The sequence below is a fragment of the Triplophysa rosa genome, linkage group LG16 (genome assembly GCF_024868665.1).
Source record: "Triplophysa rosa linkage group LG16, Trosa_1v2, whole genome shotgun sequence".
NCBI classification, from domain to species: Eukaryota; Metazoa; Chordata; class Actinopteri; order Cypriniformes; family Nemacheilidae; genus Triplophysa; species Triplophysa rosa.
Window position 1 is genome coordinate 18,599,046 of NC_079905.1, and position 72,089 is coordinate 18,671,134.

Sequence of the window (72,089 nt, forward strand, 5' to 3'; positions counted from 1 at the left end):
CATTGGAGAATCGCAGTCAGTCATGCAGAGATGTGTCCAGATGTGTGGACCAAAACCCAAAATTCGAAACTGGGGCATATTATACGCATAAAATTCTGTTGTAAATTGCATTGCACATAAATGAACATCTAGCTTTTTAATCTTTATTTAAATGATGATTTAAATGACTACAATCCACGTGCAACACATGTGCCTCTCCATTCAAAAAAGTCTAAACACTATTGATAAATGCAGTAAATAATATTATCATTATGCATTATTAGCATTATGTTTTATCTAATATTTGTGCACTCAAATATTCAACTAATGGCCCAATAGAAACATTGAAAAGTAATCTAATTAACATGCATATGTTCCCATCTCTTTTTTCCCAGTTGGACATGCAAGCCGAAGCATGGCTCGATGTAAGTATGTTCTCCAGACAGAAAGAGATCAGTGATCTTCTGCATGGTTATGGCTTTAGAGTGTCAGAAACCACTTCAGGTCAGCTGCATTTGCAGGGTTCCTTTCTTACACTAAAAGTCTTACGGCCCAAACTCATGGAACTTCAGGCTCAAGAAAGTCACATTCGAAGAAGGACTTCTTCACCTTACACTAACAGTTACTCCAATGGCTCTGCCTCCAATTATGGCCTCAGTGACCTGGAATACTTAAATGATTCCACACCGAGGCGCAGACCCATCAATGGCAGATCAGTGCATGCTGGGGCCAGGAGCCCATCGACAGGAACAACCTCAGGATCTCCTGAATTCTATAAAAATCTGCCACTGTCCCGGACTGACTCGCCTGCGGAAGGAAGCTATAGTACACAAGATTCCTTTAGCTTTCTTAAAACCAAGAACCCTTCATCTGCCAGGCATACCGAAATGTCCTTTCCCGTTGAAGCAGATGTGTTTAGATATATTATGAGTTTTAAGAAAGATGTTATTAAGAAAATTGAATCAGAGCACAGAACTCAAATTAAGCATGAAGGTGATTCTGAGCATCTTATTACAGTAAAACTCTCGGGAGGAGCCTGCGAGGAAGCAGCTAAAGAACTGTCCTCCTTCATGCAGGAGATGGCTTCATCTCTACGCACACAGGAAATAGACCTGAACAAGCTTGAAAGCAGGCAGAAGAAACAAATTTCCCAGAACGTATGCACGTTCCAACAGAGATACACAGTTTTGATTACGCAAAACGCTAACATTCTTCAAATTGTGGGGACGTCAAGTGACAGCTATCAAGCGATGGAAAACATTCTTAGACTGAAAAGTGACATTCCTTTCCTAACCAGTTTGCATAAGAGTGTAAAGAGACAAAGCAGCTCTTTACCAAGGATGAGAAGAGAGGACGTAGACATAAGGCAAAGTCCTGACACCGTGCTTCAAGCTACTGCTGACATTGGCTACTCTGCCTCACGTTACCGGACGGACTCTAATTCTCAACAAGCTGCACCAAAGGAGAGAGGCCGTCAGCTTATTAAATCCTCTGTGCAACAGAGAGTGCAGAGTGCTGAACCCCGACATAAAAACAAAAACAAAGAGGACAATGCCCTGCCACCTTTAGATCAACAGGATTTGTCACCCTCTAGTGGAGCTGGGACATCTAAAAAAGGGCAGAGTCCTAACATCTTGAAAACCCTTTTTCCTAATACATCCCTTAAAAAATTTACCAAGAGAAAAACAAATAAATATGACTGAATGTTAAATCAATCGATCAGTCTCCTTTACAGCACTGTTTATTTGGTCATAAGTTGTTTAGAACAGTATTTGACTGTAATCATTATGTAAGACAGCTGAGATACTGATGATTATATTTTCTTAATCTTATATCCAAATCTACAATCATATTGAATTACTACACTTTAAAAATCCACTTATTTCAACTTAAAAACTGAAGTTCAAAAACTTAAATCAGATTGGCTTTACAAGTTTACTTGAATTTAGATTATATTAGACCGACTTCTAGTTGAAATAGTTGCATTATAACTTAAAATTGTAGTTTAACCAACCAGTCAGTTTAATGTAATTTATGCAATTTTTTGATTTAACAAACATCTAAAGCAGCTTTTGAACTCAAGTTTTTAAGTTGAATGTTTTACATTGTAGCCTATAGACAAATAAGAAAGGAAATCAATATATATGTTTGAATTGTTTTCATAATCTCCATGTTTTTGCTATTTGTACTTGTCTAATATCCAGATTTGAACCGTATGTTCAGTCTTTTTCTTCATTCTTGATTCAAGACTTATTACCATGGAGATAGGACTCAATGAGGAAGTGCCTTTTTCTGTATTCTACAGGAAGTAAGGCAGGGCCTGTGGTTAACTTAGATCTCAACGCCTCCCTGTCAGAAACAAGAACTGAGGCTGTAACAATGAAACGTTGGAATGCATTGATAATACACAAATAATTGCATGCAACAAAACTATCAAATAAGTGCTATTGTTTTGACAAAGTGATCAGCGTTTTAAAATGTCTCAATGATAGTATTTTTTAGTTCACTTAGATATTTTATGCACAAAAATACCCTTTTGTTTCATGTTTCATCACGTCATTGGTGTCTTGTTTTTAAGAGTGTTATTGAATGTCCAGAGTATTTGTTTTGATTCATCTTTTTTAAACATTTTATTTAAATGTTATTGTGTTAATGTAATTTTTAGTCTTTGATTTCAGTGTTTTTAATCAAATGGCACTTAATTGCTCAGCATAAATCTTGGGATAGTTTCCTGTTTTGAATGACACACTAATGGCAACAGTTATGTGAATGTAGACCTCCCACTCGATTATCTTCAGTATTTAAATATTAATATACTAATATACTGTAGACTAATAGACCAATTGTATAGTAATTTACTGTCATTTTAAATTGTATTGTCACTGCACATTTATCATCAACCCTTTGTTTGGATAAAAATGTCTGTTAAATCTGTAAATTGTACCAATCATGATCCATACTTTCTCTACACTGCTTGTTCCAATTGGGATAAAGGCAAATGCTCCATCCCGCAGCATCTCAGGCTGAGGCAGAGCTGCACCCTGGTCAGTCAATGATAATATTATGCTAATAGTGACTTAAATTTCTCTGTTTTTCACACAAAGCCATATGTGCATGCAGAAATCATTGACTATAGGCCAAGAAAAGCTGTGGACTTGTTTTATGACCTATTTCTGGGGCCTTTTGGAGGGCGATAACATCATTGTCCATTTTTAGCAGCAGTATGCTGTTTGTCAGAAATTCTACACTTTTGATTTACTATCGAAGTTCATTCTCTGATTTATTAAACTGTAATGACAGAAACTCAATACCAATAAACCAGTGAAGGTGTGCAGTCTGATATAGTTTGAATTTTTAGACAAATTATTATTAACATTTAATTGCACTTAACATTTACACACAATTTGTTAGACAATACAAGAACATCACATTTACAGTATTTGGACAATTTTATACTGTAATAGTATAACAACTGCTCTCAGCACCTCCTTAATATCATCACAAATGGCATGCTGTAAGTCCTTTCCTGTGTGACTCTTCCTTAGTCCTGTTGTTTATGGTTTTGAGTAGGTTTTGCAAGAATGAAACAGATCCTAGATTAGTGTGTGTGGGCAGCACAAACCAGACTGCAGGACTGCAGAAGGGGGTTATGGAAATCTATATCAATCTCTAAACCATTATAACTCATTTATCTGTTTGGCTGAGCATATTTTTTAGGTTTTAAATGTTATATTTTGCATTTATTTACCTTATACACACACGTGAGAATAATTGAAAATAAAGAAGGATTGAGCGAAACAGTAACCATAGTTTAAGTATGGTATAAAGTATTTGTAATAAAGCTATAGTCCAGTAACAATAGTTAATGACATTTGTAATGTCATTGTATATTGTATATTGCTCCTTATACTCTTTGTAAATCGCTTTGGATAAAAGCGTCTGCTAAATGACTAAATGTAAATGTAATAAAACTGGTAATAAATATGGCATGCCATGAAAAGCCATGGTTACTATAACTTTGGCTACATTGTTTGCACCTTCTTTGAGTGTACAATACCTCAAAGATTACCAATGTAATGGTACCAAATGGTACCGACAGCTTTTGTACCATTTTCTGAGAGTATTATAAAAGCATAATTAAGTTTCATAAGACGAGGGTATAGTTTTCATGGCTGCTCTCAGTATATCATAAAAATGTAAAAAAAGTCTTACACTTAAAAATAGTAAGTTCCCCATTGCATTCTCCCAAACGTGTACAGAAATACACACATGTATACGCTGACGTTCTCTTGAACAGGATGACATGCTGGAGCCTGCAGACCGCAGTCGTCGCTGACTTCATTTAGCACAGACTCAGATAAGGCAAGATCAAGACTTAGACCACACCCACTCCACATTTGTCTTCTCTACCGGCTTTGAGAGGACAACAGCTACTGCTGTCTCTCTTGTCACCTTTCTTTGTACTCTCCATCCAATCGTCCTTTGGATAGACGCCTGCAGGGATGGCGGAGCTGGAGGGCTTGGAGTTTGGGAAGTCAGACTTTGTACTTCTAGATGAAGTGACTATGGAGCAGTTTATGGAGAATTTGAAGTTGAGGTAAGAATGAACCGTATACACTAAAGTTGTGGTACAGAGATTTTTATCTGTAGAACATTACTATTAAATAGGTTTACAAAAAAAATGTTGTCATTTTTGTTTAACTTTTGGCCACTCTCTCTTTGTTGAAAAAATAGCCTATAATGATAAGAAATGACAGATCATAGAGTAGATGAAAGGAGGGAAATTTTAGTTACATCACTTTTGATTTCCCCACTTAAAGCTATTGAATTGGTTTTATGCAAAAACATTTTTTGTCTTATAAGAGCTGATTATGCCAGTTGAACTGTAGCAGCTTTGATGATGAAATCAAAAGTTTCCAGTTCTTCTTTCCTTTAACATGCAGCATTTGCCCCATATCCACCTTCTGTGATGTCACTGGTTATGCCGGGTTGAATCAGATGACCTTTTTGCTTTTGTGTGTGTGTGTAATAAAACACATATGCAGGAAACCGAAAGTATCATATTCCTACACCTCTAAAACATCAGGGAAAAGCATTCAGATTTTTATAATTCCTTGTCATGCTTTTATCAGCTGAGGTGTGACAAAGCCTCATGTGACTGCATCACATAATCATTCGGCAAAGTGACTTGTAAATTAATTTAAACATTTTATTTCATTTTAAAAAGTGAATGTTTATTAATTGTTTACATTTCCCATTCATTGTTAAGTCTAGGTCTAAGACTTATAGATGTGCTTACGTATGTAAAGATATCACACTGTACCTTACATGCCAAATTTCACAGACAGACGCCTGTGTATTTAAGTTGTACGCTATCAAAGGATAGCCTTTTAGCAATTACACTTGGTTAACCAAATTATACTTTATATTTCTTGTTCAAAACGTGAGTCATTTTGAGGCCCATTGACTTCCTGTTCTCACTTCCAAGCCTCATATCACTTCCTGTTAAATATGGGCGTATATGACATTGACAACCATATTGTGGTACACACCGTAATCAAGTTATTGCACATTAATGTTTCCTCTCGTCTGAATTTATAAATGTCTCCATGGAAATTTGATTTCATGAGAATGTAAAAGCACACTGAAGTTAAAAGGGGATGTGGCTTTGTGATGTTATGCTAATGTGGACACACACATATGAGCTTACACAGTAAAATATTTCTACAACTTAAAAGGTAAACTCTTAAATAAAACTACAGATTTTTGTTAATAGTGAATTACTGCTGAAAATCCTAGGCTCGTTGTTAACCAGCTGTTTTACGATTTATCGGTACAAAGCATTTAAAAAACAAACATGGTTCAGGCTTTTTTACAGCTACAGTCGTGGTGACTCTTTTTAACCATATTCGAAATTTACATGTCAGACCATTGGCACATTGCTCTTAACAAATACAAATCATAATTTTAAGGTTTAAGTCTGTGATGATATTGCTTTCCTATATGGTAAGTGTCTGAATTCTGTTTTATTTACTTTGTATACAGGAGCTTATCTGTAGTTACACACTATATACATTTATAGAGGTAACACGTTTAATGATTATTAAATCTCATACGCACCATTAAAACTCAATACATCCATTACAAATGATGAAGACAATATTTGTTGTTCTCAGCTGTTTCTGCCTTCTTAGAATGCCACAGTTCAGAATCAGTTCATTGTTTGTTGTTTTCAGGTTTGAGAAGGGCCGCATCTACACTTTCATTGGAGAAGTGGTGGTGTCAGTAAATCCATACAAACAGCTGGATATCTATGGGAAGGAGGTCATTGAGGATTACAGGGGCAGAGAGCTGTATGAGAATCCACCTCACCTGTACGCGGTCGCAGATGCCGCTTACAAAGCCATGAAGAGACGAGCCAAGGACACATGCATCGTCATTTCAGGTAGAGAAGCTACACACACTCACTGCCATGATTAGCCTTCTAAAAGTCTTATATAGCTGCTTTTAGTCTTGTCTTCTTTCTTCTTCTTTCTATTAATACCACTATTGTGATAAACAGCTACATTATGCTTTGGGATCAATTTTGCATAGTTATCTTGTCAACTGATTGATGAACCAAAGCAAATGTGTTATGATGTTTAATGCAACGTAGTTTTAATGTTTGAGAGTAAAGGATCATGATTCATTGGTTTACATCCTATTTATTGTGTTTAAGGTGAGAGTGGAGCTGGAAAGACTGAGGCAAGCAAGTTCATCATGCAATACATTGCAGCTATCACTAACCCCAGTCAGAGGGCAGAGGTCGAGAGGTCAGTTTCTTGGGGTCATTGCCAGCTCTGGACTTTAATGTCTAATGATGCGAATCTGCTTGTATTACATACCAATCCACATTTTATTGTTTTGTATATCATATTAAATAGTAAGTCCAAAGATCAATGCGTTGACTGGCAATGATAGGCTATTAGTTATATAAATATGTTTTATGTTGATGTTGATGTTTTATTACCCGCTTTCAGTTATGTGATATGATGTTTTGTTTTGTACTATTAAATGTATCTGAGGATGCATTCAATAAGAGGCAAATATCTCTTTCTGCCCCAATGAGAGGAATTTCTATTCATGCAAACGCATAAAAACAACCGTTGACTGTCGTTAGGAGGCAGTATAATACCGCTTTAGATTGACTAATAAATGCAGGTCTGTGGGATGCTAAGATTTGGACATGCTTTTTGCAAATACACCGGTTTGTTTGTTCATGCATGCATTATTTTTCACTCATTTCAACAGTGTAAAGAACGTGCTCCTCAAGTCCAACTGTGTGTTAGAGGCCTTTGGAAACGCAAAGACCAACCGTAATGATAACTCCAGCCGCTTCGGCAAATACATGGACATCAACTTTAACTTTAACGGCGACCCTACAGGAGGCCACATCAACAACTACCTGCTGGAGAAGGTGAGTAAAGCAGTATCACATCTAAACATGTCATAGGGCTACATTAACCTGATGTAAGACTGTAATTCCTAAATATGCTGTTTTTGATCTATTAATTGTTATTTTTAAACATAAAAATCATTATTCCTTTGTAAATTTACTTCATATTTGAATAACTATCAACAATAAACAAATGATTTATTTATTAAAATGGCCTCCCAACGCAGTGCACATTTCATCTAAAAAGAGTGGTGTTTTTCTGTGTCTTTGGTTACAAATATAAATAAAAGAGTCCCCCTGTGAATTTCTGCCATTTCCACCACTGCTTACACTATTTTAATTATTATGACATTATTATAATTTTTTTATTTTTACCACTGTAAATGTAAAATCATGCTGAAAACAAACACACATGTTGACCCTCATTTTAGACATTGAGGCGTTGATATTTTAAAGACACAACAGGAAGCAATAGAGTTCAAAAGATGTGTAAAATAAAAAAAGGAAATTGTAACATTAACTAAATAAATGTCCCGTCTTTCTCAGTCAAGAGTTGTTCAACAGCAGGAGGGAGAGAGGAACTTTCACTCATATTATCAGGTGAGATCTTTGGATGGTTTTCCTATGGGACTATGGTATTAATTCATGTCTTCCAAAAACTCTGTGTTTAACAGACATAAAGATCTGAGTTTTTTTGTGTTGTTTTTATATAGTTGTTACGAGGAGGGTCTGATGATTTGCTGAAGTCCCTGTATCTGCAGAGAGATCCTGCTGAATATGCCTACACCAGTCAAGGAGCTACTGTCACACTCGTATGTCCCTACGAAGCATTCGATACATTTACAAACAAACAACTTCTTTATTTTTTTGTGGTCTGTCTTTCGTTACTCTCTCTATGTTGTTCACTTTTTGTTTTTTATATTGTTGTCACAGGCATCCAATAACGACTCCTTATGTCACAAAGCCGTGTTGGCAGCCCTGAAAGTGATTGGTTTTACTGCAGATGAGATCAGCTCCATCTACAAGATACTTGGGACCATCCTACACCTGGTTAGTCTGTACACACACGTGGACACAGTTTTCCAATGTGTCTCTGTCTGTAGTTTCTAATTTGATAAAGTAGTAAATCGGTGGTTTTTGCTGTAAAACCTGTTTTAGGGTAACCTTCAGTTTACTAGTGATGGTGAACATGCAACGCTTGATGGAGAGGACACAGTGAAACATATTTCCAAGCTGACGTCCACGGAGGCCGAGAATGCTAGAAAAGCTCTGCTGTACCGCACGGTGGCTACTGGGGGTGGTGAGGTGATCGAGAAGGGACACAATGAGCAGCAAGCTAGCTTTGGAAAAGATGCTTTCGCCAAGGTATTATGCCTTTGAAGAAGTAGAAAAACCTTATTTGTGTGACATCTCCATCTTTTAATACTTTTATTACAGGAAGGGATAAAAGCATATGGTTGCCTTTTGTTTTCAGGCTTTGTATGAAAGATTATTTGGGTGGATAGTGGGTCGTATCAATGCTGTGATTGAAGTGAAGGATTACAATCCTGCCCTACATGGTAAAAACACTGTTATAGGTGTTCTGGACATCTATGGCTTTGAGATATTCTATAACAACAGGTCAGTGTCATTCATGGCATTGTGTAGTTATTGTTATTGCTTTGCATTGAAATGCTCAAAAACGTAAGACCTAACTCCTTTATTTTGTTAGCGGTTTTAGTAGTTGATTTGTCTTTCTAATATGTTGCCATCGCAGCTTTGAATAGTTTTGCATTAACTACTGCAACGAGAAGCTACAACAGCTCTTCATTGAACTCATCCTACGACAGGAGCAGGATGAGTACCAGAGAGAGGGCATCACATGGCAACATGTGTGTTAACACACACACCTCAAATATAAGGCGTATTGAACCTTAGTTTTTCGTAATCCAAGCACTGTTTCTTTTTTAGATTGAATACTTCAACAATCAGATCATAGTGGACTTGGTGGAGCAGTCTCATAAAGGCATCATCTCCATCCTGGATGAGGCCTGTCTCACGGTGGGCAAAGTCACAGATACCGTCTGCCTGGACAGCATGAACAAAAAGCTGGGCCAGCACCCTCACTACACCTCCCGGAAGGTAAGCACACACGCCATATGTTCTTACCTTCATCAGTATTTCCCTGATCAAATCATTTGACTTTTCATATAAATGATGGAACAAAACTGTACCCTTATTTAACCAGACCACTGCGGGGTCAGAAGGGTGCAGTATTCTTTCACTTTACATGTATTACATCTGTTGATAAAGAAACGACCGCTGAAGCTCGTTCTGCCCTTTTGTTTCAGCTCTTACCCCCTGACAAGACCATGGAGTTCAACCGAGACTTTCGTATACGACACTACGCGGGAGATGTTACGTGAGTGTTCAAAAAACATTTTAGTGTCACATTTTCTGTGCAACAAAAAGTCCTTCATCACATGACTCAGATAAAGCAGGTGAACAGACTGATGGTTTGAGCAGACGCTTCATTTCCCTACAGCTGTGGTGAAAATGGGTCGACTCGGTACCAACACAGTCTCACAGCAAAAACTGAATTATTTTACAATGTGGCTAATGTTGGCTAATTCGTATGAATTCGTACGATCTCATTCGTACATTTTAGTACGATTTGCTTTTGCGCCAGTGACGTTAAGGTTAGGGGTGGCGCTTCAGTATTGCTTTTTCTAGTAATCGTACGCTTTTGTTCGATTCACAATGTACGAATTCATATGAATAAGCCACCTCGTGAAAAAGTTATTAATTCCTGTGAGATCAGGTTGTTCGGTACAGTGGTACAGTGGTACAAGAGGGAGTCTGTTTTAGTGCCATTTAAAAAAAACATGTTTTAAAAAGACCAAAGACCTCATTGTTAAAGTATGATCTGAATTCTCCATATTTCCATATTTTGTTAGATTACTTTTATGCGTAACGGGTTACAACTTCTTAACTACTCAGAATAAAAGTTATTTTTTTATTTTTAACATACTTTTAAGATTTTTCAGTGTGTTTAAAGTAGAATATTCAACAGGTATTTGGTTGATATTATTTATCCGTACCCATGCGGCCTTGCATTCGTCAGATTTTTTTAAATTAGTTTTTATAGTAAATTTTGAGTTGCCATCTTGATGTGAATGCACCATAATACCTGTAGACAGGGAAAAGATGACAGTGTTCATGGGCCCAGGCATTTGAGGGGACCTTGAAGCAGGGCGGAGGGGCTGAACTTGACAGCCCACCCCCGCATGAAGGGGTAGCCCCCCAGAACGTGAGCGCAAATGTACGGAGGGACCCTGAGTAAGTTTAGTTCATTTATAAAGCATACGATTTTTAATTCATGTTGTCTTCAATAACTGTCTGAAGGAAAAGTTCTAAAAAAAAAACATAAAAAAAGAAGAAAATAACTATTTTAAATATAGAAAGTTGCTACTGTTGCCAAAGTTTGCATTTTTTGATAACTCAGCAAAGGCTGTGTCCTCATTTAGAAAATAGCAAGACCTTTTCTCATTGAGGAAAGAGGAGGAGAGAGAAGCTGCTGGAAGCCTCTGAAAATAGATGACTTCCTTTTCGCTCCTTAATGAGTGTCTGCGCAAGCCACAGATTTAAGTTAAACTGTCTCGAAATAAAGTTTCATTGTGTAATTCTGCAATAACATTTCATGTGTACCTGTTCTCAGATTTTTTGTGTTTGACTCTGAATGAGCACTAAGTGAACGCGGTAAGAGAAAGCAAGGGCAATTTGTAAACTCTGCATTTTATTGCAGTCTGATCTGAGAGACAGGATGACCTGTGTTGGCAGCCACGAGCCACATATTCGAAAATTAGGTCAAGAATACAGAGAATTCAATCCTTAGCACTGAGTGGCATTTTATGATAGGCCAGCCTTGCGGTTAAACACACACACACATTCTGTGACAATTATATTGAATCTGTCGGAGAATGCTTTTGCAATACAGATCTCTGAAATGAATGTCTGGGTTTCTTGCTGTCTCTCTCCTCTCTCTCTCTCTCTCTCTCTCTCTCTCTCTCTCTCTCTCTCTCACAAACACACACACACACACACGCACGTACGCACGCACACGCATGTTGGGCCATGTTTTATGGGAGCATTCCATAGACGCAATGGTTTTTATACTGTACAAACTGTATATCATATTCCCTACCCCTAACCCCCTAACCCTAAAAGTCACACACAACTGTCTGCTCTTTTAGATTTTCAAAAAAGTTAATTCTGTATGATTTATAAGCTTGTTTCCTCATGGGGACAAAAAAAATGTCCCCACAAGGACAAGGATTTTGGATATTGCCATCTTTGTGGGGACATTTTGTCCCCATACCGTAGGGTTTACCCTTCCCACACACACACACACACACACACACACACATTACAGGAAGTTCCCTAAGGGAGGAAGAGTGTCAGAACTGGGATGTCAAGCCTCACTGACACTCACAAAATAAAATCTGAGACATCCCTCAGGCTCAACTGTGTCAGTGATGGAGGGGGGCCTCGCTAAATATACATGCTGACCAACCTTCATCAGACCCCATCAAATCATGACCTATTTCACTCTGTCTTTAACCCCCCCCCGACTTTCTTTTGGCTGGTTTATTTCAACATCATTTTTATGTCTCAGGTTACATTCAAAATAGCATATCACTCTTTTTTTTGTTATTTCCAAAGTACTTAAAATGGCTAAATGATGCTGCATTACGTATACAACAAAATAAATATCAAACAACAAGTAAAATCTTAAAATTTTGTTTTGTGTCATCCCTTAACTTATTTTCTGTGCCATTTTTACAATTGCATATGACCAGCTTAGTATGTAGTATGTGACCCATTTTTAAGACATAAAAACGGTTTCAGCAACAACATAAACAAATGTTATGTATACAAACATTTTTAAAAGAAATTGGAGTAATGCCACACATTTTCATGTGAAAGTTATTTTTGTACATCTCGACTGTTTGTTCTAAAATGCATCTAAACTGTAAAGTTGCATATAGAAATACATTTTGAGATGGATTTATACAGGAAGATGCTATGCCTATTATTATCACATGATCTCATTACATTTACTATGCACATGTTTATGAAGACAGTGAAATACTTTTGTTTAAAATGTTTATCATAGCATAATTTCTAGTGTTTCATTCACTATTATTTACTGTCATGATTTACATGAAACAGAACCCAAGTGCAGACAGCTCTTAACACAGATACTTTATTGAGACATAAATAGGACAGAACTCAAAATCCCTCGAGGGGGAAAACATGAACAAGATAACAAAACTAAACGTCAATAAAAACTTAACTTAAGACAGACGAGACTTAACAACGCAGAGGGAAACCAAGACAAGGGTGAGAACGGTCCAGCACAAGACAGCAGACACAAGGGCTTTAAATAGGGAAGCAACTAAGGAGGTAAAGAGAGAGACCGTTGTAGGGTGTGAAATAATGATGGAATAATGAATAAGGAAACAAGGGGGCTTGTTAGCTATTCTTGTCAAGAATAGTAGTGAGCTATTCTTGTCAACACAGCCTTTCTAATTACTAATCTTGCATTTGTCACATAATCATTTTGCACTTTATAATTAGCATTATATCTCACCCTACAGGTGTTAAAAATTCACCAGCGTTTCCTGTTTGTCTGTGTTTTAAACCACAATCAAATTAGTTTTCATGTCAACACTGAAATTTGAAATTTCATATCAAATGAATAAAGCGTTTCCCTCAAAAACCCTCAGGCCCGTTGTTTTAGCTGGATTTTGGCCGGGCTGTTCAGAAAGGCCACGGGCCCTTCTTTTACCCTGGTGATAGCCTATCATTCTTCAATAGCCATACGGGCAGGCGAGCGATGAAATGCACGCTTGCATGTATTTTGCATGCAGTGTTGTTTCTACTTGAGTGAATGCACATCTGCGCTTGTTAATCCCATCCACAGGGCTAAACAGACTCTGGTTTAGTACCCGGCTAAAACACACTTCTTCCTCTCAAGCTTTTCTTGCTTTGCATAATCAACAAATCACAATGAATAATGCTAATTCTTCACTTTTTCATGTTCCTACACACAGCAATGCCATAGAAGAACCATTTTAGGTTCCACAAAGAACCATTCAGTCAAAGGCATCCTTTGAACCTTTGAAGTGTATGCATAATAAATAGTTTCCTCTGTACATTTGTTTACCTGGAACCAATGTTAGAAAATGTCATTGTGTCAATAACAGCCATTTTGGACCAGGCAAGACTTCCCAATAAACACCTACAAGTGTACAGTATATGAATATGGTAGTAAATTAAAATGGCAAAAGGCCAGTTTATTAGGTAATGACATTAATTCTATCTGGCCATTGAAACATTTTGTTTGTGTAATGCTGTTATGAAAATGGTCCAGGTGTTGTTTATCAGCTTGTGTGAATCATCTGTACCTGTGTGAACTGAGTCATGAGTGAAGGACTGTTCAAACCGCTAAATTAATTTAATTTCACGATTTGAATCAAGATTTGTGCTGATTTTTCTGTTTTCACTTCCTCATTCTCAGATATTCAGTTGAAGGTTTTCTTGATAAGAACAAGGACCCACTTTTCCAGGATTTCAAGCGACTGATGTATAACAGGTATTGGCTTCAAGGCTTTTCTCTTTCTCATATGAAGAGCCTTCATATATTTGTTACATGTTATAAATAACTCACTGAAGCAGGAGTTTTATACACCACACTTCTGGGTCGTAAACATGCAATTTGACATCATTTTATTTGCAATTATCCACCCTCTCTGTTTCTTAAAATACAAGGGCTAATTTATCCAACAGAACAAGCTGTTTTCACAGCTCACTTTTAATAAATGTCAGCACAAAACCTGCAACTCACACCCTATTTCTACAATCCGCTGAAATAATATTTTCATTCTGTCAATGCTATTTTCAGCACAAAAATGCCTCTTATCTATGTAAATTAGGCTTTGTTATAGATTTAGTCTGACTAGCTCAGCCCTATTTTCTGCCATTTGTAAAATGCAGGCAGTTAACAGGATTTTATTTAAAGGAGGTGTTATAGCAGGCTGTATATCCAGATGTGTGTTGTAGACTTGCACACTTTCTGCATTTTAAAGAGCCAGATAGCTTTTTTAAAGATCGGGTAACACACGCAGTTTAGGCCAATCTCATATTAATCTTGAGTACCTATACAGTACTATTACATACATCGTATCTTCGAAGAGTATTTAGTTTGATCAAATTATAAAAAAGAGATACAGCTGTACGATTATTTCTGGAAAAAGACGAGCTGCTGGAGGCAGGCAGTGGGATGGAACTACAGCACGAGCACACAAAACATCATCGCATTAATCCCTTCGCGTTTTTTACATTATGCACGTTTATGCCGATTGCCAACAAAACACAGACGTATGACTTAGTTTGACTAACTGCGCACAGATCATGTCCGGCATCTTTTAGCACTGTGACCGCGCCATCTATCAGTTTCAAACGATCTCCAAATCCAGCGTTATATCCACCGTTTATATAACATCCATCACTGAAATGCAATGAACAAACAAACACATAACTTCTCTCACTATCTCAAGAATAACGTGCTGGAGCTGCAGGCCCTCAGCTCAGCCAATTTTTACGCAGCGCAGCCAATATTGATAAGCGGGTCTTCCTATCACTCGTCTTCCTATGACGCATGGGCGGCCTTTTTCTTTCACCGTTTCCATGGGCGTGCTTTTCCGTGAGAGTTGCCCAATAAAAGGAATAGGATCCCAGTTACGAAACATGGATCCAGACTTATAAAAAACTTTCTCAAACAAGTTACATTTACATTTAGTCATTTAGCAGACGCTTTTATCCAAAGTGACGTACAAAGTAGAGGAAAAACAGCAGAAGCAATTTGTGCAACAAAACAACAACAATGCATAGGTGCAGTACAACTGGTCTCAGTCAGCCTATCACAGTATATGAAGCTAAGAATTTTTTTTGGGGGGGGGTTGGAGTGCTGGGGAGTGTATCAAGCACAGAAATACTACATCATACGTCCAATACTGCTTCATACATTTTTAACAAGTTGACCATGTTAAGAATGAGAAGCCAGAACGTATAACAGTGTAAAGAAGTCAGAATGCATGAAATAGCATGTTACCCGATTTTTAAGATATGTGAATTGTGCTGTTGGGGCGATGCTGTACAGTTTCAACAAACCACATTAGATTACGGTAGCCTGCTGCATCTTCCACAATCTGGTACTCTGAACTACCGGATTTGCATAATTCCTTCTGTGAATCTGGTGTGAAAACAAAGCTTCTGCAATTTTGTGCAGTATTTCCCCCTTGGAAATCAGTGTTTTCATATCATTTAAAGGGACAGTTCACCCAAAAATAACAAATCTGTCATCATTTACTCACCTTCAAGTTGTTCCAAACCTGTATAAATGTCTTTGTTCTGATAAACACATAAAAATATATTTGGAGGAATGCTTATAACCAAACAGTTCTTGGACCCTGTTGACTCTAGTGATAGTAAAAATTTTTTATTTTTTTATTTTTCTTCTGTTAAACAGAAAATAATATATTTTAAAGATTGTAGGACAGCAAACAGTTCTGGGGCACTTTTAACTTCTATTGTAATTTTTCCTACTATGGTAGTCAATGGGGTCCATGAACTGTCTGGTTATATGCGTTCTTCCAAATATTTTTGTCTGTGTTCAACCAAACAAAGACATTTATACAGGTTTGGAACAACTAGAGAGTGAGTAATTTCATTTTTGGGTGAACTATCCCTTTAACTTTTTTATCTCAAAAGATTACGATTATCTATCATCTTCTTTCTTTTTCTTTTTTGTGAGTTTATGTCACCTTTCTCTCTAAACCTGTCTTGCAGTTCCGACCCCGTTCTCAAGGAAATGTGGCCTGATGGAAAAATGAGTATTACAGAGGTGACCAAACGACCTTTAACTGCGGCTACGCTCTTTAAAAACTCTATTATTGCCCTAGTGGACAAACTGGCCTGTAAGGTAAGAAACAACAGTCCTAACAGTGGCCACAAAGAATATACTTTACACAAAACAAGCAATGATGCAGTCCACTGCTCCGGGTGTACGTGTGTTCACTACTCTCTGTGCGTGTGTTCACTACTCTCTGGATGGGTTAAATGCAGAGGTCACATTTCGGGTATGGGTCACCATACTTGACAAATAGGTCACTTCACTTCACACTGGATGTGACGCACACAACAGTGCTTGCATCTGGTGTAGACACAGTGTTAAAATAGTTCAGTTCAAAAAAATGAAAATTCTGTCTTCATTTACTCTCCCTCAAGTTGTTCCAAATCTGTATGAATTTCTTTGTTGTGGTGAACACAAAAGAATATATTTTGAAGAATGTTGGAAAGCAAACAGTTTTGTGGCACTTTTGACTACCATTGAAATTCTTCCTACTATGCTAGTCAATGGTTGCCAAGAACTGTTTGGTTACAAGCATTCTTCCAAATATCTTTCTCGGTGTTCATTAGAACAAAGACATTTATTCAGATTTGGAACAACTCGAGGGTGAATAAATGATGACAGAATTTGTATTTTTGAGTGAACTGTCCCTTTAAGTGGCTTAAGCGCACAAATACTTTTAGCGATCACTGTTGTGGATTCCATCTGTTTCATGTATTGATTTGTCTCAATCCTCTTCAAAAATGTTTACATTTTTTATGCATTTATTTGTCAGGTGCTCGCATTTTGGTTGAAATAATAGTAACAGTAATTTGTACATCAGGTTTTAAAATCGAATTGATATGTAGACGGTGATCTTTGGTGTTTTACTGTATGTCTGCAAAAACGTATGATATATGAATTATTAATTTAATAGGCTTACTCTGAAGAATCACCCCTTTAATACTCTTTCTGTGAAAAGATGAAATAGGGGGTTCTCAGAATAGCTCAGGTAATCTCTTGAATGAAAAATGTCATTTCTCTAATGGAGACTCTGTATTTGGTAAAGCTGTTACAGCAAAGTTACAGCTGTTACAGCTGTTACAGCACCTGCCAAATCCCACTTTAGTGCAGGGCAAGTAGTGTCACACAGCAGACTTCTGAAAGCCTTTTACTCTCCTCTCCTTTGACAACATCTCTCCATTCCTCCGACATCTCTCTTCCCCTATACTAAAAAAATGAATGGGGCATTTGGTGGTGTTATTTTTGGATGACCTGCTATATGCATGAACGTTTCTGTTTCTACCAGGCTGCACATGTGCGTGTGTACACGTGTGTTTGTGTGGCAAAGTGGGACAGTATTCGGGACAGCTTCTGTTTTTTTTAGGTCACAGTAAAGGACTGCCTGCTCTCCCTCTGGTCCTGTGGGAACAAAAAAAACAAAAATTTTTTAGACATAACTCGGTACCAGTTTTATTCGTATAGTTGGATAATTAATCAGATTATTAACAAGTAATAACATTTATCAAACATTGTAAGTATATTCATATTAATCAATTGTTTTTATCTGTTTTTAAACTAATTTAGTTTATTTAGTGTTGAATCCTACCTAATATTATCACTTAAAGCAAGTTGTTGGGTTACTTGACAAAAACGATTAAATCTGTTTACTCCACTACTTGTTTAAATGATATAAGAAATATTCAGAATCAGTATGGAGAGAATGAACGTTAGAGAAAGAAAAGAATGTAGACAGACAGATGAGATGGATGACTTGGTGGATGCAGTGAAATGTAAGCAGGGTTTTTGCATAATGATTCTGCAATTGGTGTTCTTTACTATTTTTTACAATTTTCAACAGTAACAACATGCCATACTTTTATATTGTCTATTACATCTCTTAGATTTAGATTTAATTGGCCACAGAGCTGATTCCAAAAGCAACGGCAATGTAACATTACAATAATGCACCTTTGAGACCTTGATAAATATTTGAATTGAGGCATTTCTTTAAATTAAATGAGCTGAAATTGGTATCACAGGAGCCTTACTATGTGCGCTGCATAAAGCCAAATGAGGTGAAGTCCCCCTTGCTGTTCGATGATGCACGCTGTCAACACCAAGTGGCGTACCTAGGCCTGCTGGAGAACGTCCGCGTCCGTCGGGCCGGATTCGCATACAGACAGCCATATGCACGCTTCCTGCAGAGGTAAGAGATCAATCATACCTACAAATAAAGTCTCAGCCTCATTCGGCACATCCACGGGTCATTCAAGAACAATCTGATGCACATTGCAAACAATAATGGCAGAAGCTGGCTGAAATAACCAGGTGTGACACTGTTTTCACAATAAGCAATTAAAAGTAGGAGCAAGTCGCTGGATTTGCCAAGGTTTGTGAGGTTGTTACTTGGGACAACAAGTTTTGTGTTACTTTCAACATAACAACTTGTTTTACAAATCAACATGATGTGTGTTGAAAGTAGCACAATGTTTTAAATAAATAACACAAAACAATGTGTTAAAATGAACACATCTATTTTAAGGGTGTAGTTTTACTTAAAGTTTACCCCAAAATAAATATGCTGTCATTAATTCACCCTCATGCCGTTTACAACTTGTATTTGACTCTTCTATGGAACACACAAAAAGATATTTTGAGAAATTGGTTTTGCTTGAGAAATGTCTTTGTTGTTTTGGTGTTGTTTGGTTACTGAAAGTTCTTTTGTGTTCTGCATTAAAAATAATGTCACATAGGTTTGGAATGACATGAGGGTGAGAAAATGATGAAAGAATTAAAATTTTTGGGTGAACTAACTGTCAGGACTCTGTCCTTCCTGTTACGAGTTTTCATGCTCTCTGGACGGAGTCGTGACAGTACCACGTCTTGCGGGTTTATGTTGCGTTTTGTGTGGAGACACGTGGCAATTTCAATTTTTAGCCGTGAACAATGGCACAACAACGAAACAGCGGTGCAGAATTCAACGTTACAAATAGTTATGTTGTTGTAAGAAAAACAATTTGGCTCGTTTTAAGACTGTGGCGGAACAAAATAGTCTATGGCGGGCCGCCATAGTTTCGTCAATGAATGGGAAACACTGGTAGAGTCTGTCTTCTCTGTGTTCAGATATAAGATGACCTGCGAGTACACGTGGCCCAATCACTTGATGAGCACTGACCAGGAGGCCGTTGAGGCCATTGTGAACCAGCATGGCTTTGAGGACGATGTAGCGTATGGTCTCACTAAGCTATTCGTGAGAACCCCTCGCACACTCTTCACCCTGGAGCAAGAGAGAGCTGCGCTCATCCCCATACTAGTGCTGTTCTTACAGAAGGTGACAAATGCTCTATTCTCCCTGCTCTCTCTCTCTCTTTCTCTCTCTCTCTCTCTCTCTCTTTCTCGCTCTGTCAGTTCCCTGGGCCGTTTCAGGTCTCTATCTGCGTTGTTTATTGTTTTCCTTGAGTCAGGCGCTGTACCTCTACTGCTCTCGACCTCTGTCTCGATCATCTTCCCTTTTCATTTCCATGTTTTATTTGCTCTCTCTAGCTGTCATACTTGATCATTCCCTGACTTTTTTACATTTTAATGTGTGTTCAGACGTGACATGACAGCAGAGTAGGTTTCGAACACCTAGAGATCAGGTCCCATCTGTGTTTACGACCTCATACAAACTGAGCTTTTAATCTTGCTGAGTATAAATATAGATTTTACATTTATGCGTATTATGAATTATATTTAATTGTACAGATGTAAATAGATTTTTGCAAGAAACTGTATTGATATAAATCTGCTTTGAGATTCTTATATACTGTACCTGCACTCTTAAAACTAAAGGTGCTTTAAAGGTTCTTCACAGCGACGCCATAGAAGAACCATTTTTGGTTCCACAAAGAACCATTCAGTCAAACGTTCTTTAAAGAACCACCTCTTTCTTACTTTTTATAAACAGAAGAACCTTTTTTCGCCACAAAGAACCTTTTGTGACAGAAAGGTTCTTCAGATGTTAAAGGTTCTTTATGGAACCAAAAGGTTCTTCTATGGCATCGAAGAACCTTTTGAAGCACCTTTTTTAAGAGTGTGGATGCAAATATGCTTTCTAGGTTTTCTCACTCTTTCATTTGATGTGTAGGCTGATGTGACTCTAATAACTCTAATAACAGTAATTGTGATAATGATTGTGATTGGTGGATTATTTTTGTGGTGCGTTCACAGTTACTGTATTTATCAGGCAGTGTGAACTGCCCTGATTTTAGTTCTGTCCCACTTAATGTTGCCAGACCTAAACTAAAGGACGACTTAGTCAAAACTCAGAAATGCAAAAATATGCATTTCTATCAGCCAATAGTATTATGTGAAATGAACTTTGTTGCAATGCATTCTGGGATTGCCTTTACTGTATATGAAGGAAACACGCAATACTGTCTAACAATTTTGGATACAACTAACCAACAACCTTGGTGTTGCAAGAATACCTTATCCAGTTCCATCTTGACTTTTTTCTGTATTTCTCTCTTTCTGCAGGTATGGAGGGGAGCGTTAGCACGCATGCGCTGTAGAAAGATCAGAGCCATCTATACTATAATGACGTATTATAAATGCTATAAGGTGAAGGCTCACTTCTGGGAGGTGGAGAGACGGTTCGCCAATGTTCGAAACATGGCAGACTATGGGAAGAGTGTTGAGTGGCCGGCATCCCCCGCCACCCTCGCGCAGTTCCACAGTATCACGCAACACCTCTACCGTCGGTACGTCGTCATGCCATTCACCTTCAGATATTTTATGGATCTTTCCACTTACTCTTTCTCTCTCATTCAGATGGTGGGCACGACAGCTCATTAAAAACATCCCCCCGTCAGATATGGCTGAGGTGAGAGCGAAAGTAGCTGCTCTGGCCGCTCTGTGCGGTGAGAGAGTGGACTGGGGCTACAGTCGGGCCTGGGAGAGAGACTACCTGGCTAATGTAAGTCTATGCTTGTGTTTACTTTATATATTTATGTATTAGCTCATAATGATAATATTAGCTGGGGAGCAATTTGTGGAGCCTAAATTAGTGTCAAAACACCTTGGCTTTGCATATTGTGTAGGATTCATACATTAAAGGAGCTGTATGTAATAATTTTACTGTATTAAATCAGAACAATAACTTAATATGTTCGTAGACATTTAGGAAACATGCTAAGTTCATATATTGGTCTGTCCAAAAAACAATACTATAGCCAGTTAATCCACTCTGAAATGTGCGTTCCGTGCCGGAATGTCTGTTTTTGTTTTGGTCTGTGTGACCCCGCCCACTGACGATTTACCCACTAGTGTATTTCGACAGCTTGGTTGCCAGTTGGCGAGAAATTATGTTTTATTAACAAGGTTCGGGAGGAGCACGTGCAGATAATTAACTCGGCTGGCTTTCGATAAACAATCACAGCAATCATCCTAATAGCCTATAAGTAGTCAAGCCACCTCACCTCCATTCTCTCGGACGTTTCACAACATCCCTCCTCCACCCCGACTTCACACCATTAGCTTGTTTTTACCTCGGCACCGTATGACCCAGATTACCGAACTCGGAGCCCTCGCCCCAGGACAGCACGCCAAACACGCATACTATCCGTCCCAGTTCATTAGCTGCAAGGCGAACTCGTGAATCACAGCATATTGCAGCATACAAACGATCTGGGTCAGAGCAGATTCCACCCTTTCTGGTAATATTACGCTGCAAATTTAGAAAGAATTACTATATTATTTCACAACTTACGATGAGTAATAATTTTATTACGGTTATTCAAAAGAGACAGCAATATGGCCCATAAATGCAACCTCCGGAGGATGTAACCTCTAAAACAAGCTGCTTATTGAGTTATATTCGCAAACAACAGAACCAATGCAAACGTATAAATGATCAGATAAACTTAGTGTAAGAGTTGAAGCTTTCCATTACACTCCTGTAAGTGTCTGGCAACTCCTATGAGTGTTGAGTCTGAGGAGGAGGTTTGGCAGGGGAAACCCCTCCCCAATATTTTTAATTTGTAATGCGATACCAAGCTCAACCGCTAGGTGTCAATGTTACATACGGCTCCTTTAAGCTTATTAAAGTTTAAACGGTAATAATGCCATAAGCTCAGTGGTTTATCACTCCAGGAATACTCTGACGTTTTAATAGGATATGGCCTTGTATTGCATTTTAGTGTGCTACAGTGAACTGCAGAATTTTTAAGCAATGCCTTTATCAGCACAGAATGAAGACTGTTTGTCCTCAAGACTGCAATTTTAATACAGAGAAAATAGAAAAACAGTCAGCTATAACCTGCTTGTTCAGCTAAAACCAGCCTCCTTCACCAGCTTAACCTGGGATACCAACTAAAACCACCCAACCAACTTAGGCTGGTTTCAACTGTTTTTCAGTAAATAATTGAGAAGACTGATGGGAACTGGTAACCAGCATCCAAAACCCAACAAGACTAGTGACAATCTGTGAGGGTCTTTTCAGCAAACAAAAAAACTTCATTTGAAATTTGGGAAGTCAGAGTACAAATGTGTCGCCGCCTTCTTGCGTTACAGTATATGCTGTTTTTCACTTGATTGATTTGTTACCAATACCAAAGCCATTGACGTTACCAGCCTTGCTCAAGGACACCAACGCAAAGAAAACATTCTTGAATGAAATTCAAGTGCCCTGTGGCTCCAGCTAATTCACGCTTCAGTGGTGTGAAATGTTTTCTCCTTTTGTTGAGGAGAGACTGTTTGGGCGTTGACCTCTATACCGTTTTCTAAGAAAGCTATAAAGAACGGAATAAGTGCTTTTTTCCTGGCAGAAGTCTCTTGGCCGCACGAGACCCGCTGTGACTTCTGTACTTCATAACACACATTTAATAACTCCACAACATGCACGTTGGTCTGTCCTGTCGTCACAGTTTACATCAGATTTGACAGATGAGCTTTCAAAACCCTTTGAAACTGTCAGATCATCTATGTGAGTCAAAAGATTATTCATATAGCACAGTTGACAATCTGGTGTCGCAGATAAGGTGTCGCGTCTGTTTGACGCATTGGTAGAGTGGGCTGTTGATGACCATGACGGTGTTGTCGAATCCGTCACGGTCTGATTTGAACTATTATCATGGAAACGATAAAAGTGTGCTTGTGATAATAAGCTTCTCAGTTTTGTATGTTACGAATTAAGAAATGTGTTTTTTTGACCCCAGGCGAAAGACTCGATGCTGACAAGCTCCAACTTTGTGCGCATCACGAAAGAGCTGAAGAACAAAGACCAGTACGGCCATGTCCTCTTCTCATGTTTTGTCAGGATGGTAGGCTGTGGTGCTTTTTTCAACTTCATTTCTTCTTTATTTACTGCATTTGTTTTCCCAAAGTAATTACAACTCTGTGAGAATTATGCAGTTTATGTGTTGTTGCCTGTTTGCTTTATCCAAAATCGTTCCTGTGGCTCAGTGTTTAGAGCATGGCACCATAGCAATTCCAAGGTCATGGGTTCGATCCCAGGGGATTGCACATAGTCAGAAAAAAGTGTAATGCAATGCAATGTAAGTCGGTTTGGATAAAAGCGTCTGCCAAATGCATGAATGTAAATGTAATCCAAAGTTGTATACATGTAGCACTTTTCACAATGTGCATTGTTACAAAGCAGCTTCACAGAAATACAGCATTTACACGTTAGAATAGTGTATAAAATATGAAGAACATTTGCATTTTACATCAAACTTGTAAATATCTAACAGAACGACGCAGGAAAACTTGATTCTCATATAACAACCGCCTAAAAGTAATATCACAGGGTTATACAGGAACTGTGAGTCATTTTGACCTTACAAATAATATACATACAAATAAATTACATATTTATATGACACATATAACACATATGAGATTATATTCACAAATTAATAAACCAAATTGCATCTTGCTTGTTTGACCTTTATATCTTGGCTTAAATATGTTTTGGCATGGAAGGTTTGTATAAGAACTAATAAAATATTCCACATTTTTCCATCCTATTGTTTTAGCAGAATCCGCTTGTTAAGTCATGAAGTAAGGAATACTGTTTCCGGGTCCAAGCCTCCATTGGTTTCAAGTGAGGGTTCTATTTAATCATTTATGAGCACTTTTTATTCCTATCACACATTTACATGAAACGTTTATACAGTCTCACGGAATCTCAGACATCAATACTTTAATAAATTTTAAAAATGAACAGCTGGAAATCTCGGATTCCATTACGATTTTTTTGTATTTTAATAGCAAACCATGAGTGTATATTAGCATTTTTGGTTGTTTTGCCTTGGCATCTGAAAGAGCGGTTGGACCCTGAAACAGTGACAGTGTTATTTACAGTAGGATTCCTCCACCTCATGTCAAGGTCACCACATAAGAAAATATTTGTAATTGTAATTTGTAACAAATTCATGTTAGTATGAGAAAAGAAACAGAGAGGCGGGTTGATATATTAAACTTATAACTTAATGACTCGCAGTATCAGATGAGTGGTCGGTTATCAGTTTTAGCTGTTGTTACATACCTCACGATGTTGCAACCGACCAATCAGAATCAAGTATTCCAGAGGGAGCCGCAGACATGACTTATTTTTGTATGCAAACCCCGGAAGCGAGTTAGCATTTTAGGATTTCTGGTTCCATCGCTCGAAAGTCTATGGGTTTTTTTTTATGTGTTTTTGGTAAATGCCCCGAAATAAGGTCTGTGGTAAACAAAACCTCTAAATATTTTAACGTTTTATTCTATGACATAAAACACACCAATTATAACCCGCTTGAATTTTTTTAAGCCTTATCGTGTCTTAAAAACGGCCGTTGCATGACTTTGCTAAAAGCGACTACTTCCTTCCGCATATAAAGCTCACAAATAATGAAACATGGGCACAAATCTCTTAAAACATAGATGCGGATTCATTCACGGAGTAATTACTTACCAGGGAACACATTTTTAATAAAGTTTGAAAGAGTTGTCAGAGGCTTGTTGGTGGTGACGTTGATGATATCCAGCGATGTAAACATCATAAATTAACTTTGTTAATCGCAGTGTGTCAAGATATGCATGAAACAGAACACAAATGCAGACAGCTCAACACAGGACAGCAAACACAAGGGCATTAAATGGTAGAGGAACAAAAGAGGCATAACGAGGGCAACAGGTGAAGGGCGTGAACTGATAACGGGATAATGAATATGGTAACAAGGGGGCGGGGCTAAGACGCAAGACAGGAGAGCACATGGCACAAAAAACAAACAATGGCTATGTGCTTCCATACACAAGCACAAGACATGGGACTCTCGTGATCCTGTCACTCCAACTTAGAAAAACAACCACAAGAAGCACAGGATCATGACGCAGAGCTTATTTTTTGCGATCTTCCAAAAGTCTGGGAAAAATGCATAGGCTTTCGGTCGAGGAACCAGCACTGCGCTTACTTCCAGGTTAGCCTACAAAAATACGTCATGTCTGAGCTACTGGATAATCAAGAGTATTTATGAGTAAAATATGAACGAATACAGTAGATATTTCTCTGTCTCTTGCACCCGCTCGCTCGCACAATATCGCTCTCATACCAAACTCTCAGTCTCAATCTCCTTCTCATCCTCTTACACACAAATTCTTGCACATGAGCTTTTGTGACTGGAGCCAGCGTGGAGATCACAAGCGCAGCAGAGGGTTCGACTGCCTTAAGCAAAGAGCATTAAACGCTCATATACATGTTGCTGCCGCTGGTCCAGTTTATCTTCCCTTCACACCGCCAGCCGGTTTTTAAAAGCAGGAGCAACAGCACAGCAAGTGTTGCACAATGCAAAGATTGCATGTGAATTTCATTAAACCCTAAATTGCATTGTCGTTCTATCTATTGGTGTCTTGTTTACCTTGTTTATTTATTCTGTCATGTTTTTCCCTCTCTCTCTTCTAATCTCTCCCCTCTCCAGCTCAACTGGTTCAATAGCACAAAGGACAGAGCTCTGCTCATCACCGACAAGCACATTTACAGACTGGAACCCAAAAAACATTTTAAAGTGCAGAAACGAATAGCGCTCGATACTGTAAGTGTTTCACATCCACGCATACTTTGTTGACAAGCTGTTCTACACTGATAGAATTGCAGACGAAAGCAGATGAAAGTCTTTGTGTCTGTGTTTTTGTTTGGATTTGTTTTTGTTTTATGTAATCACTCAATGTGGGTCAGCACATCTGTCTACTGCAGTCACTGCATCTCTCTTTTGGACCTCATTGCCACCCGTAGTTTGTCCCTTGTTTTTAGCTTACGGTTTTTTGCCTGGTTTGAGACCAGGTCAGTTGAGAGCATTAATACTCTGTATGATCAGCGACGACTCACACAACAGTGTGTGTCTGACCTACATTCTGTGTAGGTTCTTGATGCGAGACGAGAGAGGGATTTGGTTACGCATTGCAGAACTGTGATCTGAGCCCTCTCCGATTACAACTGCATAAACACACATTCAATTTGCGTTTTATCTAGATCTGTATGTTTTACACATCATTAGCGGAAACAAGATCAGATGTCCCACGAAGCGACAGAATGAGAATGAGAGAGATGCAGAACAAACTCCATTATAATACCAAAGCAGTTATTATTTAACTCATTATTTTTTAACCAATTATCTTCTGCATTTCAGTGTTTTATTATGTTTACATGCTAAACAGAGAATTGGAATGGCATATAATTCATGTAATTCCTTATTTCATATATTTTCGTTTTTTAAATATGTTAGTTTGATAATTCTCAGTTCTTTTTAACACATTATTCAAATGCATTTCACGCACTTCCACAGATTTGTACCCAAAATCAAAACCCAAATTCCCTCTGGGGCTGTGGGTAAACCATACTGTATTTGCTGTGTGGGTCTTTGTGTACTTAAGCGTGCGTGTGATTGCACAACAGTATAATATTTCCCAGCCCAGCCTCATTTCTCAAATCTCAGACAGAAAGGTCAGCCGCGTGCACCGCAGGCACAGAACGATTAACCTGCTCGTGCGTGTATACGCGCATGTTGGGTCTGTCTCCATCCAAGTGGCAGTAAAGAGGCTTAACGCTGCCTGAGCACACTGCTTCTCTCTACAGGCATAGCCGTGACGCACCTACTGCTGCCCGTGACCATTCATGTTTACCTGTTTACATTCTTAGAAATACACACAGGTACACACTGTTCAAATCAGTTTTATTAGTAAAGCACTTTTATACAGTATGAGGTGCTGTTTAGGCCTAAATTGTTGACATGTCTTCTATAAACACTAGTGAAAAGGTGAACATTATTTAAGTATTCTTACTCTTAAGTATATTTTTAAATAACTGTACTTTATGAGAGTGCTTTTATATTGGGAAAATGTAACTTCACTTCATTATAAAGCACATATCATACTTTTTACTCCACTACATTTTATGAATAAATATAGTTTTTTTACCTTTTAATAATTAAGTACAAGCTCAAATCTAGTACTTTTACTTCTGATGTTTAAGTAAGTTTTCCAAAGTAAACACTCTTTATAGTTAAGTTATTTAAAAATGTACTTGAGTAAAAGTAAAAATACTTAAGTACTGTCCACCTCTGATAACTTTTACAGTCTTCTTCAGTCTAAACATTGTGAATATAGTGCTAAGTCATTACAGTACATGAAAAAACATGACATTGAAGTATAGGAATGGAATAAAACACTTGTTTTTATAGCAATGTTAAAGACAGTATATGCTAATAATAATAATGCAAAATGATAAATAATCATAATAATGCAAAAACATATTTAAAAGACCCTGATGCGATTTTAAAACGTATTTTGTGGCTTGTAGTCCATGTGTTTTTCACTGTCTGCATAATGTACTAAATTTACCTTTAGTGGATTACCTTTAGTCATTTTCAGGCTAAAAATGGACTACAGTGTTCGAATATCAGTTCGAATGTTTCTCACCCTGTTTATTAATATGCATTGTCCCTGTAAATAAATAAACTAAACTAAACAGCTAAAAGTAGCTTTTTGGCTGTAATCTATCTGAAGTAAGTTGATGTTAAACAGAAAATATATCCACAAAAAAATAAAAAATGACAGGGGGTCTGTAAATTAGAGATCATCAGATTTATTTATTATAAATGTAGACGCGCGGCAAATGTTAATGGCCCTCTGCACACCTTCCACATTTTTATTTTTTATTTCTTCCAATAAGTGGTCAGGACACAATCGACAAANTGGACTACAGTGTTCGAATATCTGTTCGAATGTTTCTCACCCTGTTTATTAATATGCATTGTCCCTGTAAATAAATAAACTAAACTAAACAGCTAAAAGTAGCTTTTTGGCTGTAATCTATCTGAAGTAAGTTGATGTTAAACAGAAAATATATCCACAAAAAAATAAAAAATGACAGGGGGTCTGTAAATTAGAGATCATCAGATTTATTTATTATAAATGTAGACGCGCGGCAAATGTTAATGGCCCTCTGCACACCTTCCACATTTTTTTTTTTTATTTCTTCCAATAAGTGGTCAGGACACAATCGACAAAAAGTGGTGGGGACATATCCCACCTGTCTCACCCTCAAATTACGCCTATGGAAAGTACAATGAACCAACCATAGACTGTCCAGAATAAACGCGTGAACCAACAAGCAAGTGTTATTATTGGATTAATAGTTAATAGTGCACAACAACAGCCAAGTGACTTGTGATCCGAACCGTATCCCCTCTAGTGCAAGTGTCACAACCAATATCTTATTATTGTATTGCGCGCGATGGTGCAAGACAGCTTTCAAATAAAAATTGCCAATAAATAAAACATATTTTATCTATTGCACCAAACAGTTTTTTTCCATCCATTTACTAATCGTTTATTTTTATTATATATTTGTATATTATTATTATTACAATCACTGTATATTACAGTAAAATGCCCTGCTGTACCTTTTATATTGCAGTTGCAAAAATACGGTCTAATTTTTACTTCCTTGAGAATCCGTTGCGTTCATAATATATTGTGTTAAGGCTCTGTAAAAATGCACTGAACAACAATTTGCTTTTAGAAAAGCGCTGTTCTTATTGCTCTTAGTTGTTCTGCAATTGCCAATAAAAATATAAATAAAAAGTATTTTATTTAACATTTAAAAGCAACAATATATACTACATAATAATAACCCAACAATAAATCTTATTTGGGCCTATATTTGGCACTAAATATAAGGAAAGTGGCTATTGAGCCACCTAAACCACTGCAAGAGAATTTCATTCACCATGACAGCCCTAACCGTTCACAAAAACGTTGCACATAACACAATACATTACACGTTACGTATATTTGCGGGAACTTTACGATATGTGTGTGAACGCACGCACACATTCCAGAAAATCACTGGCAGTGTGAACCAAAATCAAACGATCCTGCAACACATTTTGTGTGATAATATGACATCCCGAGACAAATTCTGGGACACATGCGTGAATTTTCCGAGATCTCTGTATGAAATAGGCTTATAACTTAAGACTTTGCTTTTCGGACAAGATGTGGAGTGCTCCAGAAGCGCAGTACTTCTAAAGCAATATGGGCCAGTTTGAACTTAAAGGCTGGTACGCTGATTGTGGAATTAAATTCTAGAATAAAGACATACTGTTTCACATGTTGATTTCATTTCGTTCTCGTCAGTAGGTTTATTTCATTATTTTATCCGAGATGAAGCAAATAGGCCAACACTTGTGCCGGAACTTCTCGCATTATTAAGGCGATTTAAATTATGCGCAATCCCGCGCCGAAATTGGAGCCTTGAAATCATTATAAAATGTAAAAATGAATCATCATTAATAATTACAATTAGAATATCAACGGGAATAATGTAAAAAATATGCTTTTGACATAATAGTGCAGCCCAGCCATATCGCAATTAAACCTATTCATTTATCACAGGAAAAAATAAAAACGCCTAAAAGGAAACGAATTTGAAATGTTTTTTTAATTAGTTCAGCGATATATCTTAATTGAAAAGAAATATTATTATAGTCCTATCTATTTCTGATAGTTCTAGGCGCTAATAGATGCGCACGCATTCAAGTCGTGGCCACAAGATAAGGATGTCGTTCCCTCAACATACTAAGTCATGGCCACAAGATAAGGAAGTCGTTCCCTCAACATACGAAGTCGTGGCCACGAGATACGGATGTCGTTCCCTCAACATACGAAGTCGTGGCCACGAGAAAGGATGTCGTTCCCTCACCATCGGATCTTGAGGGAACGACTTCACATGGCGTGGCCACAACATAAGGATGTCGTTACCTCAACAAGCTGATCTCGTTGCCACAACATAATATCGCGTTCCCACGAGGTAACATCTCGTGGCCACAACATATTATCACGTTCCCACGAGGTAATATCTCGTGGCCACAACAAAACTAAGTGAAACGAGCATGTCCCCTCCCGGTCTCCGCTATTTCTGATAGTTCTAGGCGCTAATAGATGCGCACGCATTCAAGTCGTGGCCACAAGATAAGGATGTCGTTCCCTCAACATACTAAGTCATGACCACAAGATAAGGAAGTCGTTCCCTCAACATACGAAGTCATGGCCACGAGATACGGATGTCGTTCCCTCAACATACAAAGTCGTGGCCACGAGAAAGGATGTCGTTACCTCAACAAGCTGATCTCGTTGCCACATCCTAATATCGCGTTCCCACAAGGTATCTCTTGGCCACGACAAAACTAAGTGAAATGAGCATGTCCCCTCCCGGTCACAATAGTAAATACTGTACACTCATTGCCATGCACGCTTATGTACATGCATACAGCATCCTGTTTCTAATCTCAGAATCATGCTTAGCAGCCCACACACACATTTTGTTGACGCACTGCTGTGATTGGTCACACTCATCTAGTAATTGCAACAATCGAGTCATTCATTCATGATTATCCACAGCATATTAATCATTCTCAAGGTGATTGAAGTGAATGCAGGAGCTTTTTACTCTGAGAGTGCAAAGGCATATGATGACTGAATGCCAGTAGCTTATTGGAAAATTGATCCGTTGGACTTCAGAAAGATAGATTTATTGGAAACAAATGCTTTGACTATTTGCATGTCAGCCCATACAATGCAACATGTTACTTTCATTTTCAAGTGCTTTTGGTACTGATTCACACTCTCTTGAATCCCCAGGTTGTCGGTTTGAGTGTAACTAGTGGCACTGACCAGATGGTGGCGCTACACACTGCTTCTCACGATGACATCCTGGTGCACCTGCAGAGGGGTCAACTGAACCCAAATCAGGACCGCGTAGGGGAGCTGGTGGGCACCCTCACAGACCACTTCACACGGTGAGATACAATGAGATCTTGACTGGACCGCCATAAAGATTTGATCGCAAAAAGCACTTCTGCTTAATAATTTCTACTTAACTTTACTTAATCTCCAAATTTTCACATCACACTTTGAGTATTTTACCTTAGAGTGTTTGTTGGAAATAAAGACACACATGCATGCATTCATGTTTTAAAGGGGTCATATGGCGCGAATACGTGTTTTTCTGTGTCTTTGGTATGTTATAAGTTGCCCATGCATGTATTAGACATGTAAAATTGCAAAAGTTAAAGTGTCAGAACAAAAGATGCATTCTATCTAAAAGCGAATGCTCACCCAGACCTGCCTTAAACGCCTCGTGTAACCACACCCCCACAAATCTAAGTCAGTTCGTGGTATGATTTTACTAAGACCGCCCAAATGTATACGCAAGTAAGGTGGGCGTACCTGTCAGTACAATTGCTTTGGAACCTGATGTTGCAAATATGGTAAGAGGCGTTACATTTCCGTCACATGCTTGCAGTATTCGACCAATCACTACGCACTGGTTAACTGCCAATCATAGCACACCTCACTTTTAAGAGCGATCAGCTTTGTAAAAAATCCTGTTTCAGAGAGGCGGGGCAAAGAGGAGATACAAACAAGCACGGTATGTGGAAAGTACAGCGTTTTTGAACCTTAAATCGTGTATACACATTGCATTACATCTAAAACAAACCATAATATTAGTTTTAGCCGTGTCATATGACACCTTTAACACACTCATGCAATGGCATCCTCTCACATACCCTGCCCCAAGGGAGAAAATGATACACCCTGAGGCAGACAAGAGCCTGGATGTTTATACATTGCTTGTGTGAGTGTGCATATGGCAGGTGTGGTGCGTGTGAAAGTCAGTGGGCGTCTCTAGTCACTGGTCCTGCAAGTCTAGTTTATAGCCATTGTGCCGCCATCTGCGAGTCAGGGTCGTGCCCCTTTTACGACATCATCAAAAGGAGACGTCAGAGTGGTCCGTGGAAGTGTGGAGGAAGGCAAACAGTGTGTCAGATGGTGTGCGTGGGGGTGGGCAGGAGAACAGATGACAATGTACACACGTGCTGTCACTCTGCCCCCATTCGCCCAGCAGAGATTCAGCACCCAGGGTGATGTTTTCATTTTAAACTGTATATTTATTGGACTTTTCCTTTAGAGTAATAGTGATAAGCATGACGTAAAGCATAAAAATCAGGGCAAGGTGAAATACTTTAAAGTGCATGTGGTATGCACAGAGTCGGCGCCAGGGTGCACAAAGTGAGGGGGCTGCTATATAGTGGGGGGGGGCAGGGTTTAGGGGTTTAGAATGGGCTGGTGTCCCGAAATTTCATCCTACCCGTCAGATTATTCTACCAGGCATGCGCTCATCAATGTTACGTCATTTTCTTGCGCTATAAAATCATCCTACTTGTTTATTTTATACTGCTACGGGAATCTGATTGTGTATTTTCGTTGTTAAATCATTCTAGGCCTACATATTTATTTAGTACTGGTAGTACAATTATAGGGTATTGCGCTGTAAATTAATCATGTTTCTTTTATGATGGTAGGATAATCTGACAGGGTATTTACGATGTAAATTTATTTAATGTGTTCATTTTAAACTGGTAGGACTATCTGACAGGGTATTTTGCATTGTAAAATCATCCTACCTGTTTATTTTGTCGATGTGGTTTAGATTATAGCCTAAGTTTTGCCCTGCGGTAGGAAAAACTGACAGGTTGGACAATTCGAGGTTGAGACACTGCACATAGGCTGAGGTCTTGCTCTGTTCTGTTTCAGCGTGCGGTCTTCTGGTGTTAAGAAGCGGCACTCCGCCATGCCCCAGTTCTCTTCTCAAGTTTAAGTCTTACCAATTTACTTTTTTATCAGATATAATCGCGGAAAACCTGGTCTATATGCAACGTGGTAGGCTAACCAAATCACACTTGTAAAAGCGGCACATTCGCACATAACGAGTGTGCGAAGAAATCCATGTCCGCACATGTCAGCCGCGCACTGCCTTTTTCATTGAGAGCCAGACATTTTTAACTATAACACAATAAAAAATCGAGTTAAATCCTGCCTATGGGTGCGCAATACCTGCGAGTTGTAGATACAAAGCTTTTCATCCAGTGCGCGCTGCCGTTTTGAAGTTTAACAATTCTAAATGTCCATTTCGAGGACAGCATTGCATATTTCGCATAGCTTTTTCAAAGCTAATAAATTGAACTGAACTAAAAGACATGAAAGCCACTGTATGAAAGCCACTGAAACTGAAAGGCTAATTTTTTTAATACCAACTTGGAGGAGAGCAAATGTTGTATGACATTTTGACAAAAAGAACTGGAAATACACCGATCATAGCCTACATAAATTCAGCGGAAATTAATAAATGAAGATTATTAATTTAGACGCATACATAGAAAAAAATATAGAGAAAAATGTCAAAAGCAGGCTTTAAAGAAAAAGTGACAGAAAAAGTATACAGGGGACTGTTCCCCAGTAGAGCTTTATGTCTAACAAAACGATCGCATCAATATAACAACACTAAAGAGCGAGCTCTTGCTTTCTGATAGACAGCCTGTATCTCCACTTGTCACCTTCTGCATAATAGTAATGCCCGTTTCTTGTTAAGCAATGCATACAGAAACGTTGCCGCTGGACGCAAGCAGCCCTTTAGCTTGTGTTTTTAACAACACATGAAAGTACAGCACAAGACAATGTCTTTAAAATCTGTTAATGAATAAATAAATTATTTTTACCCTCTGCTCTTGTTGTTTCTTTAATAAATATAAACCAAATTCATTCTCCAAAAGTTTTTTTAAATGATTTCGTCTTTTATCATTTTAAAAAGTGAGGGGGCACAGTGCCCCCTAGGGCCCCCTCGTGGCGCCGACGCTGGGTATGCATATGGACCCAGAAGGTGACCATAATTTTGCTAAATAGGACATTCTCGGATCATCTTGTTTTGTTGGTCACGGAACAATAATTCCATGAAAATATCTAAATGAATGATATGTTCAAGCCCAAACACCAGCTTTAAGGTCCAGTCACACTAAGAATGATAACTATATAGAATATTATATCGTCTCCTTACAAACAGATGACAAAGTTATGTTTATTCTAAGCTTTTGCGCTGCAGTTTCATGTTTTCAATGTTTGAGCCCTTTAAAGGGATTGTTCACCCAAACATGATGTTTGAGCCCTTTAAAGGGATTGTTCACCCAAACATGATGAATTACTCAACCTCAAGTTGTTCCAAAACTGTATAAATGTATTGTTCTGTTAAACACAAAGACAGATATTTAGAAAAATGTTAGCAACTGAGATTTCTGGGGCACCATTGACTAGCTTAGTAGAAAAAATTAAAATGGTCTGTATGTTTTCCTAAATTCTTCAAAATATCTAATTTTGTGTTCATCAGAACAAAAAATATGTACAATAATTTTTCCTTCTAGTCAAGGGTGAGTAATCATGACAGAATTTTCATTTTTGGGTGAACTATCCCTTTAAATTAGAATGGCTTTTGATTGGCTGTCAATGTTGGGAAAGTTTACACAGAGTTTGTTACAGTCCTACAGATGTACAGCTCTGTTTTACATTTTTCACACAGACTTTATAACATTTAAATTCACTCTACAGTCTGCAGAGTCCATCTGAACCGATGGTTAAATTACTATAATAATAATAATAATCTTTGAGACTGAACAAGAACAAGCAAATAAGCGTTATTTGTCTACAATTGGAAGAATCGACTTTATTTCTGTTCGAGAATTGAGGCATAAACTTAGAGTCTGGTGTTAAAATAATAACAATACAGAGAGTTGTGATGTTATTCCACAAGACCTATTTTTTTATTTAACAAGGAAAATAAATATAATTAGCTTGCTCTCTATGATGAAAGGCCTTTGTACGAGCTTTCGACAACTAAATTAATAAAGCTTTTATATTATTCAATTCATTTTAAAAAAGAATGCAAGTAGAGATGGAGATGGGTTGCTGCAGAGAGGCTTTTGTGTACTCTTGTGATTGATAAAACTTGAGGGACATGCATACATGTTGCCAACTATTTTCAATGGAAAGTAGCTAAAGCCTGCCCGAAAAGTCGCTAAATGTCGCCAGATGGCGTCACAGTATTAATATTAAACAATACACCCAAATCCACAATAAATAGGTTCTTGTACTTACTTTTCTGTTTCTGTTGGCAGACAACAAAAACTATGTAATAGTGAGTTAACTCGGCACTTAAAACTACACACCAGCAGTCACTTTCTTGAACAGCTAAAATCCGTCTGTGTTCATGTTTATGCGTCCATACAGTCATCGCGTTTTAAATCATAAATGCTCAAACAAGGTCGATAAGTGATTAGTTCTTGGAAACATTGTTTGTATGGCGGTCTGAACTAACTGAATGTGCTGCTTCTCCCTGCCGCTCACTGAACAGAGTAGAAAGAGAGGCGGTGATGCGCTGGCAAGGCAAAAACTCGCTCTTCGCGGGGCAGTAGAAGTGAAGCAGAATGTTTCGTTAACCGCCAAGGGTAATTCAGAAAGTAGCTAGATTTTGTAGTTGCTTTTTGAAAAATAAGTCGCTAAAGGGGTCTGAAAAGTCACTAAATCTAGAGACAAGTCGACAAGTTGGCAACACTGCATGCATGTTTGCCGAATTCAGTTAAAACTCCAATTTTAAAGAATGGAATGTGAAAGTTTGACCTTGTATTTAGAAGTTTGAAGTCAGTAACATAATTAATACAATCAGTTTGTAGAATTAACTTTGTCTTCCAATGATATGGTCAATTCCCATTTTTTCTGTTTTATCAAACCAATTTAATAATCTGAAATGTAATCTATTATCAATATTTAATGACTTTACATTCTTCATTCTACTTTGCATGCTGTGAAACATCTGTACTTCCATTCAGAGTGTGAGCTTTTCTTCTATCCCTGTTTTATAGTTGATAACTTTCCTCAAATGACTGTGACCTTTCTACAGGGCATGCACCCTCACCTGACATAGACAGACATTATGACTAGGTCATGTGGGTTTGTTTGTGGAAAGGCCATGCCAGCCTGCATGTGTGTTTAAACCTCTCTCTGGCCATCTGCTGAGACAGCTGTGTGTGTGTTGGGGCTGGGATGGCCTAAGGGGTTTGTCTGTTAGGTGCTTTTTTAAGATTTGGGAGCCCAAAATAAACTATATGTTAGGGTTACGGCAATGGGGTTGCATGGGGGAGCATACAGTATGCTACTAAAGTCAGATTCTTGAGTGTAGTGGAACAGAATAGAATGCTCGATGATGGACATTTTCCTTAGAACTGTATATTCACAATACAAAACATGAAAGTAAATTTTTTATCATCTGCAGTCTATTTTATATTTAATTTATATTAATGTTTAATTGTATATTAATTGTATTTCAGTTAAATTATAACTACTCAACAGTTATTGATTCTATTGATACTGGAAGTGAAGTTTGGGCCACATAACATAGAAGATACATATTATAATGTACATACTGTATATGTATACTTCCGTTGGAAATTATTTATAAATAATAATTTCCGCGTTCTGTCACTGTTGCAGACCTCTGAACAGGCTGTGCCTAGAGCTTAAACGCTTATCCCAGGTTTACAACATATTGTATCCACTGCAAATTGTGGGGCAAATAATTGTTTTTCAGTAGTCAGGTCAACGTGACTTTGAACCTACATTAATTTACGCAATAGAGAAGAAAATATAGGGCGTTATAAAGTGCATCTCTTGAATATTAAATTATTATTCATGCAGTCAGGCAGCTTGTAATTCTATTAAATATATGTGGTCTTGCTCATTACGGTTGGTTACAGTGACCCTGTGGTTTAATATACTGTAGATGTCTGCTACTAGATGATCTGGCCTCTGAACATCATTTGTACTGTTGGTTGGTGTGAATGTGGCATGCCATACATCGTTGCATGTATATGTGTGTTTGTGCCACTCTGGGGGTTAAATTAGTTTGTTTGTGCTTGTGTCATCTGCAGACATTATGACCAGAATAATCAGCTCTATTGTTGCCATGTGTGACATCATTCCCCAGTGTATGTGTGTGCGTGTGTGTTTTCCTCCCTTAGGAAGGAAGAGCCTGTTGCGTAATCCCCCATCGGTGTGATGCTGTGTATCAAAATGTGAACTATCTTCTCAGCCTTTTCAGTTGATGAGCAGATTATCTCTCCTACCTTCCCAAGATGTACATTTAGGGTCACTGAGGCTTATGTAGGCCAGAATGAACTATATGATTATTTAACCATTACACGTGGTATTTCTGCCTTATTAAGTTTATTGTATGGTGTGATTTATTGCATAATTAAATATCCGCAAGTTTAGCCAACAGATTTTAAAATCCATCAGCGTAGTACTACAGTTGTGCCACGCAATAAAGAATTACTCTTGTTGTCATAATGTGGATGAGAGTCAGTGGGCCAATTTCATTAATTGTTAGAGTAAAATAAAGCAGTAGTTTAATCTAAAATAACAATAGATATCCTCTTGTTGTTCTAAAACTGTACAGTACTGTACGTCTTTCTTCTGTGGAACACAAAAGATGATCATTTAAAGTATGCTCATGTGGTTGCTTTCAGTATATTGAAACATGTTCCAAAACCGACAAGAAACGATCCATTTCTCTTTTTCGAACTCTTTTCCAGCTCTATTCCAACTCTTCAAAAATAGTTTTGTGAGAGGAACAGACTGAAATGAATTTATTCTCCAACAGTGTTTCATAAGCTGTAGCTCTCGAACCTCATTCATATTCAAACATGGTGAATCAAGTCCTTTGCCGTCATATTTGATGTCACTGAAGCCAAACAACATTGGTGAATAAAGAGAAGTGCAAATGAAGATTTTCAGTGACCAACTGTTTAGACACCCACAGAAAGAATTAAGAGACCATTCCAGTCCAGTGTCTGTTGATTTTACCTAAATCAAACCTCAGGAGTGACATAAAGTCATCCAACAGCAATGTGAAAGACTGACCGCATGACAAGACAAACTGTAGTTATCACATAAAAAAACTTTTCATAAATGCATGTACAAATATTACTATTGTATTGCTTAAAAGTAAATATGAACTTGTTTTCTTTGCAGTATTTAAGGTCTGAAATAATATAGATCATCGTTTCTGTAATTTTGACCTGTTTCTCCAGTTTTCATTTTCTGCAAATAAATGCAAATAAAAACAATATTTTTATTTGAAATTGGCAGACATATTATTAGTTGTTCTCAGGATGAAACAAAAGTGATTATTTTATCATTTTTAACACATACCTATAAAAAGTAAATTCAGAAAAACTGAAAATAATTTTGAAATGGTCTCTTATTTTTTTCCTCGGCTGTATTTCAAACTCTCTCTTACACTAAAAGACGAGTGATTACAAAACTCTTTTGGGTGAACAATTTTTTTAAAGGTTATTGTGATAATGATGTTTCATTTGTCAGGGTCATGAGACATTTTGCCCCAACACTTTACCCCGATTTCCCTCTGACTCACCCAACACCCACCACTAACACTCCGAACACAGCCTGTGCCGCCACACCTCTGCGGGACGCAGATGCTGCTGTTACCCCGGCGATAGTTGCCAAGCAGCTGAGGAAGTACTAATTAGGATTGCTGGAGATGACGGGCAGTAGTGGAGATGGAAAAGTGTGTGTAATTGTGCCTCTGTGTGTGCTTGAGTGGGTTTTAAATGGGCTTCAATCTGGAGTATTAATGGTCCCTCCTGGAGTCGTATGACTGCTGTGGTTGGTTACACGGCCCAGAAGGCTTTTAGTTTGTGCATACAAAGACCCATGTTATATAGAAACAAGCCTGATTTTGTTACTGTTTGCTGTACAATAATGCTACAGAGCAGGTTTATACTCAGTTCTGGCCTATTCAATTGAGTAGTAGGTTTACAAGTGTTTTGTGATGATAGTAAAACATGATTCTTCAATTCTCCTTCCTTGCTTCTTTACTCAAGGTACTACTCTAACAAAATAGGAGTTTGCCCGTGGCTGTGCAGCTATAAAAAAACAAAGCACAATTAAAGTGTTGAATATAAAAGCTTTAAGAGAGGTACACTTATATATTCATGTCATCTTAATAAAAATATCCTTCGCATTTCAAATCCCACCACCTTTTTTAATGTCAACGTTATTAAAGTAGTAAAAAAAATTTTGCACCACATGGGCTGTTCTTACTCCTAGTCATTCTCTAGGACAGGGGTCACCAACTAGCAAACTCCGGTCCGAATGCGGACCGCGAGATGCGTCTGTCCGGACCTCAAAGCCTTTTGACATAATAAATAAATGAAGGCCTAAGATTATTTTCTAATGCAATCAAATTTATACCAGGCACATCAAGGTCCGCTCAGTAGCAGTTTGGGTCCTACTGCGCAACGGACAGTTAACATATTAAACAGTTAAAATATTAAAGAGTACATAACTAGGGATTTTTAAGGTCCTACTTTGGTTTATGTAGTGTCCAACAATAAGTTTATGTACATAGGTGTAAAAACACTATTATTTCGTTATAATAGGCCATTTTTCTTACCTTACTTCTTGACTGACTCTCAAATGATTCGTTCCGTGATTCATCTGTCTAATCCCCTCCTTTCTGCTAGCCTAGTCTGATGTGATTGGTCAGATGGTCTAGTCTGCTGTGATTGGTCTACCACGAATGAGGCTCACGAGCTACAGTATTTGGGGGAGAAGAGTGAAGTTTTCTCGGGCAGTCCTTGCAAAACGTTTTCGTGGACTATATGTAGTGACATAAATCCACGGCGGTTCGCGAATCATACTAGGGACGACTCGTTTGCGTGATTCCCTTTTTTCCAAGACAATAACTTTGTTATTCATTCACCTTCGGATTTACAACTTGGCAGACTGCTTACTTTCAAAAACGGCAACATTACACACTGCATGAAATGTCATTTTCATGATCTCATGTTATGTACTCTTTAAACAAACCCCCCTTTCAGCTGCAACAGCCACAAGAAGAGCTGAAATGTTATCAGAGGATGTTCAGTCATGAACTTGATGCTGCTATTTGTTAATCTCAGTTCAGCAGAAAACAACACTTTAGTTTTCTTTTAAAGTTGTTAATGTTGAAATGAATGTATGTTCAGTGCAGGTTTAGAGATTAAGGCATTTTGCACTTTTCCTTCATTATATTGTTGTCAGACATTGCCAAAAACCTTTTTAGTTGAAGACTCCTGCTCTAGGACCTGTATACCTCACTGTTTTCAGGGGTTTGTCAGTTTTGTGTTGCTGATGTGCGTATTCTCAGCTGCTGTCCTGAGATCCTTTCGCTCAGGGAAGCCTTCATGTCCACTGAGGAAATCAATAACTTAGTCATATTTCAATAATATTTCAATGGTTACTGTGGCCGAATGATATAAAACAGTAAAATGCCAAAGTGCTTTTTTCAAACAAGAAATGATTTTTCTAGAACTATTTGCTTTCCATCATAATTTTTTTACACATGCTCATTGTCATGTTTTGAATGTGGCTTTCTAATGCATGTTGAAGATGTTAAAATCCAAGGTATTATTTAAGAATTCCTGAAAAATATGTTTAGTCAAATTTCTTTCCTGTACAGTATGTGTCCGATGCCAAGGTCTAGCAAGAAAGGTTACCCAAAACAGCAGCAGTATCAAAGACAGATAGTGCTTAGGCCTATGTGACTGAAGATGCATCTTTTTCCTTATTTTTTCTTAAGCTGCGTCCGAAATCACATACTGTGACAGTACATACTGAATTTGAATAAGTACCTACCTATGGACCATTAAAACAGTACATTCCATATAGCATGAATGGAAGTAGTATGAATACATTTTGGACATACTGCATCCAGCAAAGGGGGGTTCCGAAATGTTGTTGCGCGTTTTATTAAGATTACATGTTCTGACTGTTTCAATGGTCTGCCCTCGGGGGCCCCCTCAAAAGCGGGGCCCCAGGCAATTGCCTGCCTTGCCTGCCCCATTCCTACGCCTCTGTTTCTCGCCTACAGTTTTTTGCACACTGAGGTTTCTGACGTACTATTCGTGACTCAAACTTATTTTCGTCTACTATATAGTATGTAAGTAGGCGATTTCGGATGCAGGGTTAGTGTTTCTAAAAGTGCTTGGAATTGCCATTTCTTGCAGTCAGTGTAACCACTTTATTGCCCACCTCAGGCCCTGGGCTGTGTGCAAAAAAGCCCCCTGTACCATAATAAAGTGTATTATTTAAGAGGACATCCATTTTTAACAGTGTCCAAATTCATGATAAATTATTGAGGGCACTTATTCAATCCCATGATGCATCGCAATAACAAGTGACACTTTTATGGAGGAGTGAAAGAACTGATGTTGTGTGAGAGTTATGGATGAATTCCCGAGGTGAGAATGATTTCAAGACCAACAGAAACTCTCAAGATTTTGAGATCAGTATGAAACAGAATGAAAGTAGCAGAGGAAAAGGTGGAGGGGGCCCCCGAGGGCAGACCATTGAAACAGTCAGAAATTGTAATCTTAATCTTAACTGATTACCCAAAACTCACGGCTAGCCACTAGCTATCCAAAGTGAGGCTCGCAGATGGCGCCCACAGTGCATCCGGTACAGTGTATGATTTGTTTTCATTCGCTCCTTCGCTAGTTGTGGACTACATTAGTGAAGCAGTGAAGTGAATGTAGTGAATCTACATTAGTAGATAGTAGAAATAGTGAATAATTTCGGACACAGCCCTGGTTTATCTTAATGTTGTATGTTGTATACATACTTTGATTTTACCCTAGAGTGACATTCCCTGTTAAATTTTCATCTAAACAATATATAAAAAACAAAACTGTTCTTGCTTTTGCTGGTTATAAACGCAATAATCCATTAGTAGAAAACAAACAAACTCACACAGTTAGAGCCCATGGGGGCTTGAAGTCAGGGTGTGACAGTAAACAGAATGTATGCACACTGACAGGGAGTCCTTGGGGACACACACTACCGTGGCTCTGCATGTATTTCTTAGATGGTTTCCACTCTGTGGGATGGGCCAGCAGGAATAGGGGATCTGAAAGGCACCAGAAAGTTGAATACATTTCTTTCGGACTTGGAAATACAGAGAATTGCATATAATACACCAAAATGTATATGGAGATGTACTGCTCTTCTTTGATTATAGCAGCGATACGTATGAATAATGAATAAAAAGTAGTTCTCATGAAGGTAGGAAGGCGGAGCATTCAAGCACTGTACAGAGTAGCTGCTGCGTCCCAGTTATGTCGGTATGGTTTCCATAGCAATAAATAATGCAGCCCTACTGCAGCATCTTCTTATTGGTTGGGGCGCTATGTACCTAGAAAAACAGGTCAGATCAACCGCAAACCTGCATCATTGAGGAGATGTAGACCACGTGAAGTTCTTGGACAAATTACAAAAGCACTGCACCACATATTTATCCGCCAAACCTTAAACCACAAGCAAACCTTAACATAAATCTGTAATGGCAAGTGCATAATAAAACTGAATCCTTGGATGCTTTAGTGACTAAGAAATAAATGCCCACCAGTGTCAAGTTGCACTGACCTGCTTGTGGTGAGTTAGTGAATAATTTTAAGTCCCAAAAGAAGGTCAGTGGGTTGATGGGTGCAGATCGGACCATGGCCTTGGGCCCACATGGGACAGCTGGGTGGAGGGTTTGGCAGAAAGGGAATAGGAGACCTGGGAAGTTGCGTGGCCCATACATTACTTTTTCATGGCGGGGTGCCATCCACCTGTCGAGGGGCTTATGACTGACTTCTCAGACATTTCTGTGCTTTGGTTTGGTGAGGGGTGGAAAAGACTTCTTTCTCTCCCTGTTTCATTAAGGTGAATATTGAATAATACAAACACATAAGTAAATAACATAGGCAAACATTTTTGGTATAGTGGTATCCAGGAGTTCAATGTATTTTAACATCATTACAACTGTTACATTTTCAAATCATTCCAAATACAACAAATTCGCCCCACCACACCTCATTGGTGGAGACAAATAACATTTAACACTAGAACTACCAAGTGAGTCATTTTGAAAGTTTTTAAAATTTGCAATGTAACAACTTTGTTGAAATAAAACCCATATACAATGAGGGAAATAATTATTTGATCCCCTGCTGGTCTATAATTTTTATGGCAGATTTATTTTAACTGATAGAGACAAAATATTTTTTTAAAAATCAGTATAAAATCAATATAAATTGATTTGTATTTCAGTTACTGAAATAAATATTTGATCCCCTACCAACCAGCAAGAATTCTGGCTCCAAAGATTGGTTATGTGCCTATATGGACCACAGATTAGTCCTGTCACTTTAAGAAAGTACTCCTAAGTCAGCTTGTTATGTATATAAAAGATGCCTGCCAACAGAATCTGTATCGTCCATTTCCACCTCTCCACCACCAAGGTCAAGACCAAATAGGTTTCAAATGATGTCAGGGACAAGATTGTAGACCTGCACAAACCTTGAATAGGCTACAGACAGAAGCTTGGTGAGAAGGAGACAACTGTTGGTGTGATTATTTGGAAATAGAAGAAATAACTATCAATTGCCCTGGGTCTGGAGCTCCCTGCAAGATTTCCCCAATGGGGTAAAGATGATCATGAGAAAGGTTAAAGATCAGCCCAGAACTACACTAAAGAATCTTGTTAATGATTTCAAGACAGTTGGGACCACAGTTAGCAAGCAAACCATTGGTAACATGCTATGCCACGATTGAAATCCTGAAGCACCCGCAAGGTCTTCCTGCCCAAGAAGGCCCGCCTGGCTCATCTGAAGTCTGACAATGAACATCAAGATGAGGTTTGGCGAAAGTGATGTGAGACCAAAATTGACTCCTGTTTTTGGAGGGAGAAAAATGCTGACTATCCCTACAGAGAAGCACAGTGTTGGAAACATTCTGCTTTAGGGCTTTTTCCTCTGCTACGGGTATACAGGATGACTTCACCGCATTGAGGGGCTGAGGGACTGGCCAGTGTACCGTAAAATCTTGGACGAGAACCTCCTCCCCTTAACTAGATCACTGAAGATGGGTCGTGGATGTGCCTTTAACATAGGCACCTTTAACATGACAAAGACCCAAAACATATTGCCAAGACAACCAAAGCAAAAGTGACCTATTAGTCATATATGGTGACCCATACCCGAAATGTGACCTCTGCTTTTAACCCATCCAGAGAGTAGTGAACACACATACACCCGGAGCAGTGGGCAGCATTCACTGGGAGCAAGTAGGGGTAAGGTGCCTTGCTCAATGGCACCTCAGTTGTTACCCGCCGGCCCTGGGAATCGAACCGGCAACCTTCTGGTCACGAGTCCGACTCTCTAACCATTAGGCCACAACTGAGATAAATTTAGTGAGATAACATTGTAATATATGACAACAGACATTCAACGCTTCATTCTATAATCTCAATAGAAGCTTTGAATGTAAATATTACATGGCAAAAATGACATTCAGTACATTCTAATATGAGCGGTCAAAATGACCGCTACGGCCATTCTCGTAGTGATAGATTTCCCGGAGTTCTAGTGTTAAAACATGATATATGCTCTATAGCAGTGGTTCTCAAACTGGGGGCCCCAAGATGGATCCAGGGGGGCCACAGATTTTGTGGCATTTTATGAAATATAGAAATTTATCATAGATTTTATGCAATCAAACATCAGAAAAATGACACCACCAACCAAAAGAATTGAGCTTCCAGCATTGTATAACTGAATGTTTTTGGTTTAATTAAAATTACAACGAAAGTTTGAGAACCACTGCTCTATAGAACAATGCTGTGTTCTAAAATTGGTGCAAAATGTCAAACGTGATATCCTCCAACTATGGAATCATAATCTGAAGCATCAGAGTCAGTGCCAATCATACACAACACTTTTTCTGTGAAATCAGTCTATGCTGACTGCCCAAAATCTGCAAACTAGGAACAGACTTTCTGCAACTATCATCAACTCGCCAAGACTGTAAATCAAGGCAAAAATATGAGCAAAAGTTGTGGTGTATTCCAGCCTTACCAAGTCGAAGTGTACACTATGGTTCCTTTAGAAATTAGCAAATACATTTGTGTGTGACAGAATCAGTGAATGAAATAAAGTCGTTTCTGTGTACTAGTTGCTTTCTCTGAGGATCAGTAATAAGCTACAGTAAAGTGAGAAGATCATGCTTTTAGGGAACCAGGACAGAATCTGACAGCAGGCGTGTCCCTTTTTGTCTTTTCTGTCCTACATAGAACATTATTTTTGACTGCATCATTTGGGACTTTTTGAGCCCCACTTTACAGTATCTGAACCACTTACATGACAAGCTGGTGAATTTGAGATTCTTACTCGGTTGTTTCCATTTGATTGACTCATTGTTTTATTGTTCATCAGATGCAAAAAATACTGTTTGGAAAAGGATCCCAACAGTATTGTTTCTTGTTTCAATATCATTGTAGTACTGGTGTTACATTTATTTTAAAACATTATTGTTATGATCCTTGATGTTTACAGGTCTTTATTCAGGTGGTCCAGTCAACAGCAATGGCACACATCTCTCCTCAACAAACATCATTTGATATGCAATTTAAATTATATAAGTAGAAAAGATGTATGCAAGATAGATCATACTTTGTACATAAATTCATGCCAAAGTTACATTCCTTTAACCCTAAACAACAGTCATGCTTATACAAATGATGCTTGACTTAGCAAACACCAATTAGCCAGAACCCATTTCATTAAAGCGGTCAAAGTGATGAGTTGGTTTATTGTTAATGAATGAGTCACTCTCACTTTGCAGCTGTGTATTCGAGTGGATTGTGTCATAACGCTCAACCTCCATTATAAAGGTCTTTTATTGGATTCTCATCATTAACCACTAATAACAAAGCAAAAAACAACTGAGTCTGCAGGTTCATCTGTATATGGGCCACAGGGAGCTGTGAGAGTTATTTTTGGGATGTGTTCAGCGCTCTGTAGAATCTGGAGTAATTGTGTAATCTATTGTGTTTATTTCAGAGTGAAGAACACTACTCTTCCAGTGAAGGTGCGCTCCACAGGGGTCCAGGTACACATGAGCGGCAAGCCTAAGAGCATCAGTGTGGAGAGCAAGCCAGGCCAGACCATCGCAGATTTTAAGAAGAGTCGAGCCGGGTTCACCTTACTAATGCCTCATCAGTAACACAACCTCTGAGAAGGACATGACCAGTATTTATCCATACATTAATATTTAAAGATTCCGGGCAAAACAGGATTGTACTGTATATTAGGGAGGAAACAATGCTTTTAATGCATTTTACAATTGCTTATTTACTCTGCCGAATACGACAAAAAAATGTTATGCAATGCACTTTGTCATTTTAATAGTAATCTGTCTTAAAGGGGTAGTTCACCCAAAAATAATAAATCTGTCATGATTTACTCACTCTCTGGTTGTTTCAAACCTGTTTAAATGTCTTTGTTCGGTTTAACACAGCGAAAGATATTTAGACGAATGCGTGTAACCAAACAGTTCTTGGACCCCATTGACTACCATATTAGGAAAAATGACAATGGTACTCAAAAGTGCCCCAGAACCGTTTTTTGTCCTACATTCTTCAAAATATTTAATAAAAAAGTATTTTTTCATACAATGGTGGTCAATGGTGTTATAAGCATTCTTCCAAATATCTTTCTCTGTGTTTGTGAACAAAGAAATGTATACAGATTTAAAACAACTCGAAGGTGAGTAAATAATGTCAGAATTTTATTTTTGAAGAAGAAAGCTTATAGTGTGATCATGTACTAAAAAAAGAAGATATGGATGATGCTCTTTTATCTCCTGTATTTTTATTTTTGCCAATGAAATAGCCATAAAGTGTTGTGTTGTGCCTTAAAGGTTAAGTTTTGATTTTTATGTTTATAAGGGAAAGTTCCAATGACGTTGCACTTTTCATAACAATTCAGAGTATATTTTGATATATATACTCTATGATCATATTTTATTGTAGAGATGTTATTAAGAGGTGTGTATGTGTTGTTGCTTCTTTATGTTAATACTGGAGTATTTACCAAGAGATCTTTGGGTAATCATCACTAACAACAGCAGGGCAGTTATGATAATTATAAAATAGAGATAGTAGAGATATAGAGATAGTAATATACGCAGTAGCACAGGGGCATTTGTTGTTTATCAAAAACTGTATAAAATATGGGCTTTCATTTACTTTTACTATAATGACATTACATGAATGACTTTATGAAAGTAAATGCTACATGGAATTATAATGTGGTTGTTTGATGGAGTGATTTTACTGGTGAATCAGAGGTATTTTTGTCTGTGTGTGCGTGCGCTATGACAGGTTGCCTTGATGTCACTCCATTAGCTGTTTCCTGTCTTCACTCCCCTGCTGAGTGCATCTCTCATCCTCTCTGTCACCCCTGTCTGTTTGCACTGCTTGTGTCTATGGATTGACTCTTTATGATTCTTTTTTTTCATGCATTCTTCTGTCTGTTGTCTATTTTTGAGCAGCCATGTTATTGAAAATCCAAAAATGTGTTTTTGTCACATGGCTGTCAGTTTACGTTTGGGTAGCTGACATGAAACGTCAAGAGGTTAATAAGATAGAATCGTGTTTTAAAGCTGAGACTCTGTTCTCTCATTTCATATATTGTATGTTCGCAGTCATTATGCGTTAAAACTAGTGCTGTCAATCGATAAAAAAAATAATCGGATTAATCACACATTTTTTCTGTGATTAATCACGATTAATCGCACACAACAATTTTATTTTAAAATATACTTTTACATTTTAATAATTTCACATTTAATCTTCAAATTGATGTAGAAACAACATATTTATTTAACAGCATCATTTTATGAAAGCTAACATTTTGATATTAGTATTGTAACTGATGTCTCTATTAAATTGATTATTTTAACATTAATTATAGCCATTCAACAGTATAATTGAGAGCTCATGTAGGAAATTGAAGGACACTTTACAGTCTTTAATGCTAAATTATAAATTAAATGCAGAAGAATTCTCATTAAAGCTATAAAATCACATTGATTTCTTCTTTTATTTTGTTCTTTGATTAACATTAGTGACAGGAGTCACAGCAGCACGTTTAAGAACGCGGCCCCTTTAAGAGCTGTCTAGTACGCAGATCTGACCGTCACCGCACTCCCATTTTCACAACTCTTTGCATTCATTTAAGATTTTATTTTACACCTTGAAGTCTATGGAGGACTAAACCTGCAAAAATTATAAATAAATAATGTATAAATATATAAACGAATAAATGTAATAATATGAAAATAAATAAGGAATGAATGGTTTGATAAAACAAAATAATTCGTTTTAGCTATTATTGATCTTAGCTTTAACTTTTCTTTTCATTTTTTAAATTGATTTATTATTTTTTGTGTCCATTTTTAATTATTTTTATTATTTTATTTTTAGATTATTTTATTTATCATTTCCTTTTATTTTTACATTTATTTATTTATACGTTTATTTTATATATATTATCGCATGTATTATTTCCACTAAATGATAAATGACAAAGTTCTTCAAAATCTGTGCGAGTCAGGGGGTGCTAAGGTGGTGACCAAGTTCCGGTTACAGGTCCTCTGCCAAAGAGGTGCATGAACGACCTCAGCAGATTCGTCGATTCTGAAAGCACAAGACGACTTGATATTAAGATGTCTAATAAACACAGACTTTCTTGTTACATGATTTTGACATTCTTGTTAAGATTGCAAATTATTGGTATGATCGCCCGTAACGGCTGAAGCGAGGTGAAAAAATAAATAAAGCGATTTGACACGGGATTCGTACCCATACAATAAAGCGAGGCAGCGTGTCACTACGGTAACAATCACACTAAGCTATTTCGCAATGCTAGCTGCTGCGGATCTTTGCAATAATATCAAGATGTCACACAACAATATGCAGCTGGATGAATCAAGGGAATATGCCCGTTTTAACTTGTGACCTCTGTGTTATTTATCTCTTATGGAATGTAGTTTACGAGTACCGTTTAGTAACCACGTCTTTTTAGAAGGAATGGTTTCCATTTGATGGCCCCTGTAGTGAAAGAACGATGCTCATTACTACCGTGTTAACTTGTGACTTAAGTTCACTATGTCTCAATTCATTTACATTATGTTACATCATGTTACATTAAATCTTTACGCTTTTTCTAACCGAAAGGCTGCTTATAACTATCACTTTGACAAAGCGTTAGCTTGCGACTTCGGTTTACAAGCTCATCTGTGTAGTTAAACCTTATTACATTTTGTGCTTTATGATTTTCACCAGTTGAACTGTAACACCACCATAGCACCCTCTGACTCGCACAGACTTTGAATGTGCTGCAAAGAGGCTAACAACCGAGGGAGAACTTTGTCATTTATCTCGCCGTCAATCTGTAATAAATCATCAATAAGTGCATCTAATCTGAATGACACACAGTCATTTGATGCATGGTTATCGACTTCATTGGCTAAATGCTGTAACTCTCTAGCTAATTGTGCGCCCGCCATAGTTACTTAACGTTATACACGAAGCAAACGATCAGTGAGTGACGTGACGTTAGTCCAAAACAAGTCAAGAGTAATCGATCAAACGCTTCAATCTACGCTGAACCAATAGTAGGCAAGACCAACCCATCTAATTATCATACAAGACACAGAAAAGTAAGAATAAATTCAAGAATAAATAAATAAAAGTGGAAATAAATACATGCGATAATAAATAAATATAAAAATAAATAAACGTATAAATAAATAAATGTAAAAATAAAAGGAAATGATAAATAAAATAATCTAAAAATAAAAATAATAATAATTAAAAATAATTAAAAATGGACACAAAAAATAATAAATCAATTTAAAAAATGAAAAGAAAAGTTAAAGCTAAGATCAATAATAGCTAAAACGAATTATTTTGTTTTATCAAACCATTCATTCCTTTATTTGTTTTCATATTATTACATTTATTCGTTTATATATTTATTTATTTATACATTTATTTATTTATAATTTTTGCAGGTTTAGTCCTCCATAGAAGTCTGTGCTTAAGAAAATGCAACACAAAACGGGCTTTCTGACATAATCTTGTGTGGTTTTATCCATTCAAGCACGAAAGAGAATTTAACACGGATGCGCTGTCTGACAGAGATTCACCGACGCAGCCTTCAGCCCGTGACTGTTTACACCAGACTGGACCTCTCGTTGCGTTTTGCCGCGTCCCACAGTTTAGAAGCTATCTATCTTCATTGAACGCCTCAAAGCAACTGTTAAAATCGCGCTTAAGTGGTTTAAAAGCCTGTACACGAATAAGAGCGTGATTACATAATGTAACGCTAGACAAAGGATATCAAAACAAACGGATGCTGCGTTAATTGCGATAAATATTTTCTCACGCGTTAATTTTAAAAAATTAATCGCATGCGTTAACGCGTCAACGTTGACAGCCCTAGTTAAAACAAAACCAAAAATGTTTTTACAGCCTGATGCCATATGATATAATAAGTTCAAGAGGGGAATTTTTTCATGAGAGATGCAAGAACTGATGCAATGTTTCTATCTTAAATTGAAAAAAGTGAAATTAAAAATAACAATTCCTATATATTTTTTTGAAATATTGCAGCATTTATCGTAAAAAGCTTTCCAATAGCTTCTCTTATTAAAATTCATGTGCCTTCATAATCTTCAGTTAAAATCTGAAAATGCACTTCCGTCCTGTAGTGTCTAACCATCTTAAATGACGTGAGTTAGACGGCTTGGGCGGAGCATCCGTTAACTCCTCCCCTTCAACTGTCAGTCTGCTCCTAGTCTCGCGTAGCCAGAAGGTCTGGAATTTATCGTCGCTTTCTTTGGCCAAGGCCCACCCAAGAGGCCATTTGACTGACAGGTAAAGCAACCAATCACGTTTCGTTTTGTGCCGCGTCATGTTTCGAGGCGTGGAAATGTCCCCACAGTAACAGATCAGTGTACATTCACAAACGTTTTAAAAGTTAACAGCAACAAAATGATCATATGTTTATGACTTGTTTATGACTGACTTGTTGCCTCGCTGCCTCATGAGGCAATTACTTAGGGGGCAGCGTTTGGGCATGAAGGCAGCTCCGAGAAACACATTCGGACATCCTTCAATTCAATTCTATTTTATTTATATAGCGCTTTTCACAATGTGCATTGTTCCAAAGCAGCTTTACAGGAGAAAATAAGAAAAACTGAAAAACACACAAAAAGGTCAAACACAGCACAGTCAGTGCATGGTGTTTATAGAACAAGCAAGATTATTCTAGTAAATAATATCTAATAAATGCAGTCTCCCGGTGGTTTATTTAGCATATTTTGCATTAAGTGAATGCTTGGCTGAAGAGATGTGTCTTTAATCTAGATTTAAATTGGGAGAGTGTAAATTGGCAAATGAAATTTGCATGCCGGACTCCGCCCCGGACATCCGGGTATAAAAGGGAGACGGCGTGCATCATTCATTCACCTTTTGATCTTCAGAGCCTTCACTAATGAAGTCCAACTCTTGCTACTTAGCAAGTTCTACATTGCCGGTTCTACGACGTGGTGCAGTGGACTGTCCCTTCCTGCAGCGACTTCCCCTGGGCATCTCGGCGGTTCCAGAGGTGTTCGAGCTGCAGACGGTGACTGTGTCTGCATTCTAAAAGAGCTAATTTCTCCAGCGCGGCATGTCCCGCTGTTCTCGTGGGTGCGGTGTCCTCATCGAGGAAGGGGACAAGCACGATGTCTGTGTCAGGTGTTTGGGGGTCCAACACGCTGAGGCAGCCTTCGTGGACTCATCTTGCCCGCACTGCGGGCAGATGGTCATAGAGACGTTGCGGTCACGGGTGGCTGTCTTCTCCCAAGAACCAGCCACCACCTCGCAGGCTTCCCGGGCTGTGACGAGGATGGCTAAGGCCATTCCGTCCACCAAGGTGAGCGGCGAGGGTGATATGGGGGTTTCTGCAAGCGCTAATCCGTCAGCCCAAGGCCTTCGAAGGGAGCCAAGGCCGCCAACAGGCCTTCGAGATCCCGTGCGGCCTCTGCTCCCCAGCAGCCCCGGCCCCCTTCGAAGCCAGCTCCGGTTCCAGCGCTCCCTACCCAGGCGGCACCCCGGAAGAGGGCGTCGAAGGGGAGACCACCACCCCGTCAACAACCTTCTAGGAAGAAGCGTTCCTGACGGGAAGACCCCAGGGAGGTTAATACCATCGGGCCCGTATCCAGCCATGACATCGTTGGACGGTCGATCCGGGACGGTTCCTGCCCCGTTCCTACATCAGCTAGGGGGGCCACGGGGGCCTAGCGCCCACTTTTTCACAAAAAGAGTTTCCTATCTCCCTGGGTGTTCTTCACAGCCGCTCTCACCCTCTGTCAGACGGTGTTCGGCCACTCGACGTTGCGTCTTGGCGAGGCGCAACATCGAATGTATTTTGCAGTCCTCAGCACTCTCAAATCGACGGTGCTGGGGTCTGCATCGCCAGGCAGGCAAGCCAGCAGAGCCAGTCTTCTTCCCGGGGGCCCGCCCCCGGCGAGAGACCCGCACTGCCAGCCATCGAACCACCCCCCGGGGGGTCGATGAAGCAGATCGTTCCCTTAGTCCCCCTGTCACGGTCCCTGGGAGCTTGGCTCGAGCTTCCCACACCGTCACGGTGGCTAAGAAGGACGATCCGTCTCGGCTACGCGATCCAGTTCGCCAGAAACCCGCCCAAGTTTCGGGGCATCCTCGTCACCTCGGTCAGAGGCCGGGATGCTCCCGTACTACGGAGCGAGGTCGCCACCCTTCTGGCGAAGGGTGCGATCGAGTCCGTCCCCTTAGCCGAGATGTCCAAGGGGTTTTACAGCCCTTACTTCATCGTCCCCAAAAAAGGCGGGGGGGTGCGCCCCATCCTAGATCTGCGTACCCTGAACAGACACCTGCACAAGCTGCCGTTCAGGATGCTCACGCAGAAGCGCATCCTGGCATCCGTCAGATGTCAGGATTGGTTCATGGCAATCGACCTGAAGGACGCTTACTTTCATGTCTCGATTCTCCCTCGTCATCGCCCGTTCCTACGGTTCGCTTTCGAGGGTCGGGCATATCAGTACAGAGTCCTCCCCTTCGGTCTGTCTCTGTCTCCACGAGTCTTTACGAAGATCGTGGAGGCCGCCCTCTCTCCCCTCAGGGGGAGAGGTGTGCGGGTACTCAACTATCTCGACGACTGGCTTATCTTGGCTCACTCGCGAGATCTGTTGTGTGCACACAGGGACCTGGTGCTCCGGCACCTAGATCGATTGGGACTACAGGTCAACCGAGAGAAGAGCATGCTCTCCCCTGTGCAGAGCATCCTCTATCTTGGTATGGAACTCAACTCTGTCACCATGACAGCGCGACTGTCCGCAGTACGCGCCCAGTCGGTGTTGAACTGCCTGGATCATTTCACGCAGTCGGCGGTTCCCCTGAAACTATTTCAGAGGCTCCTGGGACACATGGCATCCTCGGCGGCGGTGATACCCCTCGGGTTGATGCACATGAGGCCGCTTCAACACTGGCTCCTGAGTCGAGTTCCTTGGGGAGCGTGGCACACCGGCAGCAGGCAGATGGTGATTACGCCTCGCTGCCGACGCACCCTAACCCCGTGGTCTTCCATGGCCTTCCTTCGGGCAGGGGTACCCCTAGGGCAGGTTACGAGGCATGTCGTGGTGACAACAGACGCCTCCCTGCAGGGTTGGGGTGCAGTGTGCAACGGGCACGCAGTGTCGGGGCTTTGGACGGGCCCCCGCCTGCGCTGGCATATCAATTGCCTAGAGTTGTGGGCTGTGCTACTTGCACTGAAGAGGCTGCAGCCTCTCGTGCAGGGCAAGCACGTGCTGGTCCGGTCGGACAGCACTACTGCAGTAGCGTATATCAATCGTCAGGGTGGCGTTCGCTCACTGCAGTTAACACGACTTGCCCGACGCCTCCTCCGGTGGAGTCAGCAGGTGATCCGCTCCCTGCGTGCCACGTATATCCCAGGCGACCTGAACCAGACAGCCGACGCGCTCTCTCGTCAGTCTACGCCTCGCGGAGAGTGGCGACTCCACCCCCGCGCAGTCCAGCTCATTTGGGTGCAGTTCGGGCAGGCCCAGGTGGACCTGTTTGCCTCCCTCGAAACCACCCATTGCCCGCTTTGGTACTCTCTGACCGAGGGACCCCTCGGCACGGATGCCCTAGCGCACAGCTGGCCGCGGGACAAGCGGAAGTACGCCTTCCCCCCAGTGAGCCTCATTGCACAGACCCTGTGCAAGGTCAGGGAAGAGGAGCATCAAGTGTTACTCGTTGCGCCACACTGGCCCAACCGGACTTGGTTCTCGGAGCTAATGCTCTTGACGACAGCTCCCCCCTGGCCGATTCCCCTGACGAAGGACCTGCTTTCCCAGGGGAAGGGCACGTTATGGCATCCCAGGCCAGACCTCTGGAACCTCCATGTCTGGCCCCTGGACGGGACGAGGAGATCCTGAGTGGTCTGCCCCCGGCGGTGGTAGCTACCATTTCTCAGGCTAGGGCACCTGCCACTAGGCGACTGTACGCCTACAAGTGGCGCCTCTTCTCGACCTGGTGTGCTTCTCGAGGAGAAGACCCACGGAGTTGTGCGATCGGGTCCGTGCTGTCCTTCCTACAAGAGAGACTCGAGACTAACCTCTCCCCCTCCACACTGAAAGTGTAATGGAGCTGCTATTGCCGCTCATCACGACTCAGTTGCTGGTAATCTCTAGGACAGCACAACCTGATCATTTGGTTCCTAAGGGGCTCCGTACCCTCTTGCGACCTTGATGCGAGATGCCGCTCTTTCTCTCCTCATGATGAAGACGGCTCTCCGGATGGAGAGCCTACAAGCATTCTCCGTGTCCACAGATTGCCTAGAACTCGGGCCCGGTGGTGAACTTACAGGCGCTCCCCACTGGGGAGGAAGACCCAACCCTGTCCGTGTTGTGTCCAGTACGCGCGCTGCGCCTCTACTTAGACCGCACACAGAGCTTCAGGATCTCGGATCAGCTCTTTGTCTGTTTCGGAGGTCAGCAACAGGGGAGAGCTGTCTCCAAGCAGAGGTTGGCCCACTGGATTGTGGACGCTGTCAAGGCATCTTACCAATCCCTAAATCACCCGTGTCCCCTAGGAATGAGGGCCCACTCCACTCGGGGTGTTGCCTCCTCTTGGGCTTTGGCACGGGGGGCCTCTCTCACAGACATTTGCAGAGAACTGACGGGTTGGCGCCAACCCTTCCGCGAGGTACGTGTGTCAACCTCCGCGTAGAGCCGGTGTCAGCCCGCGTCCTTCATGGCCACATTTAGGACCGGCAACTGGTAGGGTGTACGCCTGTTCGGTTCTTTTCCCCCTCTCTCGAGTGGGTCAGTATACCGTTTCAGCCTCCATTCTTTCCCCACTGGGCGAAGAACAGGCACTCCATCCATCACTAAGCAAGCACCCTCTGGGGCGGGCTGGGCAGAGCAGCCCTGCCCCTTAGGCCGGGCATATCCGGAGTTATTTCGCTACATAGCTCTAACCGGACCTAGTGCTACCAGACGTTGCAACTCCCCAGTAGGGCAGTTCCGTATGATGTATCCTCATGCTGGTTCCCACCTTGGTAACCCATGACCTCCCCGGGTGGACCTCCACCTCGCGGATTCTCTTCAGCCGCACTTTCTTCCCATGAGTTCTTCCCCATCGGTGAGACCATGTTGGTATCTCCACTAGACTCCTCCCTGCGGTAGGAAGTGGTCTTTGTAGCGCATCCCCCACTTGAGGAAGTAGCGCTTACCCAGTGCCTTACGGTTCCGGGCGGCTTCTCGCTGTTAGAGAAATAAGGCCGCCGCCTGTGAGGCCGAAGGTAGGGGCCTTCCCACCTTTCAAGAAAGCTCTGGGACCCCCTACCTACCCACTGGTAGGTTACATTTTCGCAGTAGCGTTCATGGCTGACATGCCCAGGCCAGTCACCGTCGCTTTGTTGAGATTGTGACAGGGCACAGTGTTATGGCGTTTTCCATTGGAACCCCATCTGTCGGTTCGACACAACGTCGAGAGACCGACAGAAAGGGAACGTCTCGGTTACGTTTGTAACCTCGGTTCCCTGATGGAGGGAATGAAACGTTGTGTCCTCTTGCCACAACACGTGCTGTCCTCTGCAGCAGTCGTGAGAGGTCTCAGGCTACTCAGAACTAAGGTGAATGAATGATGCACGCCGTCTCCCTTTTATACCCGGATGTCCGGGGCGGAGTCCGGCATGCAAATTTCATTTGCCAATTTTCATTGGCCTTTTCTAAGTAGTCGGAAACGATTGGTTCTCAGGGACGAACCCCATCTGTCGGTTCGACACAACGTCTCGTTCCCTCCATCAGGGAACCGAGGTTACAAACGTAACCGAGACGATTTTTAACTTACCTGTTCTCCTGAGATACTCCATCAGGGAACCGAGGTTACAAACGTAACCGAGACGTTCCCTTTCTGTCAGTCTCTCGACGTTGTGTCGAACCGACAGATGGAGTTCCAATGGAAAACGCCATAACACTGTATATGACAATAATGACATACACGAAAAATTCCAGTCAGGTTTTAGACCGCATCATAGTACTGAAACTGCACTCGTTAAAATTACAAACGACCTGCTCATAGCATCAGATAAAGGTAACATCTCACTCCTAGTCCTGCTCGACCTTAGTGCTGCGTTCGATACTGTAGACCATAAAATACTTCTAGATCGCTTACACAATTATACCGGTATTCAGGGACAGGCACTACAATGGTTCAGATCTTACTTATCAGACCGACATCAATTTGTCCATTTAAATGGGGAATCATCAAATCTAACGCAAGTAAATTATGGATTACCTCAGGGGTCGGTTTTAGGACCCTTGCTATTCTCCATATACATGCTGCCCCTTGGAAACATTATTAGAAAACATGGAATTAGCTTCCACTGTTATGCAGATGATACTCAGCTATATATCTCATCAAGACCAGATGATTCCTTCCAACTATCCAAATTGGCAGAGTGCATCGACGATATAAAGCATTGGATGACTTGTAATTTCCTTCTTTTAAATTCTAATAAAACAGAAATATTACTTATCGGACCAAAGACACGTGAGCAGAATATTTCGGATTATAACCTGCAAATTGAAGGCTGCACTGTTACTCCAACAAATACAGTTAAAGACCTAGCGTTATATTAGACAGCAACTCTCAAATGTCACAAAAACAGCCTTCTTCCACCTTAGAAATGTTGCCAAATTATGAAATATTTATGTGTTGCTGACGCAGAGAAGCTTATTCATGCATTTGTGACCTCAAGACTTGACTACTGTAATGCACTGCTTAGTGGTTGTCCTGCAGCATCAATAAACAAACTACAGTTAGTTCAGAATGCAGCTGCCAGAGTTCTAACCAGGTCCAGAAAATACGATCACATAACCCCAATGTTATCAACCCTTCACTGGTTACCCATTAAGTATCGTATTGACTTTAAAGTTCTTTTAATTACTTATAAAGCCTTAAACGGTTTAGCCCCTACCTACATAACAGAGCTTCTACCACACTACAACCCATCACGCTCTCTAAGATCTCAAAACTCCAGACTTTTGATAACACCTAGAATAACTAAATCCACCAAAGGGGGTAGAGCTTTCTCATACGTAGCACCTAAACTCTGGAATAGCCTCCCCGATACTATTCGAGGGTCAGACNTATATGGAGGACTAAACCTGCAAAAATTATAAATAAATAAATGTATAAATAAATAAATATATAAACGAATAAATGTAATAATATGAAAATAAATAAAGGAATGAATGGTTTGATAAAACAAAATAATTCGTTTTAGCTATTATTGATCTTAGCTTTAACTTTTCTTTTCATTTTTTAAATTGATTTATTATTTTTTGTGTCCATTTTTAATTATTTTTTATTATTATTATTTTTATTTTTAGATTATTTTATTTATCATTTCCTTTTATTTTTACATTTATTTATTTATACGTTTATTTATTTTTATATTTATTTATTATCGCTGTTTTTATTTCCACTTTTATTTATTTATTCTTGTATTTATTCTTACTTTTCTGTGTCTTGTATGATAATTAGATGGGTTGGTCTTGCCTACTATTGGTTCAGCGTAGATTGAAGCGTTTGATCGATTACTCTTGACTTGTTTTGGACTAACGTCACGTCACTCACTGATCGTTTGCTTCGTGTATAACGTTAAGTAACTATGGCGGGCGCACAATTAGCTAGAGAGTTACAGCATTTAGCCAATGAAGTCGATAACCATGCATCAAATGACTGTGTGTCATTTAGATTAGGTGCACTTATTGATGTTTATTACAGATTGACGGCGAGATAAATGACAAAGTTCTCCCTCGGTTGTTAGCCTCTTTGCAGCACATTCAAAGTCTGTGCGAGTCAGAGGGTGCTATGGTGGTGTTACAGTTCAACTGGTGAAAATCATAAAGCACAAAATGTAATAAGGTTTAACTACACAGATGAGCTTGTAAACCGAAGTCGCAAGCTAACGCTTTGTCAAAGTGATAGTTATAAGCAGCCTTTCGGTTAGAAAAAGCGTAAAGATTTAATGTAACATGATGTAACATAATGTAAATGAATTGAGACATAGTGAACTTAAGTCACAAGTTAACACGGTAGTAATGAGCATCGTTCTTTCACTACAGGGGCCATCAAATGGAAACCATTCCTTCTAAAAAGACGTGGTTACTAAACGGTACTCGTAAACTACATTCCATAAGAGATAAATAACACAGAGGTCACAAGTTAAAACGGGCATATTCCCTTGATTCATCCAGCTGCATATTGTTGTGTGACATCTTGATATTATTGCAAAGATCCGCAGCACTAGCATTGCGAAATAGCTTAGTGTGATTGTTACCGTAGTGACACGCTGCCTCGCTTTATTGTATGGGTACGAATCCCGTGTCAAATCGCTTTATTTATTTTTTCACCTCGCTTCAGCCGTTACGGGCGATCATACCAATAATTTGCAATCTTAACAAGAATGTCAAAATCATGTAACAAGAAAGTCTGTGTTTATTAGACATCTTAATATCAAGTGCGTGACAGGGAAACACTTCGATCTACAGACCAGGCACTTTTCTTAAAATAACCTCATCTAATGCATGTGATTCACCAGCTCTACAGAGACTGAAAAGCAAAGATGTGTAAATTGCACAGATGTACACTAACACATATGTAGAGTTAATAAATAAAATATCAGTCACATTTTTTGGAGTCAAAGGCTTTGGAAAATTGAATCTAAATACTTTACATGAGGTAAATTAAATTTTATAAACAAATATAAGTTGTGTTCTTGCACATCTTATGAATTTATTTAATGGATGCTCAGCATTGAAAAGAACCCCAAGATCTCTATTAAATGATTATGTTTGGCTTATTTCATTGCTTATTTCTCCTAAAATTCTTTATTTGACACCAATTCTGAAAAATCTGCTTAAACTTTTAGAAAGGGGGAGAAAATACTTTTTATATTAATATATTTTTATGTGTGGCAGACCTGACACTGTCAAAAGAGTAAAATAAGTTATGTAATGTGTGATAAATTGATTTAACCATTATGCTGGACCCTCATCGATCAAAAAGCCAAACAGCATAAAAGTTATTACACTTTGATTACAAAAAGCAAATTTGATCTTTTGGAAAAATTTGCACAAATGTTTTTTTTAAACCATTTGAATTTTGAGTGTCTTAACCTTTTTCCTCATTAAAAATAATAATGTGAGTTATTTAATTTTTTTAAATTCGAAGATTTTTTGTACAATATGAAGAAAAACCTCAAATAAAGCAGTCAGCAAAAGACACTCTTCTGCTCTTAACAGATGTCCACCAGGCAAGCATGTTTTTTAAAAATCCTCAAGGTTTGTTAAAACTTCAAAGATTTATCTGTGGGTGGATAAGAAGAAAGACCCAATGGGTTTATCTATAGAACATCACACAAAAGATGACACTGACACACAGTTTGGCAGGGAGATTTGTGTATGGTGGAGAAATTGAAAGAGAGTCACAAAGGAAGATCAACCATCTGTACAAAACCCTCATTCCCACTTCAGTTCTGTTCACATCATGCCCACCTCCTCTTAGCAGATCCTTTTTGAACCAAGTCAGTACTTTTGACCTTGGTCAAAGCCAAAAGCCTGTCCCTCAATCTCGCTTAGTGGTGTCTAGAAATAAGGCAAGTAAAGCATTTGTCCAAATTCTCCAGGTTGAGCTGCGGAAATTAGTATTTTTTGACCAGCATGAAGGTAAAAATATAAACTTTCCTGTTTTGAAACCACTATAGATTGTGACTGTCATTTAACTACACAGTGATGTCAAATCCATTATATTATTGTTTTTTCCAATGATACTGAACAACCAAGTTTGTTATGATCTTCTAATAATCTTCTCATCATTTACTTTCTCCAAACGCACAGATGTGACTGAGAACAAGAAGCTTTTGCAGGATGTGTTTTGATTCAGTTCTCCACACATTTAACCATCTGGGGGCCCTGTGAATTGAGGGGATTTGATTCCCGAACTAGATTTACCGCAGCACACACTGACTGCACAGACCGCTGGGCTGGGCTCTGTATATCATGTGTAACAGTGGTACAATGGCAGTGTGTGTCTTGCACATGGTGAGTAGAGGAAAGCCACAGTTAAAGCTTTCAAAAATAGACAATGAACAAGCTCGACAGGTTCAAGAAATTGTTGCCATGTAGAATATATGAGTCAGCCTGCAAATACCCCAAAGAAATAAACTTGAGCTGTTACACTAGATCAGTGTTACTCATTGCGCGGCTCGCGAGCCGCAGCTTTAATTCATGGCTCGTATGGCAGTAAATAATATAGTGAAATGATCACGCAGTCAAAATAGATAATTCATAAAAAAACATAAAAAATAAGCGAGACATAACCCATTAGAAAATTCTGTGTCTGCTCTATAACAAATCATTTATATAAAAGTACCAAAAAAAAGCGGAATAAAATATGAAAATATAGTCAAAAAAGATACTGTCTCTCCCGTTACGTCCATTAACGTTACACTGACTGACTGCGCAGCTGCCGGTTTTTGGCGCTCTTTCCAGCTCTTAACACTTGACGTTAGCTACTGCTATTTCCAACATTTCATGCTAGTTAGCTTGTGTTATACACGGACTACAAATGGATCGATTTCTTATCAAACAATGTCGTGCACCAAGTGGACAGCAACAAAGCAATGTGACGGTGACAAAAGAGGGAACTAAAGATTCGGAGCATGCAACAACCGCAAATCAACAGAAAGATGACGGAGACGGAGTTTGTGGCGAGTCAGCACCTGCTAAAAAGAGAAAGGTACGAGTCATACAAGATGAGCATAGAAAATTTCAAGAAAAGTGGACAGATGAATTTTATTTGTTCTCCACGGATCGAACCCTTTGTGTTTACTATGCAAACAAACCCGCTCTGGTTTCAAGCGCAGTAGTAATTGGAGCGCCATTTCCAAATAACGCATCCAAATTTCAATAAAAGTTACCCGCCTGGAAGTGAAATAAGGAAAAGAAAAATAGAACAGCTTTCTTCCTCTCTTTATGGACAAAAAGGCTCATACACGTGACAACTTCTACAGCTGAACGTCCGTGTATCTTTTGGCCATTTGTTTTTCAGTTTGAACTTGAACAAACGGGAGTGAGAAAACGGCGCCATTTTCGTTTTTCGTTCAACAAAAAAAACGGAAAAACGAGAATTCGGCTTTTTTTTCGTTTTCAACTTAACGTTTAAAAAACGAATAAAAAACTTGAAAACTAGTTTCTCACATGTGGCGGTATGAAACGCCCCCTTCCGCTGATTGGCAAATCAAAGGTCAGTAAGCGACGTCTTCGGTTGTCCCTCGGTTCCGAATAAATATCCTCCGCTGCTGTACAGAAAGTATGTTTCATTGCTCACATTAAACAACCGTCCACAAACGTACAGGGCAGATTATAGACTGGACTTTCTTCTGTGCAACCTAGCGCATTTCTATAAATATTTATATCACAAATATTTATGTTCGCATCCGCATCTTTCTAGCTCTCCAGGGTTAAATCTGCGTGGCAAAGCTGCGCGAGACACTGGACCACACGAAGCGGATTCATATACTTATTTTATTTCATTCAAAATTCGCTGTTGGTGGTTGTTGGGTTACACATTTTTTTTCCACAAGTTTGCTTCTGTGTACATTCCATCAAGTGAACCAAGACGAATTCAGAGTTTTGCTGCTGACAAAGCTGCGCAAGACACTGGACAGTACGCAGCGGATACAGTGCAGTGATGTAGTCAAAGTGAAAGTGACCTATTTGTCAGATATGTTGATCAAGGCTCAGTCACTGTGTAGATTCCACAGAAAAAATCATTCAGTGTATGCTAAAGATTCTAGTATTTTATAAAACGTTTTTACTGTGTTATTTACGACTGGCACATGCGAACGATGACAATGAGAGAAATGCTGCAAAAATACAAATTAATTAAGCTATCACGGGGTTATTATTATTATTTTGACGTAAATAAGTCCTCCGCTGCTGTACAGTGGGGATCCTTAAAGTATGTTTAATTTCTCTCATTATAAACAACCGTCCACAAACCGTACAGGGCAGGTTCTAGACTGGACTTTCCTCGTGAAACCTAACGCATTTCATATAATTTTTTATATCACAAATATTAATGTAGTTCGCATCCGCATCTTTCTAGCTCTCCAGGGTTAAATCTGCGTGGCAAGCCGCGCGAGACACTGGACAGCACGAAGCGGATTCATATAGCCTACTTATTTTACTTCATTCAAAATTCGCTGTGTTCCGTTGTAATTTTATTGAGGCTCCGTAAGTCTAAACAATTAGCATTTATTTTTGTTTGAGCTTAAGATGGCTAGATGTATCCCTTTTTCATAAAGGAAAAACTTTCGTTCTAATTGCACATTAAAGCTTGTTGTTCTGCATTTATTAAAAAAAGCGTACGTCTAAATAATAATAATAACCCCGTGATAGCTTAATTAATTTGTATTTTTGTCAGCATTTCTCTCAATTGTCATCGTTCGCATGTGCCAGTCGTAACCCAGAGATAGCACACGTACCTCGCGGAGAGGTCTGCGCGACGTCGTCGTTTTCGTCTGCAAGATGTATATATTAGGGCGTTTGCTCATCTGCAATACCTCGCCGAGACGTCCGCTCCAGCTCTTTAAACGATGTCCACCAGATCTCTTCCAGATGCTTTGTTATTTATAAAGACGGTGAGCCGCTCTTTCACAGATGTGTATCAGATGTTCAGACGTCTGCTAGACCTCTGATATATGTAGCCCAGACATCGTTTTGTTTCTCTAATTATTTTCATAATACACAATCTACACCTATCCTCATGCATGTTAAATTACCGAATATAAATTTCACACTATTCTATAGTTGAAAGTAGAACACACATTCGTTCATTTTAGAAAAAAATTGAATAGCCAAACATAACACGTTATTAACAGAACGTACATTTATAACATATAAACACATCAAACAAACAATTACACGATTATATCCTCCCTGGGGCCAAGCGTAGGAAGTCCTTCACAAACTTTTCCGCCTCTGCCTCAGTGGGGGACAGAAGAACAGGGTTCCTTATAGCGGAAGCTGTGTGTTAGAATAAACATTTACAATAATTGAATTAGAAAGTGAACAAACATATTTCAAGTTATATTAAAAATAAACGTTAATTTTCCATCTGGTACAATCACCCGGAATATAAAGTCACCCGGAAGTATTACCGACGCATTACGCATGGCAGTTCAGACGCGTCAAGCGCTTCCTTCCTGCATGATTCTATCTATACGTAAACCATGTGCTCATGTCGAAACAAGACAGTTCGCGAGGGAAGATTTACTTGAGGTGGGTGCATAACAACTATATTTTAATAATGGTATTGTAGGCCAATGGGTCTGCATAGTTTAGTTAATTTAACAGCCCTAAGCCAACATCTGTTCTGCATTTTCAAGTAGTCCCGAGTACTTTAATTGCTCAGGTGTGTGATTGGGGTAGGAACTAAACTATTCAGATCACGGACCTTCGAGGACCGGATTTCAATAACCCCGCACTAAATGTATGGCGTGTATTGTAGCTTACATATTAAGAGTGCTCCGAAGTTTGTTTTCCCAAGGCCTTTTTTACCTCCCCTTCCACACCAGTTGAGTTGCCGTGCGACGTCAGTGGTGAAAACCTTGAAGCAAATCCTCCACACTGTCTTCTTCATATTGGGGCCACCACTGAGGGATAATCTGTTAACCTTCAACAGGTCAAATTTAAAGTTAAAATTTAGTTGTAATGCTTTTAAAGTCCGTTAGGCTCACCATGCATAATATACAATATTGTAGTATGCAATAAAAGAACATTATTGTGGATTGATTTAAATCTGTATTTAAAATCATAGTGAAATTAAAGATATCAAGGTTATATTTTCACAGATTTTTCAGAACATACTTATACATACATTGTTGTGTGCACTGTGCACAATTATCTTTTATGTGTGCACAGAAAAAAATAAGGCCTTAAAATATGATGTACATTGAACTTCTGAGTAATTACTGTAAGCGTGTTTGTTATGGTCACTTGAACTTTGCAAATGGCACAATGCACAAAGACTTCTTGCACCATTAGCCCATTTAATAGCTCCTTTTATGGTGAAAGCAGACTCCGTAATAATGTGCTAAAATGAATGTGGAAAGAAACCCACTCTTAGTCAAGCGTAAGAAACTTGCTCATGCTAAAGACAAACAGTTTTACACCTTCAATTGTTCGGTCGTTTTTGACAATCACTAAAGAATCACTAAACGTTTGCCATGAATACAGTCTGCTTGTATGCTACACTTATTTCTTTAGATTTATTTTAACATTTTGTTTATATATTGTATAATAAGGCAAAAAAACACCATACTCTGTCATTTTCCCCCATACCTATCCAGACCTGGGAATACTCATTGTATAGGAATGGGACATTTACAGTGTTACAAAAGATCTTGTTGTTTTTTCTGATCATCAAATAATGCTGAAAATATATGATGGTTTACTTTCCACACAGAAAATATTTCGGAATATAACACAAAGGGGTGGTTTCTCAGACAGGGATTATTTTAGGCCAGGACAGTTTAATTAGGAAATGTAAGTGGCTTTAACAAACATGCCTTAATAAAAACATGATTTGTGTGCAGTTTGAGACCACACAAAGGGCACTGATGTATTTTGAGATATGTTAGTGCAAGCTGTTTTCAGTTTGGACAGCTCTTACACTTCTTTTAGTCTAGGACTAGTCTAATCCCTGTCCGGGAAACCACCCCAAAATGTTTTTAACATGGATATTAAGAACCATTATTAATAATAGAGCGCCTGTAGTAAGCATAAGAGACCTCGCTCTGAAACATTGCAAGTCTTAATAGGTCAAATCTTTTAAATCTCTAGTGTTATCTGTTATGCAAAAGTTTGGGCACCCTTGGCTCTTAATACTGTGTGTGGTTACCTGGATGATCTATGACTGTTGTTGTTTTTGTGATGGTTGTTCACAAGTCCTTTTTTTGTTCTGAACAGTTAAACTGAGCACCGTTCTTCAGAAAATTCTCCAGGTCCTGCAGATTTTACAGTTTTCCAGCATCTTTGGCGTATTTGAACCCTTTCCAGAAGTGACTGTATGGTTTTGATAACATGCTTTTTGGTATGATCTCTCTTATTTTGTTAAAATTATTCACATTTTCATAGATTCTGCTAGGAGTGCCCAAACTTTTGCATAACACTGTACATGCACAAACACTGTTTATGTTTTGAAAATGTCAACAATTCTTACCATTCTTTGCATAAATCCCTTTTCTGCAAGTTTTTCCTCTAGCATATCTAGATCAGCAATGCTTGCTAGAGGAAAGACACCACTCTCTTCCTCTTCGGCCACATCCATCTGGGGTAAAGAGAGTCTGTTTCCTGTTATAGACTGCACCAGTGAAGTCAGGTGGTTGATCTTCATGTCCATTTTCTCCAGCTTTTCCATAATTGCCCTTTCTACAGCTGCAATACAGAAGGTAAATTTGGTATGTAGATTTGATGAATAACGATGCATTTTACAGCTCTTTTAAACTGAGAAATACCTACATGTACATTGATTTCGTAAAGGACCCAGGGATGGAATTTCCTGTCTTGCAGCATCTGTAAATATCAATTTACTGTGAGGTTTAAAAGTTTAGATGTATTTTTTCAATTTGTCTTGGTGGATTTTACCAAGAACATGTTAAGTTATTAAGGGTGAAATGTAACACCTTTTCATAAAATGATCCCACCTATGTATATTAATATATTATAAAACTGATCGTTCCTGTCCTTAATTCTGATTGGGCAATAGCTGTGTTTTATTCATGTTAAAGCACAGCTATGACTACTGCACCTAATGATTCTGTGTACCACTGCGCTGCACCATTTGCAATGTAAACGAAACATTCTGTTGCTGTTCAGTCTATCAGGGACTGTTTTTTCCTGCGTAAGGGAGACTAAGTGATTTTACTTCATGCAAGTTGCATTGATGCATATTTTTGTGTATATAGTATTTGTATTGCATGATAAACCGTTTTATAAAAGCAACAAGATACTCGAGGCTAGAGCATAATTGTAATTATACCATGGTCTTTTTGAATACTGGATTCTGACTGGCTGGAAGGTGTGCATTAAAACCCTTTAACAGTCAGTTTGATTACATTTGAAATTTAACTGACAAAATCACTGTCATTTTCACCTGTTTGATCTAAAATTTCACGGTAAACAGCAATAAAAGATTTAACTTGGCAAATGACCATGGTATAAGCGCTTCGCATCGGGTGGTTCTTCGCCTCCACGTCGTGCATTAAAACCCTTTAACGCACGGCTAGCTGTGGATTATCATTTACATAAATTATTTAGATTCAATTTATTGTCATTGCACATGTACATGTACAAGGCAACGAAATGTGACCTCTGCATTTAACCCATCCAGAGAGTAATGAACACACGTACCCCCGGAGCAGTGGGCAGCTATCACTGCAGCGCCCGGGGAGCAAGTAGGGTTAAGGTGCCTTGCTCAAGGGCACCTCAGTTGTTACCCGCCGGCCCTGGGAATCGAACCGGCAACCTTCTGGTCATCAGTCCGACTCTCTAACCATTAGGCCACAACTGCACTTTTGACAAGTTTTTTATTTTATTTTTTAGACTGAATGACTGAAGGGAGTGCCTACACTTGTGTTGTGCATAAACCACGCACTTCAGGTGTGACTCTTTTTTTACAACCTCTTGTACCGTATTGCTTCCTTAACATTTTTTCTGGTAAGAAATGCGCTGGAGTGGAAATTGTTGTTGAAAAGCTATTACTGATATATTTGTGTAACATAAATTACCTTGTGGTCTTTCTTGGTGATCCCCCAAGGGTCTTTGGACAGAAAAGGCGTGGTCTGTTAAAAATAATGTAATATTAATATTTAGGTTAGATCGTGTTGAAGTGTTGTTGTGAATAGTGTTTCTTTTTTCCTCCTTCCTATTCAAATGATTGCTCTTACCTTGTGTGTTAGGTGGATCGAGATACCAGCTCTGATGGTGTGCCTGGGAGATTCCTGGAGCTGCAAAGATGGAGTAGGTAAGATTTGCTTGTATCCAAGACATGTAAAAACAGTGAAATTTAAACCATTTAAAAAGAAACTTAAGTTATAATAACAGTAATCATACTATGGGTAATTTATTTTTATATTAGCTGTGTTTCCATTGTGAAGATGTGTCATTGTTTTGGCCTCTTAGGTAGAAGTCCTAGGCTATTGGATCGACCTGAAAGCCCTGGTCTGCACATGCTTGACAGTGGAAAAGTGGCTATTGACATTACCAGCAATCTCCAGTAAGTACATCATTGTTCTTTTTGACAACATAAGGATTCTAAGTGGTGTCAAAAGGGGATGCAATGGGGATGCTTGCTGTAGTCCAAGTGTTAGTGTGAATGTTCATGTGCCCAGGAAAACCGTAAGTTATAAGGTTAAGGGTACATTTCTCTGCCAATACCGATAGTTATTCATGAATGTTCTTATACCAATAGTTTGGTGGTAACAACCATGTACAGCATTGCTTCAAAAATGAAAATTCTGTGGTGAATTACTCACTTTCTAGTTGTTCCAAATCTGTATAAATTTGTTTGTTTGTTTGGTTGCACACAAAAATATTTGTAAGAATGCTTGAAACTAAACAATTCTTAGACCCCATTGACTACCATAGTAGGAAAAATGGCAATGGTAGTCAAAGGTGCCCCAGAACTTTTTACTGTCCTACATTCTTCAAAATATCTCATTTTGTGTTCAACAGAACAAAAATAAACATTAAGTAATTTTTATACTATGTGTTCATCAGAATAAAGAAATGTTTACAGATTTACAGGCTTTATTCTGGGTTATATCAAAGTGTGTTTAATAATTCTGTTGCTCCAAACCTTGTTTAAAGCAGGGTTACATTTAAGATATCATCTGAGTCGGGTTTCAATTTGACAGTAAACCTAAATTACCTGTAATTCGGTTGCTCCATTACTTTAAACTCAGATTCATTTGAAACTTCCTGATGAGGTTTAAATAATAAAAATAAATATCTACAATAAAATGTGTGGATAAATGATCAGAAATAGGACATCAATAGTGTCGTCACGCTTCAGAGATTTGTTTATTGAAATAAAAATATTAAAACTGCCTCAGACGGCACAACGCCTTGGGCATTAAGTTCGGGATGCGCTGCTTATTCAGTACACACTGGGAGAACTTCTTAGAATGAACAGGGGGTGGGGGCCATGATCTCCTGAGGAAATGTAACACCTGTGAAATGTAACAGTGATTGTGTTTTGTGTACTGTACTGTGCTCTGCTCGCCTATGTCTACCCTAGTCATGAGCTACAGGGCAATGCAGCTTCATAAAAATGCCTAATTCTGTTGATTGTTAAAACATGATCTGTATTTCACAATGTATGCTGTCATGTTCCTTCGTTAATGTAACAGATTTGTTGACAATATATAAAAAGCGGTTTTAAATGGCAAAATTACATTTCCTTTTACATACAAACCAATTATTTATTTATTATTTAGTTTAGTTTACACCGGCAAATCCATCATGGCGGACAGAATTAGTCACAGATGAAGGTTTAAATATAGGTTAAAATTTTAATCCATGATTTGTCAAAGTGGTACAACACAACTCAAATTAAAGTTAAGCTAGAATCAAACTCCTTGTTGCTGCACACTTGATTAACAAATCATGGATTTAAACATTAATATGTATTACTGCCTTCATCTGCAATAATTGTGTTCGCCATGATTAAATCACTGGTGTAACTAAACAGCAATATTGATGTCATTGTCATTCAAAGAGTAACAAATAGCTTGTACAGGTTTAGTTGTTAAAAACTAATGGGGAATGGCGTCATTGTGATACGGTCTGTTCGACATGTGGCGCTGCACAAACCGATCGGCCTGTGGCGTCACAGTACCGCGAGAGCAATTTCAGAGGCGCGGGCAGGCTGCTTTGGAATCGCTCTCGCGATACTATGATGTCATATCCTGATCAGTCTGCGCAAGGTTTCAAGAAGTCTAAACACCACGACGTACCTTGTGATTTTCCGTACGGATACACGCAGAAATGTGCTTAAAAACCCACCCCCATTGACCTGGAAGAAAAACCTTCTAGTAAGCTTGTTTGTTACAGTCTTTGGTACATCAGATCTTTATTGGTGATAGTGGACGGGGAAAGCTGTCATGTTGTGGCGGTGTTTATCGATGCCGTTTGTTTTCATTGACAATCAATAGAAGTTTAGCCAAATTATATTAGTTGACCAGATTTGTGATCACGTGAGATCATTTTTTATCTGCAACTTTGTACTGTCTTGGATTTAACTATAAGGTGTGATTATTTTGTTACTGGACATACACGTTGTGGTTTTGTTGTACATTTGTGTTATGGATTCCGTTTCAATGCAAAGAAATTTGAATGTTCTTAAAAACACTCGCGGTTTCACCGTCACTTCCGGGGCTTCTCGGCCTTTGGGCCAGTGTTTTTTTAGGAACTATTTCATTCTTTTGAGATACAAATAGTCATACATTTACAGATGTATTTGCCTGAATTTAAAACATTTGTCATGTTGGCGAACGCTTTTATTTGGCATCATGCTTTATGGTTAACAACAATTACTTTTTGATGTGATCCAATGTAACACCAGCTGGATCAAACATTTAAGTCACAAAAAAGGCACATCAGACGTTCATTTCAAATATTTTATGTGCAGAAATGTCTTCCAATAAACATTTTCGGAACTCTGCATGTCACTGTCAGCTCTCTTATATGATAATTGTGTCTCATGTAGGCATGTTTGTGTAGCGTATTGTCCAGGGATGCGTGTTGACATTTCCTGTAAGCACGCAATCTCTGCATGCCTGCACGTTTGGTTTTTGTTCACGCAAGTATGTAAAATTAACAGTTATACTGTATTTATAAATGTTGTTGACCGCGCCTGCTCTGCGGAATTTAATCGATACTAAGGTAACCATTTTAAAACGACTTCTCAAGTATGCTTGTAAACGTGTTTATCTATATATAATGATAATCTGTTTTTGCTAGATAAGTGCTTATTATACCAACTAGACAAACTGAGCAGTTGGCATCAATCGCCCTCGTGGTAACGTTACTTTAATGTGGTTCGAAGTCGAACGCCTCTGTTCCTGAAAACATTAACGTTAGCTTGTTAGAGTGTGTTTTATCAGAGTTGGGACTAATTTTATTAGAAAACGAATTTCACGAGCCAGATTTTAGTATCACTTGTCTAGGCAGTTGTTAGGTTGTGCTAAAACGTTACATGTTACTTTTCTCAGCGCTGGGGTTAAACCAATCGTTTTTGTTTAAATAGCCGCCGACTTTCCCAGAGCACACACGGAAATGCACGATTTGATCCCCAATCAATTTAACCCCTTATCCAGTGAGAAGAAAATGACATTTATTCAACATGTTCCTGTTATCGCAAGCACCTTCGTCTTTTGTTTTTTTTACATGGAGAATGTTTTATTCTTTTATGGAGAATGAGAATGGCATTTCAGTCAGGTTTCTCACTGAGGAGAAAAAAGCGTGCCAATAAAATCTGTGATTTATTGAGGTGATTCAACTACAATTGTATTTCAGTTACATGTTAGTTGTAGTTATTGAATTATTTCGTTACAGATATATAGGATATTTAAATGCAACACATTTTAACAATTAAAAACCAAGACAGAAAGCCTAATCTAAAACTTACCAACAACTTGACGAACAAACTGTCACAAAGTAACTCGAAGCCAATTGTAAACCAAACAAACTTAAACTGGATGAAACTATGAACGAAATGAAATGCAA

At 39.1% G+C, this 72,089-nt stretch overlaps 3 protein-coding genes across 6 annotated transcripts in view; 2 read left to right on the plus strand and 1 right to left on the minus strand.

Annotated features, from left to right (window-relative positions):
* Window positions 1-3,310, plus strand: part of si:dkey-154b15.1 (uncharacterized) — a 4,360-nt gene extending 1,050 nt beyond the window's left edge. For 3 of the 4 annotated variants that reach the window (XM_057354816.1, XM_057354818.1, XM_057354819.1), the window contains one exon: window positions 375-3,310. In XM_057354816.1, coding sequence (XP_057210799.1) covers window positions 375-1,682 — 1,308 coding nt within the window. In that variant the 3' untranslated portion in view covers window positions 1,683-3,310. The remainder of the gene's footprint in view (window positions 1-374) is intronic. The other variant, XM_057354817.1, reaches the window with a different exon arrangement.
* Window positions 3,311-4,362: 1,052 nt separating this feature from the next.
* On the plus strand, window positions 4,363-48,814 carry myo1g (myosin IG). The gene is given in 22 exon segments (XM_057355404.1): window positions 4,363-4,576; window positions 6,216-6,424; window positions 6,698-6,791; window positions 7,270-7,435; window positions 7,961-8,014; window positions 8,128-8,226; window positions 8,348-8,464; window positions 8,573-8,779; window positions 8,889-9,034; window positions 9,171-9,285; window positions 9,365-9,535; window positions 9,745-9,815; window positions 13,977-14,051; window positions 16,307-16,439; window positions 18,389-18,555; window positions 19,473-19,680; window positions 20,868-21,091; window positions 21,162-21,306; window positions 23,546-23,650; window positions 26,288-26,401; window positions 31,509-31,666; window positions 46,694-48,814. Coding segments are annotated over 22 exon segments (3,036 nt in total). The 5' UTR covers window positions 4,363-4,481; the 3' UTR covers window positions 46,857-48,814.
* Window positions 48,815-64,227: 15,413 nt separating this feature from the next.
* LOC130567522 (uncharacterized) lies at window positions 64,228-66,747 on the minus strand. The gene is made up of 3 exons (XM_057355702.1): window positions 66,523-66,747; window positions 64,815-64,974; window positions 64,228-64,325 (listed from the first exon to the last, which is right to left on the minus strand). The coding sequence occupies exons 1-3, from the start codon at window positions 66,718-66,720 to the stop codon at window positions 64,228-64,230; spliced, it is 456 nt and encodes a 151-aa protein (XP_057211685.1). The 5' UTR covers window positions 66,721-66,747.
* Between the last annotated feature and the right edge of the window lie 5,342 nt (window positions 66,748-72,089).

Bases quoted from the DNA above. Each gene is read 5' to 3' on its own strand.
- LOC130567522 (XM_057355702.1), bottom strand. From the start codon at position 66,720: ATGGAAAAGCTGGAGAAAATGGACATGAAGATCAACCACCTGACTTCA. The intron at 64,975-66,522 runs GTAAGAATTGTT...GACCTGTTGAAG, and splicing joins AGGGATTTATGCAAAGAATG to GTTAACAGATTATCCCTCAG. The intron at 64,326-64,814 runs GTAAGCTACAAT...TCTAACACACAG, and splicing joins CTTCGGAGCACTCTTAATAT to CTTCCGCTATAAGGAACCCT.